This window comes from Plecotus auritus, assembly GCF_963455305.1.
Source record: "Plecotus auritus genome assembly, chromosome: 14".
Lineage (NCBI taxonomy): Eukaryota > Metazoa > Chordata > Mammalia > Chiroptera > Vespertilionidae > Plecotus > Plecotus auritus.
Window position 1 is genome coordinate 3714960 of NC_137780.1, and position 59384 is coordinate 3774343.

At 56.0% G+C, this 59384-nt stretch overlaps 3 protein-coding genes and 1 long non-coding RNA gene across 8 annotated transcripts; 1 reads left to right on the forward strand and 3 right to left on the reverse strand.

The window, feature by feature from the left end:
• The first annotated feature begins 4534 nt into the window (after positions 1–4534).
• Positions 4535–21964, forward strand: RAB4A (RAB4A, member RAS oncogene family). Of its 2 annotated transcripts, none has more exons than XM_080651319.1 (8): positions 4535–4865; positions 14650–14730; positions 15286–15400; positions 16057–16119; positions 17533–17687; positions 18742–18837; positions 19463–19596; positions 21385–21964. In XM_080651319.1, exons 1-7 carry the CDS (start codon positions 4835–4837, stop codon positions 19576–19578), a joined length of 657 nt encoding a protein of 218 aa, XP_080507445.1. In that variant the 5' UTR covers positions 4535–4834; the 3' UTR covers positions 19579–19596; positions 21385–21964. The 2 variants fall into 2 exon arrangements, with proteins under 2 accessions (XP_080507445.1, XP_080507446.1); XM_080651320.1 differs by having other exon boundaries at positions 4652–4865; positions 17571–17687.
• LOC308238893 lies at positions 17977–24530 on the reverse strand. 2 transcript variants are annotated; one of them, XR_013959638.1, is made up of 3 exons: positions 24334–24520; positions 20803–20874; positions 17977–18568 (listed from the first exon to the last, which is right to left on the reverse strand). It is a non-coding gene; the product is annotated as an uncharacterized lncRNA (long non-coding RNA). The 2 variants fall into 2 exon arrangements; XR_013959639.1 differs by having other exon boundaries at positions 17982–18568; positions 20803–20950; positions 24334–24530.
• A 5162-nt stretch (positions 24531–29692) lies between these two features.
• Positions 29693–44888, reverse strand: CCSAP (centriole, cilia and spindle associated protein). Of its 2 annotated transcripts, XM_080651317.1 has the most exons (4): positions 44792–44888; positions 43570–44063; positions 37148–37303; positions 29693–34071 (listed from the first exon to the last, which is right to left on the reverse strand). In XM_080651317.1, exons 2-4 carry the CDS (start codon positions 44012–44014, stop codon positions 33608–33610), a joined length of 1065 nt encoding a protein of 354 aa, XP_080507443.1. In that variant the 5' UTR covers positions 44015–44063; positions 44792–44888; the 3' UTR covers positions 29693–33607. The 2 variants fall into 2 exon arrangements, with proteins under 2 accessions (XP_080507443.1, XP_080507444.1); XM_080651318.1 differs by lacking the exon at positions 44792–44888 and having other exon boundaries at positions 37035–37303; positions 43570–44152.
• Positions 44889–54262: 9374 nt separating this feature from the next.
• On the reverse strand, positions 54263–58003 carry ACTA1 (actin alpha 1, skeletal muscle). Of its 2 annotated transcripts, XM_080651315.1 has the most exons (7): positions 57786–58003; positions 56852–56992; positions 56429–56753; positions 56057–56218; positions 55767–55958; positions 55469–55650; positions 54263–55379 (listed from the first exon to the last, which is right to left on the reverse strand). In XM_080651315.1, the coding sequence occupies exons 2-7, from the start codon at positions 56978–56980 to the stop codon at positions 55236–55238; spliced, it is 1134 nt and encodes a 377-aa protein (XP_080507441.1). In that variant the 5' UTR covers positions 56981–56992; positions 57786–58003; the 3' UTR covers positions 54263–55235. The 2 variants fall into 2 exon arrangements, with proteins under 2 accessions (XP_080507441.1, XP_080507442.1); XM_080651316.1 differs by lacking the exon at positions 57786–58003 and having other exon boundaries at positions 54974–55379; positions 56852–57090.
• Between the last annotated feature and the right edge of the window lie 1381 nt (positions 58004–59384).

Here is a 59384-nt window from a genome sequence, read left to right on the forward strand (position 1 = left end):
GGTCCAAAACAATGTCTCTCACAAACCAAGTCCCGAGTTCCCTTACGGTCGGTGGTCGGGAAAAGCCCCTTTTCACGCAATCACCATGGGAAACCCTTTAGGCTGAGTCAGAAGGGAGTGGAAAAAGCCGCAGAAGTGGCCTCAGTGTCAGCGTCTCTGAGTCTGACCCCGCTCCCCCGCCCCCCCCCCCCGCCCCAGTCACCTGTTCCTTGGGATCCTGACCCTTCCCCTGAACACAGATTGGGGACTCACCTGAGATGGTTTAGAGACGCAACATGGTCTCCATGGTTACCTTCCCTGTTTCCTTACAGGTGGTACCCATTCATCACCCACCCAGCCAACCATCCATCCATCCATCCATCCACCCATCCATTCATTCCACACAATTTGGGAGACACCTAAAATGTGCTTGGCTAGGGCATATGCTACGTGGGGGTGGGGATAGAGAGGGGGACAAAGGAGAACCATGAAGGGAAGGTCTCTACCCTCAGAGAATTTACCTTCCCGTGTCAGAGGGCTCCAAGCTCCTTGCTTACGCTAAACCAGTGGTCGGCAAACTGCGGCTCGCGAGCCACATGCGGCTCTTTGGCCCCTTGAGTTTTTAGCAGAGGCCAGATTAGGAGTAGCCTAATTAAGTTAATAACAATGTACCTACCTATATAGTTTAAGTTTAAAATATTTGGCTCTCAAAAGAAATGTCAATCATTGTACCGTTGATATTTGGCTCTGTTGACGAATGAGTTTGCCGGCCACTGCGCTAAACTATTGCTATAGTATGAGAGGTCCAGGAGAGTAAAAGAAAGAAAGAGATGTTGTGCTTCACGAAGAAAATCACCCGTCTCCACAGAGAGGACCGAGGGAAAGTCCTTGAGTGGCGATCCTCCCTAAAAAGGTGGGAGGGTGCAAGAGGGATGACGAGAATCGGGAAAGGATGGGGGGAGTGCAGAGCCCCCCTATGGCATCAGCTTCTGCAGGTGTCTCCTGCCTGCTGAGCGTTGGCTGTTTCCCCCTGAAAGAAAGCTCTGGCTGAGGAATAATGACAGATTCCTGAAGGGGATGCGAGTCTCCCACAAAAAATATGGACGGCTTAAAATTCCATAGTCTCTTTCTTTCTATTATTGACTAGAGGCCCGGTGCACAAAATTCGTGCATGGGTAGGGTCCCTAGGCCTGGCCGGCGATCAGGGCCAATCTGTGGGGTGACCAGTGGGGCGATCTGGGGGCCCCCGCCAGCACCCATCTTGGCTGGCCTGGGGCCTGCGGGCTGAGGGCGGCTCTTGCGTTGAGCGTCTGCCCCCCTGGTGGTCAGTGCGCATCATAGCGACCGGTCGTTCTGCCGTTTGGTCGATTTGCATATTAGGCTTTTATTATATAGGATTTCAGAGAGGGAGGGAGAGGGAGATCTCTGTGTCTTTGTCTACAAACTGGGATGCTCCCTACCTCCTGAGTCTGTTGTAAGGACTAGCAGGGGTCCTCACACTTTTTAAACAGGGGGCCAGTTCCCTGTCCCTCAGACCGTTGTAGGGCCGGACTATAGTTTAAAAAAAAAACTATGAACAAATTCCTATGCGCACTGCGGGCCCGGGACAAGTTGGCTGCTAAGCAGGACAGGCAGCGGCACCCGGCGGGGCCGGATAAATGTCCTCGGCGGGCCGTAGTTTGAGGACCCCTGGACTAGGGTTTATAACACAGGCCAAGCATTTAGTTCTGTTTCTAGTGTTTATTAAGGACCCGGTGACATCACACTAGTAGTAGGTGGCACTTCAAAATGGTTTTATTACCGTCTTTCTACAATGACATGGTGGCATATAAAAGATCCACTTTTCATTTCTCATAAATCAACAAGTTAAAAATGAAGCTCATTACATTTCATTAAATCCACCTTACATGGGGAGGTGCTGAGTTTTATTTCACTCATCCCCTCAGTCAACAACCATTTAATTACGGAGGGCTTGCTATTTTAGGCAAGGGGATCGCACAGAGAGTAAGACAGGGGCAGAGTGTACCATCTAGAAGGGGAGCAGACAACATAAAAAAATAACCAATATATGTGTTAGATGGTGTTTAATGCTGTGGGGTGGGGGGGACCCAAAGTAGTGTTAGGGAGGAGAGGGAGGAGGGAGGGAGGGAGGGAGGGAGGAAGGAGGGAAGGAGGGAGGGAGGGAGGGAGGAGGGAAGGAAGAAAACCTCTATGACTAGAGCCAGGAGCGTAAAGGGGGGAGTAGTGTGAGAGAGAGAAGTCAGAGGGAGGCAGACCATGGAGGATCTTATAAGTGAGATGAGGCATTTTGAGCAGAGAGTAGCATGATGGGACTTATATCACACACACACACACACACACACACACACACACACACACCTCCAACACGGGCTGCTTGCAAAGAGAAATGTTCTTTTTGTTGTTGTATATTTACATGGCGATGGGATCCCTCTAGCAGCTGCTGGGAAGTGTGGATGCTGGGTTTTTCTCGTGTGCGCATGAAGAAGCTGGGCATCCTGGTGGGGGAGATAAGCCACTGTTTATAGAATCCTGGGCAAGAGAGGAATTCCGCACTCACCAGCTTCCGACAGCATTTAGATGCACAGACTGTGCTGTGGGTTAGTGTCAGGAGGCAGCCCCTCGCTCTGAGCTGAGAGGTCACGCTCTGAGCTGAGAGGTCACGAGAGTCCTAGGGGCGCAGGAAGGAGAGGACCAAGCTGAGGGGAGGGAGGGAGAGAGAGAGAGAGAGAGAGAGAGAGAGAGGGCGCCAATATTTCCTTTTCTAGTTGACATATTTGGCTTTTATTTTTTTAAATATATTTTATTGATTTTTTACAGAGAGGAAGGGAGAGGCACAGAGAGTCAGAAACATCGATGAGAGAGAAACATCGATCAGCTGCCTCCTGCACACTCCCCACCGGGTATGTGCCGGCAACCAAGGCACATGCCCTTGACCGGAATCGAACCCGGGACCCATGAGTCCACAGGCCGATGCTCCATCCACTGAGCCAAACCGGTTAGGGCACATATTTGGCTTTTATATTTGCACTCTAAATTATTTCTTTGGGTGGCTTTCCCAAGACAAACAGTCCCTTCCCAAAGGCCTATAAAGTCTCTGTTCTCCACGGGAGAGGAAACCGCTCTCTGCTTTGAAATAGCAGCTTCATTTTTCTTTCCATCACCCTGTCCAGGTTTCAGAGATCTCCAGGTCCGGTTTCGGTCAGTAACCCCAGCGAGTGATCCCTGTAACCCAGGGAGGCCTTTCGTATCCACAGACGTTTCTGGTAGGAAGAAAAAAACTTAGGTCTAAAGAATGGGATCGCTGTCTCTTTCTTCTGAAATAGTTTTCACCGGAATCGGTCTGCCTGGCTCGGGAGTGTATGCCAAACCGAAGGTGCAGAAAGCCAAATAAGAAAGCGATAGAGTGTCTGAGCCGCTGAACGAGGGATATATGGGCAATAATTCCAGACAAGGAGAGATCCCGAAATATTCCAGCGTGGGGCCTCCTCTGCGATTTGGGAGCAAGGATATTTATTTGCTATTAGGATCGGAAATGAAAATAAAACGGAGAGGCAAGTAGACATAGGGGAAGAGGAGAAACAGCCTCAGATAAGATCTGATGGAACCAAATGGACTTGGGTGGGGTGGGGTGGGGGTGGGGGGGTGTACTTCCTGGCATTTCCCCCACGGTCCACGTCGCCCGGGAGCTGAGCCAAGGCATATTTTTAGTCTTCTGCTGTGTCTTTTGAACACGGTTGGGTCGTGTGAGATATGACGTCACCCTGCTCATGCTCCGATGACGCACGCTCCCCACCAAAATGTCCTTCGCCATGCGTGCTTCTTTCTCCGTTTCCAACGCAAGGGGATCCTGAATTCCTCCCGGACCCCCGATCTCAGAAACGCGTCCCAGCCGAGGGCCAGGGGTGCCTCCTGCCGCTGGGCCACGCTGTCCACAGTGGGCTGCGGGGACCATGGTGCACAGACAGGGACCCCCTTCAGCTCTGGTCGGTGTGGCCCAGACCCGGGGGGCGCCGGCAGGTGCAGCGCCGAGGGCTCGCCTGCGTGCAGCCCAGGGCTGGCCTCCTGGTTGCACGTTCACCACCGTCCCGGGTGGCTCGTGACAGCCGGAGGAAGGTCTTTGCAGGCTGAGAGCCGCACAGGACGACGATGCGGGCTGCCTGATGCTCATACAATACAAACCCAGCATCCAGATGTCCCACCAGCTGCTCCAGGAGCCCAGTAACCTGCAAACATACAACCACAGAGACGGCGGCGACCTCTTCACTGAGGCGGGTCCATGTGGCGAAAGGACTGTCTCCCTCCTCTGGCCAAAAGCTGGACCCCACTGACCCCCGCCCCCCTCCCCCCTCCCCCATCCCCCTCCCCGAACCCCAACCCCCACCTCCATCACCCGCCGGGGCCGTCCCGCCCACTCTGAATTCAGCGAGCCGCGCGGGCTGCGTGCGCATGCGCAACCGCGGGGCGGGGCGGGGCCTCGCGCTCTCCCGCGGCCCCTCCCCCTCCTCTTCCCGGGCCCGTCTCGCCAGCGCGGGGCGGAGTGCGCCTGCGCGACAGCGGGTGGGCGGGGCCTCGCGCTCCCTCTCGCCCCTCCCCCGCTGCGCCCGGGCCCATCCCGCTGGCGCGGAGCGGTGTGCGCCTGCGCGGAGCCGGCAGTCCCGCTGGGCCGCAGCCGCGGGGTGGCGGGCGGTTGCCTTGGGGACCGCGGGCCCCTCCCTCTTCGGTCCCCGCCCCACGCCGTTCGCCACCGCGACACGGCGGACGACCCCGGCCCTCCCCTCCCGCCGCCCGGCCGGCGCTGCAGCCGTGACCCGCGAGAGGCGGCGCCGCTCCCAAGATGTCGCAGACGGCCATGTCCGAGACCTACGGTAGGCGGGCGGGCGGGCGGGGGCGCGGGCCCGAGTGCGGGCGCGGTCTGCTTCCCAAGTTTCCTCCTCTTCTCCGCGTTTCCTCGGAGTCCGGGTTCCTGGCCCAGGGTTCGTGGGGTGGGGGAGGCGGCCGAGCCCCCGTCTCTGCGCGGCAGTGTCCCCAGGGAGGGATGGAAGGACTTGGGGCGACTCCTGCGTGTCCGGGAGCCTCGGGCGGCCCAGCCTGACCTCGCGTCCCCCGGTTGGCGATGCCTTCCTTCGCACCTGAGCACCTAGAGTTGTCGGTAGTGGGATCCAGTGCCTTCTCCGGAGACCGTCCCCCCTCCCCCCCCCCCCTCCTCTCTCTCTCTCTCTCTCTCTCTCTCTCTCTCTCTCGTTTTGTGGCCCTTCCTAGCTGCATTATCACTATTTATAAATGTGTCTTTTTAAGGCCGGGGGCACAGTCCTGAGTGTGTGTGTGTGTGTGTGTGAGCTTTGCCACCGCACAAATACAATTGCGAATAAATGAGAGCGTCCCCGGTCCATATGCTGGGTGCTCCCGGTTTGGTCCCGTCCCGCGTGGGAAGCACGGGCCGCTCGGTGGACCTCCAGGTCCTCCGCGGGTCGAGGCGGCGTCCCCAGCCCCGAACCCCTCCCAGGTGGGCGCATCCGGGCGGAGACTTGCCAGAGTTCTGATTCGGAGCTGTGCAGCCCCGGGGCCAGGCTCCGCGGCCCGCGTGGCTTCCGCAAGCCCGGTAGCTCGTGCCTCCTCCGTGGGTGCTGGTGCCGCTCCTCCCCCGGGAGTGTGCGTGCAAGGACACGTGTGCAAGGGGCACCTGGAGCCCGCATGCTGGAGGGCACACTCAGCACGCGCGGCCCTGGGCTGGTGGGGCCCCCTGTCTAGTGGGGGGGGGCGGGGAAGTGGGGGGACACGGTGTTAATCCAATTACGACTCTAATGAATGGTTCAAGCCCTGGCAGGACATCTGAAGGAATGCGGTCGGTGAAAGTGCGTTACAAAGAAACCGAACCCGGACAAAGAACCCTAACCCAGCCTGGGGGGGGCCCCCCCAGAAGACCCGAACCAGCCAATACAGCAGAACTGCACATGCCCAGGCCCTGAGAGAGGGAGGTCCCCTAAGGGGAGGGTGGTTTAGGCCCCACAGCCCTTGGGGGGAGCCCTGGGGAGAAGGGCAAGGGTGAGGCAGAGAGGACCCCAAAAGGTCAAGGTGCGTTTGCTCCTGTGGTGGGTGCGAGCTTGGTGACACTGGGGGGCAGGGTGTCTGTTTCTCAGAAGGCTTGGGCGATCCTCCCGGAAGTTGCTGGCTTCCTAAGGACCCCGTGTGGTCAAAGGTGCAGATGCTTTACAGCGGTCGGCAAACTCATTCGTCAGCAGAGCCAAATATCAACAGGACAATGATGGACATTTCTTTGGAGAGCCACATTTTTTAAACTTAAACTTCTTCTAACGCCACTTCTTCAAAATAGACTCGCCCAGGCCGTGGTATTTTGTGGAAGAGCCACACTCAAGGGGCCAAAGAGCCGCCTGTGGCTCGCGAGCCGCAGTTTGCCGACCACGGCTTTAGTACATTGCACCCACGTGGGCCGGGGCTCTCCATAGAGAATCCCAGGCCCGTCTCCTAAAGCAGATGGTTTCTCCAGCAGTTTGGGGTTATATTCTTGCTTTTCTTTATTTTCAAGTGCCCCTGACCCCACCATCCCTTTTTTCTTTAGCCTGGAGGAGGTTGACGAGGAGGGGTGGACCCCCAAGTGGGGGTGGTGAGGGCCGGAGGGGTGCAGGAAGTGGAGCTGTTATGTTTCATGTGTCTCCTGTGAAATGGTGACCTTGATAAAGTGTAGCATGGCCGGCGCATCCCTACTTGCCTTCGGAGGTCATTGAACTTCGGAGCAGCGCAGAACTGGTGGAGTTCTGACCTTAAGGCTTTGGTTATTAGGGTTCTTATTTCGTGGTACCTTCCAAATGGGCTTTTACTTTTTACCAACCGAAGTGAACCTTTTCCTGTAATAGAGGAAACCACTCGAAAGTTCCTTTTAGAAGAGCAGGTGTGGCAGTTGAAAGTGTCAACCTGAAGTTAAAAGATCACCCCAAGCCCGGTCCTAAGGCTGTCACCTTCCCTTATCGTTGACCTGTGTGCCCAGCATTCTTCCCCAAAAGGAAAACAGTCAGGGCCCTCCTCCCGGAATTCGTCTGCAGCCGCTGGTAAAAAAATATTTGCCTAACCTTTCAACTCCTTTCTGGTCTAGGCCCATTTTCTGTCTTCTGGAAAAGAGGGCTCTGTGACCTTCCCCGGGGTAAAACGGAAAATAAAGAGCCACCGCTTACAATGTGCTGTTCATCAGCCATATCTCCCTGCTGCTTCCCACGTTAAAGCAACATTTCACCTTTCATAGACTGAGTGGTGTTCAACAATTTGGTGCTTTGAAGCCACTAACCACATGAAAAACATATACTTTACACAATAGTGGGATACAAGTTTGCAATATTAAATGCGTAGGTTTCAGACAGAAACCTTCCATCTATCCTATACTGACTGGTTCCCAAATGTTCGATTCACCACATTCTTTTTTTTTTTTAATGTTTAATTTACTGTTTACACATTTTGTTCTTTTCTATTTGTTTTAGTTTTATTTTTTAAAATATATTTTATTGATTTTTTACAGAGAGGAAGGGAGAGGGATAGAGAGTTAGAAACATTGATGAGAGAGAAACATCGATCAGCTGCCTCCTGCACACCCCCTACTGGATGTGCCCGCAACCAAGGTACATGCCCTTGACCGGAATCGAACCTGGGACCTTTCAGTCCGCAGGCCGACGCTCTATCCAGTGAGCCAAACCGGTCAGGGCATCACCACATTCTTAAAACCCTGGCCGGTTAGTGTGGGTTAGGCCTGCCCGAGGAGCTCCCACCAGCTGAGACTGGGGGATCGCAGATTGACTTTAAAGTCGTTTCTGGCCGGTTTGGCTCAGCGTGTGGGCCTGCGGACTGAAGGGTCCCAGGTTCAATTCCCAGTCAGGGCACATGCCCGGGTTGCCGACTCCATCCCCACTGGGCGGCGTGCAGGAGGCAACCAATCAATGATTCTTTCTCACTATTGGTGTTTCTCTCTCTCTCCCTCGCCCTTCCTCTCTGAAATCAATCTATAATAATAAAAACATAATATGCTAATTAGACCGGATGTCCTTCTGGACAACCTTCCGGATGAAACTGGGGCTGCCAGGGAAGCCCGGGTCCCGGGTGCCAGAGGGAAGCCGGTGCCGGCAGCTGGGGTAGGAAGGCCTACTCTTGCATGAGTTTCGTGCATCGGGCCTCTAAGTAAAAATATATTTAAAAATAAAATAAAGTCGTTTCTGATACCAAGAGTTGCGAGATAGACTAACAAATCAAATAGGTAGTACCAAGCCTCGATGCTCAGAAGGGAGCTAAAAAGGATAAGCAGTGCAGCCCTGGCAGCTGTGGCTCAGTTGGCTGGGCATCCTCACCTGCACCAAAAGGTTGCTGGTTTGATTCCCTGTCAGGGCACACGCCTGGGTTGTGGGCTCCGTCCCCAGTAGGGGGTGTGCAGGAGGCAGCCAATCACTGATTCTCTCCCACATCAATGTTTCTCTCCCCCCTCCCTTCTCTCTCTAGAATATATTAAAAATATATTTTTAAAGTATAAGTAGGGCAGAAAATGCTACCAAAAATATTTTAAGGGCTGAGGCAGTTTGATAGGAAAAAATCTAAGACAAATCTCTATACATTGGAGTTTTTCTACAGTGAAAATACTTTATGAAACAACACAAATTGTTGGTTCTGTGCTACGTATTATTATAATATACTCTTAATGTTTTTATTTTGTGCTTTGTTTTGGAAGTATTAGAGTATTTACCACGTGATTTTGAGAATTATCCAGGAGTGTGTGTGTGTGTGTGTGTGTGTGTGTGTTTAGAGGCTTTTACGGGTTACACTATGTTCCCCAAAAGACATGTTCAGGCCTCACGCAGGTCCCTGTGACGGTGGCCGTGTTGGGAAGTGGGGCTGTGCAGGTTAAGGTGAGGTCCTGTTGGATTGGGGGCCCTAACTCAGTGCCTGGTGTCCTTCTGAAGCGAGCGGCATGTGTCCCAGGCAGGTGCATGGAGAATGTGGTGTGAATTCAGAGCCTGGGATTGGAGTGACGCATCCACAGGCCGGGGGTCGCCGCGGGTGGGGGCAGCCACTAGAAGCCAGTGGGTGGGCTCCGGAGAGCATGGCCGGCCAGCACCTTGACTTGGGACTCCATTCTCCAGAACTGCGAGACATACGTTTCTCCTTTAGCCGCCGTCTGTGTTCCCGTGTGCTCATTCACCTGAGAGCAAGTGACAGCCCTTTCTCTCTCTCTCTCCTGGCGGATGGGCCTGCCATCTGCCCAGCCATCCAGCCAGGCATTCGAGCATCATCGCACATGCCTCTCCTCACGGCCTCCTGCCCCTGCCCCTGCCCCTGCCCCTCCCCACCCCTCTGGGCCTCTGCAGCCCACCCTGCCCACCTGCAGCCCCCCCCCCCCCCCCGTCTCCCCACGCATCGCCCACAGCGCCGCCACTGCTGATCCTTCCGTATCCTGGTCTCCTAGTCCCGTTGCTTTCTCCGTCTCTTAAACTGACCTCTCCACGTAGTTCAAGTTACTGTTTACCCTGCAAGTGTCCAGGGAAGGTTACGTTGAGGCTGGTTTAGTGGATTTTAAAGCAGGAAAACCCAGCATCCCAAAGTTCATCGCAACAGCTTAGCTCAGGGCACGGCCCCTGCTCAGCGGCTGGCCCACAGCCTCCGACTCCTGTGCACCAGGAGGGGAGACAGCTCCTGGGTGAGGGTGAGGGTGGGCGTGAGCTGGAAGGGGACTTGGTGACGTTTATTTAGGGCCCTGGGGACTTAAGCCACAGCTTCACAGAAAAGTCAGGGTAAGTTAATGGTATTTCCAAGGGCCTTGGATTTGAGCTCCTTGAAGACAATTTCATGTAGGCATAATGTGAACTTTACTTCTAACTGTGACAATGGTAATATCTCTTCTGTAATTGATTGTATCACCAACAGTCTCAACTTTTGGGCCCCTTTTTAAATGTTTTTATTGATTTCAGAAAGGAAGGGAGAGGGAGAGAGAAACATTGATGAGAAAGAAACATCAATCGCTGCCTCTCGCACTCCCCCAGCTGGGATGGAGCCCACAGCCCGGGCATGTGCCCTGATCCGGAATCATAGGTCGGTGCTCAGCCCCTGAGCCACACCGGCCGGGCAGGCAGGCCCTTTCTGTCGAGTCAGCCAGCACACACGTCTCTGCTGGGCCCACGCCCCGTGGGCTCTCTGCCCACAGGTACCAGGCGGGGCCACGACCTCCGCTCTGGGCCTTTCTTGGGAATGAGAAGAAAGCTGGCGTCTCTTGAATTTCTTCTAAACCATCACAGAGAATGACCCGACTGCCGTTCTAGATTCCCCATTCCTAACACGTTAGGGCAGTGGTCGGCAAACTGCGGCTCGCGAGCCACATGTGGCTCTTTGGCCCCTTGAGTTTTTAGCAAAGGCCAGCCTAGGAGTACCCTAACTAAGTTAATAACAATGTACCTAACTATATAGTTTAAGTGTAAAAAATGTGGCTCTCAAAAGAAATTTCAGTCGTTGTACTGTTGGTATTTGGCTCTGTTGACTAATGAGTTTGCCGACCACTGGCTAGGGTACTGGCCTGTGGAAACGGTTTGAGGGAAAACTTCTGAACCCTCGCCTCCTGTCACCCCGTCCTTGGGCGTCACTGCTCTCCTGCCCGCCCGGCCGGCCGTGGGCTGTGCTCCTGCTGTTTGAAGAAGCCTGGACCTTGTTCCTCTGGGGCCGGGAGTGTGGATAAAGCAAGCGATGTGCACGGTTCTGTTGTTGAAAGGCTGGATGGAGTCACCCGGGTTTCAGGGATGGTGGCTCTCGCACAACAGGCCGGTCAGGTAGCGCTGTGCCACACGTGTTCTTCCTTGTAATTCCCCTCAGGGCTTCCAAGCAGAGTGGAGGGAGATTCGGCCATACGGATGGACCCCTGGTGGTGATGGGTGTGCCTCCTAGAGAAACAAGCCCTGTGTGGCAGGACTTAGCGAGCTTGTCTTTTGCTTCCTGCTCCCTCTCTTCTGTGCTGTGTTCTTGGCACTTAAGAAGTCTTAAAAAGCACTCTTCATAAAGTGCTAATGGATTATGGATGAGAATGTACTTTAGAGGGAAGTCTATCGTTTGCAAATGAATTTTTAATCACGCAGGAAAGACATTGGGACTTATAAACAAAGCATCTGTTTCCATTAAAAACATCGCGATCTGCAGCGTCCTCGGTGTAAGTCCTGCTCTCGGTCCGTCCTTCCCGCTGTCAGCACAGGGTCCTCCCGGCTGCATGCCATCTCCGCTCCGCTGGGGCGTGTGCAGGTCTGTTCTTCAGAGCAGGCAACTCCGATTGGACAAAGCCCATCTTCCTTGAAGACCAGATCATAAGCTCTCTGGGGTGGGGTGGGGGGGTTGCTGAGGCGGCTTTCTGTCCATCGCGCTGTGCATGGTTCCCAAACACAGCTCCAGGGAACCCAGAGAGCCCTATGTGATTCCGTGTGAGGGGGATGTACTTCCCTCTCCGTTACAGAATGTGGTGCATAGGAAACCCCACTTAAAGCCATAGTGGATCCTGTTCCTCATGGTGGAAGGCACAGCCTTTCCCATCCTAACAGCATGAATGCGACTGGAGAAAGACCTGGTTCGCAGACAGCATAGTCCGCCTAGAGGGCACACGGCGTCCTTCAAGGATTGATGTGCCTGAAGTCCGTCACGGCCCGGGCAGAGGGCTGCACAGGCTTCGCTCCCGGAGCTGGGGCCGCTGCGCCCGCTGGGGATGGCCTGGTACCTGGAGAGAGAACGTGATGATCAGATGGAGGTGACAGATGGAAAAGACAGGCTTTGGGCGCCCCTGTGGGGACTGTGCTGAGCCCAGACACAGCCTGGGGCCCTGGGGCTGGCATGTTACTGTGCTGACAGGTGTATCAGGTGATCTGAATCCGTGGTCAGCAAACATTCAAATGCCTGGCTATGGTGGTGAAGTAAATATTTGTTAAATGAACACCCCTGGTTCTACAGCCAGGCTCACCAGCCTTCTACTAATGGGCTCTATACGATCAAACAAATAGTACGCTCCACTGACTCTGCTGTCTTTGCCCTCCCTTCCCCTATTCTACCCGCCTCCCCAGGTCCCATGCTCTCCTGCTGCCACACCTTCCTTCCCTCCTCCGCCAACATGTCAGCGAGGTTGCTGCTGCCTCATTCCCCCCAGCCCGGGTACCAAACGTTTGTCATGTGAAGCTCAGGTCATCGTACGTCCTGTGCTCTAACTCCTCACTGCGTTACCTGGTGGTCACTCCTTATGCTGCAGGTCACCGGGCTCCTAGTCTTGCTGGCCACCCACCTGCTCCCTGACCTGCTCCATCAGCAGCTCTAACCTCCACTAACTCTCAAGCCCTTGACCTCCCTCCCAGTGGGTGTCGGGGAGGAGGAGGTGCCCGAACGAAGACACTCCCTCTCAGCGGGGGACCTGAGCTGCGCCCACTGTCCTTCCCCCTTCTCCTCTTCTCGGAGGAAAGGTCTCTCCCTGTCGGAGGCTGGCCCTGCCTTCCCCCGTGGCCTCCCCCCCCCCCCCCCCGCCCCGGGGTCAGCGCCCATCACCCTCCCTTCCTTTTGCGCTGGTAGCTCCTGTGTCTGCCGTGCGCCTTGCGCCCTCCGGGACCCTCTGCTCTCCTTCCCACCACAGCCCAGCTTCTCCTAAGAGTGGCCCGTCCTCCGTCTGCAGCGTCTTCCTTGTTCTGCGGCTGCCTGCTCCCCACCTCCCGGGAGGGTGGTTTCCCCGGGGTGCTGAGGGTCCCTTGGATGCGGCAGCCTTTCTTTTTTTTTATTCAGAGAGGAAGGGAGAGAGAGAAACATCCATGATGAGAGAGAATCATGGATCGGCTGCCTCCTGCACGTCCCACACTGGGGATCGAGCCTGCAACCTGGACATGTGCCCTGACCGGGAATTGAACCCTGACCTCCTGGTTCATAGGTTGACGCTCAACCACTGAGCCACGCCGGCCGGGCAGGACACTGCACCTTATCTTACCTAGCTTCCCTTTTCAGGGTCAGCCCTCATAAGAACGCCCCCCGAGTCTCCACCATGTTAGCTCCTGGGTATTTAAGCATGATCTCTAACTATGTCATTCTGCCGCATGGATTCCCCGTCAGGATCTTTAGTGTTTCTTATCTCGGTGGCTGGCGTCACAAACCGGCTTGCTCCCTGAGCCAGAAACCAGGACGCCGCCTCAGCTGAGGCCACGGTCCCTGCCATCAAGGCCATCCACCTTGGCTTCCGGTCTGACCTTTGAAACCTTGAAAGCAAAAGCCTGTGGGAGCAGCTGGGAAGGCAGAGGTCAAAGGTCATCTCATGTACCAGCTGGGCCTTCATTTCCTTGGAGCCCCAGGTCCTGCTGCACAAACCCGCCCCGCCCCGCCCCGCCCCGCCCGTTCCCTGCTGTCAGGGCGGAGGTCTCGTGCCTGCAGCGCCCGCTCCTGCTTTATGCTTCCCATCTGCTCTGCTCTGGGACGGAGAGGTCGCCTGCAACGACTTTCTCCAGAACGTTTTCGTCTTGGATCCTCCTACCATTACACACTGACGCCCCGCCTTCCCTCCCAGCCCGGCACCCCCTCCCGCCTCTGTCTCTGAGTGTGAGGACCTCTAGGTCCCCCTGGTAAGTGGGCCGGCTCATTTCCATTTAGCACCGTGTCCTCAGGGTTCATCCGGGTGCCCGTGTGTCAGAACCTGTCTCCGTTTTAAGGCTGAGTCATAGGACATTGTATGCACAGACCATATTTTGTTTCTCTGTCCCTCGATGGCTACTTGCGTTGCTTCCTTCCTGTGGCTGCTGTGAATAATGCTGCTATGAGCATGGGGTGGCCTGCTTTTAAAACGGGCAATGAGAAGCATACGGCTGTTGGTATTTTTAAATGCTAACAATTCTTTCTGATGGCACTATTCTGTAATTGTAATTGCCTGTAGTCACTGGAAAATCATTTGAGGTGGAATAGACTTAATCTTTGAGCGATGATGTAGTTCTTAAGAAACAAGTCAAAGCTAAGCATCACAGAGAAATAGCCTGTTTGGGGTCCACTGGGGGAGAGGAGGGGGCAGGCTAGAGAGGGCTCGGTTTGGTCTGGAAAGGGAGTGGGGTGGCCGGGGCGGGAGGGAGGCGGGCATGGGGAGCAGGGCCACAGTGAGCCGGCAGCGGGGGGCTGGGAGGGCCGGGGTCACAGTGGGGTGGGAGCAGGGTTGGCGCTGCACTCCAGGCTGAGCAGAACTCGGGTTTTTTGCTAACAGGAAAGGCAGAATGGGTCACCACGCAGTGCAGGCCGCCGATGCTGCGCCAGGCTAACTCACTCCCGTTCTGGAAGCCCTTACTTCCGTTTTATGGAAAACAATACCCCCAGTTAAATGCAGTGCTCTGTTTAAAGAAGCAGCGAAGAACTCTGTCTGGCCCGGCCGGTGTGGCTCAGTGGTTGAGCGCCGACCTATGAACCAGAAGGTCACGGTTCGATTCCCGCTTGGGGCACAGGCCCGGGTGGCGGGCTCGATCCCCAGTGTGGGGCGTGCAGGAGGCAGCCGATCCAGGATCCTCTCTCATCATGGATGTCTCTCCCCCTCTCCCTTCCTCTCTGAAGTCAATAAAAACAGATGTATATATTTAAATTATTTAAATAACCTGTTTTAAGGTTGTTTTTCACGGTCTCTTTGTTTTCCAGATTTCCTGTTTAAGTTCCTGGTTATTGGAAATGCAGGAACTGGCAAGTCGTGCCTGCTTCATCAGTTCATTGAGAAAAAATGTAAGTGACCTTGAACCTCAGTGTCCACGAATGTCTTCCAGGCACACGCTCCTGTTCCGCTCCTTTACAGCCTAACTTCTGAGTGTGTTTTTCAGGAAAGAAGTCATAGTTTAAAACACTTGAAAATAACATTAAGTTTGTTATCAAACTTTCTGTAAGATGACTGACTTTTTATCACGTTAGCATTCCAGTTTTATTCATTTACAGTTGAGTGTGCGAAACAGCTTATTAATGTATTATTTTCCATACAAACACCTGTCACCCTACCTCTGCCCCCCTTGTGTGAGACCCCTCGGTGAGGGGTAAAGTGGAGGGAGGGAGACAGCGTGGGTGAGAAGAGGGGGGTAAAGTGGAGGGAGGGAGACGGCGTGGGTGAGAAGAGGGACTGCGTGCTGTGTTTCAAACAGTGCGTGCTTATCAGCCGACGGCTGAAATGAATGGCTGCGTGAAGGGCATTCTCCATGGGTTAACCCTTGACCTCAGTGCGGCTTGCTTCCTGTAAGCCTGCTTCCGTAATGTTCTAAACTGGAATGTCTTGTTCTTTTTCTTTTCCAGTCAAAGATGACTCCAATCATACCATAGGAGTGGAATTTGGTTCCAAGATAATAAATGTTGGTGGTAAATACGTGAAGTTGCAGATATGGGATACAGCGGGCCAAGAGCGATTCAGGTAGCTCTCTCTAACGTGATGGAAATGTTTGAAGGCTGCATTAGAAATGATCAGTTACTATATTCTCCTCATCTGTGGGCCCCCAGCCCCCGTGCTCAAATGTCAGGGACTTCACCTCGGGAAGCTTTAAGAAACAAGTGGAAAGTCAGTTTCTCTCCCGCAACATCAGTTTCTTTTCTTTTTTTCTTTAATATATCTTACTGATGTCAGGGAGGAAGAGGGAGAGAAACATCCATGATGAGAGAGAACCATGAATCGGCTGCCTCCTGCACACCCCACACTGGGGATGGAGCCCGCAACCCGGGCCTGTGCCCCGACCGGGAATCGAACCGTGACCTCCTGGTTCCTAGGTGGACGCTCACCCACTGAGCCACACCGGCCGGGCGCAGCATCCATTTCCTAAAGGGTCCGTTGAAGTCTGTTTCGAGGCAGTGCACCTTTTAGAGAGTGACTTGTCCGCCTGCGTCCCCACCCCCGTCGTTCCTGTGACCCATTGCAGACAGAAGCACAGCTCCTCATGTGTTTAGATGTCTGAGCCGTGTCTCCTAAAGCGGCGCCTGGCTGAGTTTGCCAAGCCCAGGGGGTGCTTTTGAGCAGGAAGGCGGTGCTCGGTCCAGGTCTCGGCTGGTGCGAGTACACGCGTGTGCCTCTTTCAGGTCTGTGACCAGAAGCTACTACCGAGGCGCTGCCGGGGCCCTGCTCGTCTATGACATCACCAGGTAACGCAGCCCACCCGGGGGAGAGGGAGGGCGCCCGGTCCGGGCGCACCTGCGCAGGGGTGCTGTGTGCTATGCCGGGTCCCGCGGCCGTGGGGCGGGGAGTCAGAAGCCCTTGGCCCTTTCACCTGGGGCCGCGGAGGCTGGAGCAGCCCGGCCAGGACTGCCCCGTAACGGAGGGTGCTGGTCAGGGCCAGAGAGCATCACTGTGTTTCTTAACGCGGTGCTTTGACACTTCCCCGGAGGTTCTCGAGTGCAGCCTCACCTGGGTAAATGGTTAACAATACGTTTTTTCATGTTTATTGATGTCAGGGAGGAGGGGAGAGGGAGAAGCGTGGATCGGCTGCCTCCTGCAAGCCCCCTACTGGGGATCAAGCCCACAACCCCAGCTCTTGACCGGAATTGAACCTGGGACCCTTCAGTCGGCAGGCCGACGCTCTATCTACTGAGCCACACCGGCCAGGGCTATTAGCAACACTTGACATTGACCGAGGTTGAGGGTGCAGGCTGTGGCTCTGATCGCCTGGCAGCTGATCCCCGTTCTGGTCACGTGTGGCGTCCTCAGATGAGGTCTCCAGCTCCCTGTCTGTCAAGTGGGGTGATGATGATGGTGTGGTCCCCGTGGGGTTACTGGGCAGCTCAGTCAGTCAATACAAAGCTCTGGCACATGAGGATCCAGGCTGCACTGTCCTATGCACCTGTCATCCACACATCAGTGACATGACATGAAAAGTCAGCTCCTTGGTCTCACTCGCCCCATGTCCAGTGCTCGGGAGCCGCGGCGGTGCAGGTGCTAGGACTCACCTGTCCTGCAGAGCCCTCACGGCCGGGGTGGCCTCGGGGCTGCTGGCACGGCCTCAGACACCTGTCACCACGCTGCCCCCGGGTCTTCCTGGGGAGGAACTTGCCCACCGGAGGGCGCCCCTCTAGTGGCACAGGCCTGTCTGTGTGGGAACGAGGCGCGCCGCCCCGGCCTGACCCACCCCACTTACCCGTGGCGACAGGCGCAGCTTGCCAGAGCGTGAGGGCTGAGGCCATCACACGCGCCAGGAGGAGCCCCCGCACAGCGCCACAGCGACCGGCTCCCCACAAAGGCCGCTGTCACGGCAGCAGGAGGGGTCCGTGGCCCAGGAGCCCCATCAGCATTTGCAACGTGAAGGATGGACGAAGGAGCATCTCCTTGTGCACCTTCGCGGGGCAAACAGCACAGCGGTCATTTCCCGGAGGCAGCAATGCGAACCTGTGGGGTGGGGGTGGGGGCGGGGGCAGGGGTGGGGGCCCGGGCCGCCGGGTTGTCTGGTACCTGGAGGTGCCGGCGCTCCCCGGCACGGTGGCGCAGTGTGAGTGTGTGAACGCCCGGAAGAGTTGCTAGTTTATAAAATACATGTATTATTCTCACAATCTTATGTTACGCAGCCGAGAAACCTACAATGCGCTTACTAATTGGTTAACAGATGCCCGAATGCTCGCCAGCCAGAACATCGTGATCATCCTCTGCGGGAACAAGAAGGACCTGGACGCGGACCGGGAAGTGACTTTCTTAGAAGCCTCCAGATTCGCTCAAGAAAATGGCAAGTGACCTTTGACCTATGACTGCTTCTCTGATGGCAGATGTGGGGGTAATAGCATTGCTTTCAGCTTAAAGTAGCTCCTGGGGTTTTAAGATGGAACTTTATTTCGGAAAAGCAGACCTTCCAGTGTTTGTACAGATGGAGACGTTCTTAGCCTGTTTCCACAGTATTGCATCTGCCGGTGAAGTTACTACGATGATAAAGGCAAATGTGTTCCTGTTGCCAGGACCTTTCAATGTTACAGGTCTTGGTTTAAAGTAAAACTGATAACAAAATTCTTAAAGGCTCTGATTAGATGATGGCATGTTTTTAATGTAGTTTGACCCTAAGATGGTGAAGTATCGGATCACATCCATGTTTCCCTCCCTCCCTCCCTCCCTCCCACTCTGTCTGAAAAGCCATGGAAAAAACATACTCATGTGAGGATTTTAAAAAGATAGAAAGGAGGACATCGGCCATCACGAGCTCATAAAGAAGCTGGTTAGAAATACAGAAGCTTAGACGTGGAGGCTCGGGGGATTTAGATGTCATCTAAGGCACCTCTTCCCACGTGAGGAAATGTGGCTCCAGAGGCTGAGGTTCTGCCCGAGCTCGGGCCGCTGTCTGCTGGCCTGGGGCCGCTCTGTGCAGAAGTGGGAATTGGTCCAGGACCTCCTCATGGTCAGAATGACAAACTGCAGTGTAGCCCCCAAACGTAAACACTTGCACATTATATCTGGGGTGCCATAAAGCTCACTGGAGAAGGAAACTGTTCCCTATCTGTATGCACAGCGGGCCGGGTCAGCCAGCCTGGTCCTCGCCTCGCAATGGCTTGCTCTTCGCCCACAGATGTAGGTGCTGGTCCCCGATGCCAGTGCTTCTCAGAAAGGGGTAGGCTCCATCTAACATTGAGAAACATATTGGCACTTACTGGTTTCATACTTACAGAACTAAAGGCTTTAGGTAACAAATGGCAGTCCGCCTGCTACCCTGGGGACACTGAACAGACTTAGGATTGAGTAAGTCTGATCGTCTCCTAAACGTGGCTGTGCGTCTTGTCTCCTGTCCCTTTTAGAGCTGATGTTTTTGGAAACAAGTGCCCTGACGGGGGAGAACGTGGAAGAGGCCTTCGTTCAGTGCGCAAGGAAAATACTTAACAAAATCGAATCAGGTAACTCCATGGGCCAGGCTCCGTGGACACGTGGGTTGTTGCCACAAATAATGCTGCGCGAATGACCTCGTATCAGTCACTCCACGTGTGTGAATGCCTGTAGGGCAGGCTCCCAGGGGACTTGCTGGGTCGGGCACCCTAAGCTTCTGGGATGCAGGGAAAGGCCGCCACTCCTCCTGTCGGGGCTACAGCAGCTGCGCCCTCCCCACCACGGGCCGGGAATGAGAGGGCTCCTTTCACTAAGCCCTGCCGGGGGGTGGTCAGACTTGGTGTCATTCTGCCAGCCTGATAGGTGAAAAGGGACGTCTTTGCAGTTTAATTTCACATTACCTTACCTCTGTATGCATAATATAGTCGCATGAATTCCAAATTCAGCAAGTGCCCAGAAAGGGTACAGGGACAGTCCCCCTCCACTGCTGCCCGCCCCCCTTGCCTGCCGTCTGAAGTCAGCCATTATTACCGGTTCTCTGCCTTCAGACATTTATCCCTGGGCAAGTAAGCTTGTATGTATACGTCCTCCTCTAGGAGAAACAGTGGTGTGTGTGCATGCATGGATACTTGTTCCCGAGTATGTTTTGGGGATCACAGAAGCAAAACCCTTTTTTAAAGACTTGCTGTTCCGCAGGTGAGCTGGACCCGGAAAGGATGGGCTCAGGCATCCAGTACGGAGACGCGGCCTTGAGACAGCTGCGCTCGCCGCGCCGCTCACAGGGCCCGGGCGCTCAGGAGTGCGGCTGCTAGACGCAGCTGGAGGCAGAGGTAGGTGCCCACGCACGGTCCCTGCGGGCCCTCCCCCCGCACCCTGTTCCCGGCCTGGGCTTCCACACGTGCTGCACGCAGCGACTGTTACACGCCTTTTGCAGCCACATGTGGGAAGGAGGGGTGGTTGCATCATTGAGTGTTAGATATTCTCAGGCGTGGAATACTCCTCCTTCTCAAGCTCACATGGGACAGTCACCAAAATAGACCACATTCTGGGCTATAAAACACACATTAACATATTTAAAAGAAAATAAACCATACAGTGTCTATTCTCGGACCACTGAATAAACTACAAGTCAGTAATAGAAGGATAACTGGGAAATCCCAAATACATGGAAATTAAACAACATACTTCTGAAGAAATCGTGTTAAAAGAGAAATCTCGAGAATTTTTAAAATATTTTAAACAAAAAATATTTTTAAACCAAATGAAAATCAAAACATAACATAAAAATTGGGGGGATGCAGCAAAAGCAGTGCTTTGAGGGGAATATATAGCATTGAATGCATATATTAGAAAAGCTCTAAATACAGTCCCCTACGTGCACACAGAAACGTAGGAAAAAAGAGCAAATTAAACCCTAAGTAGGCAGAAGAAATAATTAGAACAGAAATTAATGAAATTAACACTAAAATCAGTAGAGAAAAATCAACAAAACCAAAGCTAAGGGATAATAAAATCAGTGAGCTTCTAGCCAAGCTAAGAAAAAAAGAGGGTAAATTGCAAATATCCAATGTGAAAAAGGAACATCGCTAAGCAGATCCTGTGGACATTAAATGGAAAACTCTGAACAACTGTACATCCAATTTGATGAGCTAGATGAAATAGACCAATTCCTTGAAAGACGCAATTTGTCAAAACTCATATGAGAAGAAATACTATCAGAATAGGCCTATATATCTATTAAAGAAATTGAGCCAATAATTAATAACCTTCCAAAACAGAAAGCATCCGGCCCAGATGGGATAACTGGTGAATTCATTGAAGGGAGAAGTGACACAGATTTCCTAGTCCCTTTCATAGGCATATGCAGATGAAATGCTCATTAACTCGCTCTATGAAGCCAGCATTGCCTCATTCCAAAACCAAAGACATTACAAGAAAATTACAGACCAATATCTCACATGAACACAGATGCACAAATCCTCAAAAAAAAAAATTTAGCAAATTAAATCCAACAGTGTACAAAAAGAATCACATACCACCTCTCAGTGGGGTTATCTGGTGCCAGGCTGTTCGCGTTCCACAATCTGGGACTTCCCGAGGTGCTCGCGCTGGAGGGAAGGAAGGGGCGGGAGTTGCCGGGGGTGTCAGACAGTCTTCTGCCTTCGGGTCGGGTGAGGCGGCTTTCTGGGGTGAATTGAAGTCTAAATGAATGTACCTGTTGCTAAAATAGGAGGCTCATTTGTCAAATTCGCAAGTGGAGACTTTAACTTTGTAAAATATGTTTTATGGATTTCAGAGAGGGAGGGGGGGGAGAGAGAGAGAGAAACATCAGTAATGAGAGAATCCTTGATGGCTGCCTCCTGCACACACCCCCACTGGGGATAGAGCCCACAACCCCGGCATGTGCCCTGACTGGCATTGAACTTGACCTCCTGGTTCATAAGTCGACACTCAAGCACTGAGCCTCACTAGCCAGCAAGATTTTAACTTTAAAGCTTCCTCTTTTTCCCATTTACCTCAGTGGACTTTTTACAGATAGTCAACATTAGGAGTAGTGAACTGCTTGTTTGTACATTGATAGTTATGCATATTTCTAAATTGTTCTTCATATTTTTTAGGTGTTCGGACAGTGGTATTTGGGAAACAATTGTTGGAGCTTGAAGAAGGAGTGTTTTGTTTTTTTTTTACCACCATCCTTTTCTACTTTATGCAGAAGTAGATCTTTGTGCGGAAAAGAAATGATTGGGTGTTACCTTAGCCTGTAATGTGCACAGCAAACCGCGTGGTAAATGGACAGTGCCATTGATGTGTACATGTATGTAACTGTCCTGTTCCATGGCTTCCCTTTCCCCTGGGGTGAACCCTGGCTATGTACTGTATATACCCGAGCCCCCGTGTCCCTACAGCATGGTATCTCATGTATGATATAATAGAATGTTACACTAAATGCGGTCCAATATTTTATTTTTTGTAATCATATGACCTAAAGCCTGCTGGTGTGAGTTGCTTTACCATCACGCTGGCTGTGTCCCTTGGTGGGTGATGTTCATGACCTGCTCGACTCGGCGGCGGTGGCCAAGGCAGAGCCGGTTCATTCCATTTGCCGCGGTCCCCGGGGCGTCACGGGGCCTCGCTGGGAACGCTGCTCAGTGGTTACTCACGTACCGAAATAAAGTCCAAGTGGAGTTTTCCTACGAACCCAACTGTCCGCACTCTGTTGATTTTAAAGCATCTCATCCGGATCCATTCAGAAGGGAGGCCGAGTCCCTGCGGTTCTGGGCACTGTGGCCCACACCCCGAACCCGGGCCCGTCACCAAACACGTCTGCTCAGCGGAGGGTGATGGGCAGGCTGGCCCCCGGGCCCGTCCCCTGCTCTCCCTGCCGGAAACCACCCTTGGCTGCTGTGGATTCGGCGTTCGGGCCTCACTGCCCTTCCCAAGCCCGTTACTGTCCCGGGTTCCTCTTAAGGAACCACTCCATCAGGATATTAAAGGGATTCCACTGAGAAATTCCTCGCCGTGTGCTGAATGCTTCAACGCCTCAGTACAGTCATTAAGTCCACACGCAGGTAATCCATGCCAGGGTTACAGAAGTACAACGTATAAGGCACTGCAAAGACTTGTTCTAATACGTTAAACTGTCCGTTAAAAAGCCTATAAATAGAACTTTTCTCTCAAGTGACACACAGCAGGACCTGAAGCTCCCCCGATGTGTTCTTCCACTTGACCGGTCCCAGCTGACTTTCATGGCCCTGGGCTGCCGGCGGCTTTGCCGTTTGGGTTTATTGACAGAGTGCGGGGCAGGACCCGGGAAGTGACCTGCGTAAAACATCAGCACGCGTCTGTCTGATGTCTCCCTTTTGCTTTTAAAAAGCCTGAGTATTCTGCTCTATAAGCGAGTCCAGGGGGACTGCACACGCATTCCACATCCTCTGACCAATAAAAGTTGCTGGATCCCTGACCGGGGGTTCTCGGTGAAAGCTTTTAGGGGGGAGGGGAGCTGAGGGGATTGGCCAGCACAGGGCTCCGGACACCAGGGGCATGTCCTGCAAATACTCAGTTCCCACACTGTCCACCTGGGGGCAGTATCGGACCCCACAGGTTGAGGGATAAGTCTGCGCACACCCGCCCCCCAACCCCAACACATTTAAGGGGCCAACCACAAGCGTCCAGTTGTTCCCTGTGCTGACCCCCGGTCCATAAATCCCCGTTCCCACACCCCCTCCTTGGGTGCAGTGCATCAGCTAGAGCAGCTCACAGGAACTGACCCGTCTCGGGAAGACAGGGAGCTGGGGAAGCTGTCAGCCATCACTCTAAGGCAGGGGCCCTCAAACTCTTTAAACAGGGGCCAGCTCACTGTCCCTCAGACCGTGGGAGGGCCGGACTAGAGTTTAAAAAAAAAACTATGAACAAATTCCTATGCGCACTGCGGGCCCGGGACGCGTCGGCTGCTAAGCAGGACAGGCAGCGGCACCCGGCGGGCCGGATCCATGTCCTCGGCGGGCCGCATGTGGCCCGCGGGCCGTAGTTTGAGGACCCCTGCTCTAAGGTGAGCAGATGTTGCCGGGCCCGCGGGGCTCAGGGGTTGAGCATCGACCTAGGAACCAGGAGGTCACAGTTCCATTCCGGGTCGGGGCACATGCCCGGGCTGTGGGCTCCATCCCAGTGGGGGGCGTGCAGGAGGCAGCCGACCCATGATTCTCTCTCATCACGGATGTTTCTCTCTCCCTTCCTCTCTCTGGAACCAATAAATATACACCTCTTTTTAAAAAGGAAGCCGTTTTTTCTATAAGCGGCAGCCCACAGGCTGTGAGCACCGTGGTTAGGAAGCAGCCGCAGGGAACCCCTGGGACATCAGGAAAGTGGGGCGTGGGGCGTCCTCCGCGGAGGGCGTGGGGAGCAGAAGCGCTGGCGGCCTGAGCTGAACAGACCTGATGAGCTTCAGCTGCTTTCACTGTCGGTTTAACAGGCTTGTTAGCATGTTATTCCTGAGAAAACCCGAGTCCTTTTTTACATGTAAATTCGGCTATTTTATTTATTTAATCCTCATCCAAGGATTTTCTTACTGATTTTAGAGAGAGGGCAGGAAAGAGAGAGAGAAGGGGGGAGCAATGTGAGAGAAACATCGCTCGGTTGCCTCCCGTACATGCCCCCACCTGGGATTGAACCCGAAACCCTTTGGCATAAGGTACAACGCGCCCACCCACAGAGCCACCGGGCCAGGGGCAGAAGGTCAGTCTTTACAGTGAAGTTTCAGGGTTTTTATACCTTCCTACCCCCAAATCTCAGCACTTGAAAAATGGTAATAGTCACAGCGCGCTCCCAGCCAGGTTCAAGACCTGGCCAGGTGCAGCCTGCTCCCGCTCCCACCCCCACCCCTGGGCCCCACCCCCACCCCCGGGCCCCAGTCTGGCCTAAGGATCACCAGTTTGGAACCTTCCGGGGGGCGAGGGGGGGCCCAGGAAGAGTGGGGATGTAGTTTATGTTTGTCCCGTGTCTTCTCTAGGATTTTAAAAGACAACCAATACATCCCTGCCTCCGGGAAACGAGGAAAACGGGTCCCTTACCGGACGGATGGCTCATGGGAAGAGGCAGGAGCTCAGAATCGTCCCACGGAGGAGATGCGCAGGGCGAGGTGTGGGCGAGGCGCAGAGCCTCCGCGCCCCCCTCCAGGGGCACCCCTCTCCCCAACCTCCGCTCCACCACCCCGCTCCGTTCCCAACACCACCCTTTTTGGGTGCGATGGATTAAGTCGTTGCTCATTGGCTGTGGAGCTCAACCTCCAGCCCCTGTTCCCGCCCCGGAAGTGGGAGGGCAGGAAGGAAAGCTCCATCCTCCAATCACAGGCCGGCTCCCAGGCATCCCGCCCCCATCCTCAGGTGCCAGCCAGCATCACCGCATTAGCATACACAGGTGTGTTCCAAAGGGATGGGTGGGCCCTGGCCGGTTTGGCTCAGTGGATAGAGCGTCGGCTTGTGGACTCAAGAGTCCCAGGTTCGATTCTAGTCAAGGGCATGTACCTTGGTTGCGGCCACATCCCCAGTGGGGGGTGTGCAGGAGGCAGCTGATGTGCAGGAGGCAGCTGATCGAATTTCCTCTCTCATTGATGTTTCTGTTTGTGACTATCCCTCTCCCTTCCTCTCTGTAAAAAATCAATAAAATATGTTTAAGGAAAAAAAAAAAGGGCTTGTTGGACACTCCTTTCAACTTTGTGGCTCTCAGGAATGGAGAGCAAGCGACCAAATACTGTATCTGTGGCTCTCTCTGCATTCCCAGGGTTCCAGATGTCCTCCTGGCATTCCCTCTCTCTCTCTCTTTTTTTTTTTTTTTTTTTTTTTTTTTTTTAAATTAGTGGATGATTTTTAACTATCTTTTTTTTTTTTTTTTTAATATATTTTATTGATTTTTTACAGAGAGGAAGGGAGAGGGATAGAGAGTTAGAAACATCGATGAGAGAGAAACATCGATCAGCTGCCTCCTGCACACCTCCTACCGGGGATGTGCCCGCAACCAAGGTACGTGCCCTTGACCGGAATCGAACCTGGGACCTTTCAGTCCGCAGGCTGACGCTCTATCCACTGAGCCAAACCGGTTTCGGCATGGCATTCCCTCTCTTTTGTCTAAATTGCATCCTTTGCCCGGCCGGCTTTGCTCAGTGACTGAATGTTGACCAATGAACCAGGAGGTCACAGTTCCATTCCCGGTCAGGGCACATGTGGGGGTTGCCAGCTTGACCCCCAGCCGATCAATGATTCTCTCTCATCATTGATGTTTCCATCTCTTCCTCTCCCTTCCTCTCTGAAACCAATAAAATAAAAAAATTTACAATAGCTAAGATCTGGAAACAGCCTAAGTGCCCATCAGCAGAGGAGTGGATTAAAAAACTGTGGTACAGCCGAAACCGATTTGGCTCAGTGGATAGAGCGTCGGCCTGCGGACTGCGGACTGAAGGGTCCCGGGCTCGATTCCGGTCAAGGGCATGTACCTTGGTTGCGGGCACATCCCCAGTGGGAGGTGTGCAGGAGGCAGCTGATCGATGTTTCTCTCTCATCGATGTTTCTAGCTCTCTATCCCTCTTCCTTCCTCTCTGTAAAATAGCAATAAAATATATTTTAAAAATAAAAATAAAAAAAAATAAAAAACTGTGGTACATCTACACAATGGAATACTACGCCGCTATAAAAAAAGAAGGAACTTTTACCATTTGCAACCGCATGGATGGAACTGGAGAGCATTATGCTAAGGGAATAAGCCAGTCGGAGAAAGAGAAACATCACATGATCTCACTCATATGTGGGATATAATGATCAACATAATTTGATGAATAAGAATAGATTAATCTAGAGACAAATGGCAGGGGAGGGGGGTTAGAGAGCAACCAAAGACCTTGTATGCATGCATATTAGCATAACCAATGGACACAGACTCTGTGGCGGTGGCGGCTTGCTCAGGGTGGGAGTGGCTGGGGGGGGGGGGGCTCAATTGGGGGAAAAGGAGACATATGTAAAACTTTAGACCAGGGGTGCTCAAACTTTTTAAACAGGGGGCCAGTTCACTGTCCCTCAGACCGTGGGAGGGCCGGACTGTAGTTTAAAAAAAAAAACTATGAACAAATTCCTATGTGCACTGCGGGCCTGGGACGCGTCGGCTGCTAAGCAGGACAGGCAGCGGCACCCGACGGGCCGGATAAATGTCCTTGGCGGGCCGCATGTGGCCCGCGGGCCATAGTTTGAGGACGCCTGCTTTAGACAATAAAAAAATAAAGTTTAGCCGAAACCGGCTTGGCTCAGTGGATAGAGCGTCAGCCTGCGGACTGAAAGGTCCCAGGTTCGATTCCGGTCAAGGGCACGTACCTTGGTTGCGGGCACATCCCCAGTGGGGGGTGTGCAGGAGGCAGCTGATCGATGTTTCTCTCTCATCGATGTTTCTAACTCTCTATCCCTCTCCCTTCCTCTCTATAAAATATCAATAAAATATATTTAAAAGAAAGAAAAAAAAGAACATCTTCACCTGTTCCTTTAAAGCAGCTCATCTGGCTGTCAATGCTCCACGTTTCCCTTTACCTGTGTTCCTGGGGGACGTTTCACTGGGTATAGAATTCTGAGTTGACCGTTCCCTGCTTTCAGCACTTACTTTGCACGTGCCGTGTCCTCCTGGCCTCCTTGGATGAATAAACTCCCCGTCCTTGGAAACGCCGTCTCCCTGTAGGTAACCTTTCCTTTTTCTCTCGTTGTGTTCACATTGCCCTGTCGTTTCCAACCGTTTGTGATGGTTCTGGGACCGGCTGTGATGCCTCCCGGCTCACTCCGCTGGCTCAGGAGGTTCCCGCCATGGTGTCTGCAGATGGTTTCCAGGCAGGGACTCTCTCTCTCCTCCTGAAACTCTCTGCTGTCTTCTTTCCCTCCATGCAGATGGGATGATGGGCATGGCGCTGCATCTTCCTTGCATCATCTCCATTCTTTCACTGAATCTGCCCAGGGAGGCTTTCATCTGTCATGGAATTTCCCGTTGGTTCTACTGTCTTACTGGTAAGTTCTATTTTAACACTTATTCCAAGGGTTTGTGATTGCTCCTTGGAACTTAATCGCATGGCCTCCTCCACGTCTATGAGGGCGTCTATGACCTTTCCCATGAGAGCTACGTTCACGGTTCTTTGTGGGCTGAGTCATCGGGGATTGTATCCTTGGCATTTCTTTTTATTGTTATTATTGATTTTTTTACACAGAGGAAGGGAGAGGGATAGAGAGTTAGAAACATCGATGAGAGAGAAACATCGATCAGCTGCCTCCTGCACACCCCCTACTGGGGATGTGCCCACAACCAAGGTACATGCCCTTGACCGGAATCGAACCTGGGACCCTTGAGCCCGCAGGCCGACGCTCTATCCACGGAGCCACACCGGTGAGGGCTATCCTCGGCATTTTGAGTGTGACATGAAGAGATGCATGCAAGTCCTAGGGAGAAAGTGGGCCACCAGTTCTGTGGGTGTTGGTTCCAATGTCAGTTCAGCTTTCAAGGCCCAGGGCTACTGAGATCAGCCCCAGGTGTACCCCAGGGGTCAGCCCAGGCCTCCGGGGTTTGGTATGCTCATTAGGATCAGCTCCACAGGTGAGAGGTATGAGCAGGTGAGCGGGGCAGGGGCGAACCTGGGCTCACAAATAAACTTGGCGTTACTTTCCTGAGCCCTTCCCTCTCTGCTCTCTCTCCACGGCTTGCTGGTTCCTTGAGACTCCCCACCATTCGGCCTTCACCAAAAGTGCCCCTTTTTGTCACTGAGCCATGTCCTTCAGAGAGAACCCTCTTGGGTGAGGAAGGAAGTTCCTGCCTCGGACCCGGGCTCCTGCAGGCTCCCCTTGGCAGCCACGGGGTGAGCTGGGGGCTCCCCCACGAAACACGGAGGAAAAGGAGAGAGAAAGGGGTGCTCCCCCTGGTCTCGCTGAGTGTTCACAGTTCCTTTCTATCCCTCAACCAGACTTCGCCACGACCCGGCACCTCTGAGCCCACTTCTGCATTGTACTCAGGCTGGGAGATACCAAGCCATTTCTTAAAAAATTTCTTTTTAATTAATTAATAATTTTTAAAATATATTTTTATTGATTTCAGAGAGGAAGGGAGAGAGAGAGAAACATCCATGATGAGAGAGAATCATGGATCAGCTGCCTCCTGCACGCCCCCTACTGGGGATCGAGCCCGCAACCCAGGCATGTGCCCTGATCCTGGTTCATAGATCGATGCTCAACCACTGAGCCACACTGGCCTGGTCTCTATACTTCTTTTTTTTATTATTATTATTTTGACCATAAACTACTACTTTTTTTTTTTAAAATCCTCACCCGAGGATATGTTTATTGATTCTTAGAGAGGAAGGGAGAGAGAAACATTGATCGATTGCCTCCTGTACGTGCCCCGACGAGGGATCCCACCGGACACCTAGATATGCGCCCTGACCTGGAATCGAACCTGCAACCTTCGGTGCACGAGTTACCAACTGCGCCACCGGGCAGGGCCATACGCTACTACCTTGGCAATTTATTTTTTTTAATATATATATATTTTATTGATTTTTTACAGAGAGGAAGAAGGATAGTCAGAAACATCGATGAGAGATAAACATCGATCAGCTGCCTCTTGCACACCTCCTACTGGGGATGTGCCCGCAACCAAGGTACATGCCCTTGACCGGAATCGAACGTGGGACCCTTCAGTCCGCAGGCAGACACTCTATCCACTGAGCCAAACCGGTTTCGGCTACCTTTGCAATTTTCAAAGCCATAGGGTGCCCGCCCGGCTGGCGGGGCTCAGGGGTTGAGCATCGACTTATGAACCAGGAGGTCATGGTTCAATTCCTGGTCAGGGCACATATGGGCTCCATCCCCAGTAGGGGGCGTGCAGGAGGCAGCCGATCACTGATTCTCTCTCTCATCATGGATGTTTTTATCCCTCTCCCTCTCCCTTCCTCTCCGAAATCAATAAAAATACATTTAAAAAAATAGGAAGGTTGCCGAAACCGGTGTGGCTCAGTGGATAGAGCATCGGCCTGCGGACTTAAAGGTCCCAGGTTCGATTCCGGTCAAGGGCACGTACCTTGGTTGCGGGCACATCCCCAGTAGGAGGTGTGCAGGAGGCAGCTGATCGATGTCTCTCTCTCATCGATGATTCTAACTCTCTATCCCTCTCCCTTCCTCTCTGTAAAATATCAATAAAATATATTTAAAAATAAAAATAAAAATAAAAAAATAGGAAGGTGGCAGGTAATCAATGGAAAAACTGATAGCTGGGCTCAACACGCATAGGAAGTATCGAACGTATCTTGTTAGACTTTTCTGTAATCAAACACCCATCTAGGGGTCCATGTGGTCACGCATGTTCTTCAACCACGGATGTGCTAACCGGAATTCATCCCCACAAAGCAGAAGTTCCAGCGAGTCACAGTCACTCACTTTATTTACATTTTCTTCCAAGTCACTGCGATATCAGACAGAAGCAAAAAGCAACACGGAGATCTCAGCAAAGGCAGCCCCACCCCCGGGGCTGAGCGGGGAGACAGTACGGCCCGGCGCTGTTCCTACAGAACGGTAGTGAACTCAGGGCTCATGTCGAACTCATCACACGGGGAGTTTTGCTAATTAATTGTTTTCATCCAACAAGAAGCTTCTAATGTCTTCATTCAGGTGTCCTGCCTTTCCAAATGGAAATCGGAATTCAAGGAGCAACAGTTCACACCAGCGGGCTGGCGGGGACAGAGGTGGGCCGGAGATCGAAACGCAGCTCCTGGCACGGGGTTTGCTACGAAGCACACACACCCTCACCCAGAGGAACCCCCACTTCCTCCTATTGCACAAACACCCACTTCACACACCAACACCCTGAAATGCCCGGGTCACGTTTTCCGGGACCGCTTTTAAAATATTGAACCAGCCAACGCAGAATCAGGCTTTAGCACCATTTTAAATGGAATCCAGTGACGTGTTAAATGACCCACTAAACAATGTTTTCACCGACTCCGTCAACAAGAAAAGTCTTTATTTCTAACACAGCTTCACCTCACTCCCTCTTCGCCAGGAATACTTCGGAACGTTTTCAATATCAGGCACTGTAACCCTCCACGTGCAAAGTCTCTGCCCAGGACAGCATCACCAATTTAGAGGAGGAAAGGAATACACTAGAGGATTTTTTGTAAACCTACACATTGTGCAGTATTCTGGCTTTGTGGTTTTTTTTTATTTATTTTTATTTCTTTTATTGATTTTAGAGAGGAAGGAAGAGGGATAGAAATATCCACGATGAGAGAGAATCATGGATTGGCTGACTCCTGCTCGCCCCCTACTGGGGATCGAGCCTGCAACCCGGGAATGGAACAGTGACCTCCTGGTTCACAGGTCAATGCTCAACCACTGAGCCACGCTGGCCGGGCCAGTATTCTGTTCTGGATGCTATGGTTTCCGATAACCCAAACAGCCACCACTCTTCCATAGGACCTAGTTAACCTGAGTTTCCTAGCATAAAAGTAAAAAGCCATTACCTATAAAGTGGCATAAATAAGTGCCCACGGTAAGATGAGCCGTTAAGAGAATTCCTTTATAAACTTTAAAAATGTTTCTATGTGCTTAGGAATTTCACGGGGAGGGGCGGCCGACACATACCCAGAGGTACCAAGGGAGAGTAGTCTTTTAGGTTTTTTTTAAAAAAATAAAAGGAATGAATTCCATTTTGCTTCTCACTCACCTAGGTCCAGCGAGTGCGTGCGAATGTTAAGCCTTTGACTTCTCTTAATAGCAGTAACACAGAAATTGGGCAAATTGTTTCCAATACGAGCTTAAAGCCAACATTCTGAAAGTCTAGGTAGCAATGATTTTCCTCCACAGTTTAAGTATCACTGGATTCTCGAGCGGTTTCAAACTTTCCAACATGAAAGGGGGGGATTTTAAACTGTTTGTCTTGCAAGTGAGCCCAAGACTTAAGAACATGATTACATATTAGTTTCCAGACCATCAAATAGTTACAACTTAAAACCTTTCATAGGCTCGAGAGTGAACTTGAAACCTTAATGACTTGAACACAGGAAGGGGGTCTCACAATTCATTCGTGTGGATCTACTCATTGTTCAAGCACATTAAAATCACTTCAAAAATCTTGGTCATTTGTCCTTTACTTAAAAAGGGGCGGGGCGGGGGGATCCCTAACAGCCCGGGCCCTGGTCAGGGCATGTGCAGGAAGCAACCAATGTGTTTCTCTCACATCGATGTTTCTCTCTGTCTTTCCCTCCCTCTCCCTCCCGCTCTCTCTAAAAACCAATGGAAAACTATCCTCGGGGGAGGATACAAAGCGGGGAAATGGCCAGGTTTTCCCAGATCTCCATCTGGAGCTTTCAGCAGTAAGCTCATGAAATACGAGTATTTCCTGAAGGAAGGGGCGTGGCTGATGGAAAGCCTGCAGGAAGCTGGGTTTCTTTTTTGTAAAAAAAAAAAAATACATTTTTATTGATGTCAGAGAGGAAGGGAGAGGGAGAGAGAGAGAAACATCCATGATGAGAGAGAACCACGGATCGGCTGCCTCCTGCACGCCCCACACTGGGGATGGAGCCCGCCACCGGGAATCAAACCGTGACCTTCTGGTTCACAGGTCGATGCTCAACCACTGAGCCACGCCGGCCGGGAGGGAAGCTGGCTTTCTAAGGCAGTCTGTGGGGGGCGGGGGGTGGAGGTGGGAGGGCCCCTCTTCCTGAAGATTGTCCGTTGCCACATAAGCACTTGGGCGGAATGGCTAAACCCAAATCCGGACAGCAGGGCGTGGCTTGACCATCAGCTACACCAACTGACCACGCTGCCTTCACCTCTCAGTCCTCGCAGGGTCTAAGGCAGGGGTGGGCAAACTTTTTGACTCGAGGGCCACCATGGGTTCTTCAACTGGACCGGAGGGCCGGAACAAAAGCATGGATGGAGTGTTTGTGTGAACTAATATAAATTCAAAGTCAAGGAGCGGAGGGGAGAGCAAGAGAACCGGATAGAGCAGCCGGATCCGGCCCGCGGGCCGTCGTTTGCCCACGGCTGGTCTAAGGGCTTTGATGACCACAGCAAGCGACCAGCACCCCCCGCAAGGCCACGCCGGCCACACCGAGTCTCCTCCTGTTCGATTCACATCTCCCTGAGCAGGGGCGCCCTCCGCCCAACGACTCCCCTCAAAACGCCGCAAACCAGTCCCAAGGTCTTTTTTAAAAATAAATCAACGCTCCTGGCCCTTCCGTGGGAGTTTTCAAGGCTCAACACCGTTGTCAGCTGACATCATCGCGTGAAGGTTTTATGGGGAATAAAACACACTGGCGTTCTAAAAAGCGACCCTCGTTCTAGGAAGACCCAGAGGAGCCGTACACCAAGGAATCGCTCAACCTCGCACCCAACACCAGCCTGGCATCCACACCCTCCCGGCGCCCGGCTGGCCAGGCACCCGTCTCCTCCCGCCCGCGGGACTCAGCACCCATCCTTCCCGTAGACTCCCCGCCGGGTGGGAAGCAGGGCTTCTTAAAACCACTCTTTCTGTCCCAAAAGCAAGTGGACTTCCTTCCTACACAGCCTCCCACGTGGACCCACACACAGGTTCCGCAGGAGACCCACTGGCTGGGAATGCGTTCCAACTGGAGCCTGAACGTGCCCACGATCACGCTCCGTCATGGGTGAGTTCCGTGGAGGGAAAAGTCGAGAAGTTCGGGGGCAGGGATGGGGAGAGGACATCTGAAGGGCACTTAGCTAACGGCCCCTCAGCCGCCGTGAGCAAGCAAGACCGGCTCGGTTTGACTCGCGGGGATGCCAGGCCGTTCTGAATGCCACGGTCACGGAAGGGAGGGGTCCACCAGGGCGTGTGCCCGCAGCACGGGACCGATTCCTCGTCAGACGCTCTAGGAAAATCTCACAAGGAAAGAAGCAAAACGACACGACAGTCTGACTCCCAGGACACGGGAGCGTGCCCTCCACGCCACGCGGGCGCTGCCCCCTGGGACGCATCTGCACTGCGACATGCCAGGTGCCCACGCGGTGGCTTGCGGGGGACAGAGGGCCCGCCCCAGCCCAGAGAACTCTTCGCGATCACGGCCGCCTGAAGTGCTGAGCGGACGACGGCGCGGTCCCAGCTTCGTGAGCCGTGGAGACTCCCGTGCACTTGACATTCGCTCGCGCAGCGGCACGCCAGGGCGGCGGGTCTGGTGCTGAAGCTGGAAGGAGCCACCGTGGAATCTGGAACGTCGTTCAGGCCAGGACGAGAGAGGCCCCGCCTGCCCCAAACATCCAGGAAAAAAAACACCGGCTGTGAAGCATCTCGAGCCATTTAAAGGCATTGGGTGTCGACGTCTTAAAAGATGAAGATGCTTTGAGACAAAACCCTCACGGGGAGAGCCAAGGCGTAGGGAGTTATCTTCGTCAAGAAGCAAACGTCGATGGCTTCGCGGTCACCTGCTGCCCAGGCTGGGGACCGGGACGCACCCCAAGGGGAGCATCTCCCGGGGACCCCCTCAGGAAACCCGGCACCGGGGGCCGGTGTCTTAAACCCACGTCCCGTTCCTTTTGAAGTTGGCGGTGTTTGCTCGTTTGCTCTTTTATTGATGCTTCTCGGGGAGGCGGTGCCAGCGGCCTCCCCCGTCATGCGCGGGCCGAGTAGCATCTCATGTACTCCGTGACCCACGGGCTCTCCGAGGCGGCTGGCTTGGCCCGCCGGCTCTTCTCCACGTCCACCGAGTGCGCTCGCTGCCTCTGAGCCACCAGCCTCCTCTTTTCCACCTGCCTTCTGTTCTTGGCCCGTAACGCCGACTCGTGAATCTAAGGGAGCGTTCGTAAAGGAAAAGTAGAAATACGTTAAGCGGCTTTTTGAACCGACTCCCAAGAATGTTTATATTTTACATATTTAATATTTGCAAGGGTAACTTAACACATGGCGGACCAGTCCTTTTATTGCTGGCTTTACTCAGTGGCCCGATAAGTCTCTATTGATCGAGTACAAAAAAAAAAACACACGTTTTACATAAGTGTTAAAGGCACGCTTTACAATGAAATACCCATTGCATTTTGAAGTGATGTATTACATGTTCTTACAAGCTAATATCTTTTATTTTTAAAAAATATATATATTTTATTGATTTTTTACAGAGAGGAAGGAAGAGGGATAGAGAGTTAGAAACATCGATGAGAGAGAAACATCGATCAGCTGCCTCCTGCACACCCCCCACTGGGGATGTGCCCACAACCAAGATACATGCCCTTGACCGGAATCGAACCTGGGGCCCTTCAGTCCGCAGGCCGACGCTCTATCCACTGAGCCAAACCAGTCAGGGCTACAAGCTAATATCTTTTAAATATGATCCTTGGTAAAACACTGAGTAATCATAGAAAACACGAGAATTCTCGGGCTCTGTCCGCAATGTGTTACGTGGCTTTGGAACTGATTTGTGCCCGGCCGGTGTGCTCAGTGGTTAAGCATCACTGGACCCACGAACCAAGAGGTCCCCAGTTCGGTTCCCAGTCAGGGCACGTGCCCGGGTTGTAGGCTCGATCCCCACGAGCGGGGGGAAGGGTGGAGTGTGGGGGAAAAGAGGCAGCCAATCAATGATGTTCCTCTCTCATCGATGTTTCTATCTATCCCTCTCCCTTCCTCTCTAAAAATCAATAAAAACATATATTTTTTAAAATAATATTTAAATGAACAACATAAACTGATGAACAAAAACAGATCCAGAGACAGAGAAACATCGATCAGACCATTAAACCTCAGAGGGAAGGCAGGGGAGGGTGGGGATAAGGGGGAGAGATCAACCAAAGGACTTGTATGCATGCATATACGCCTAACCAATGGACACAGAAACCAGGGGGGTGAGGGCATGAGGGGGGGATGGGGAGGGTAATGGGGGAATAAGGACACATATGTAACACCATAATCAATAAAGAAATTTTTTTAAAAAGTGAAAGCATATGTCCTCAAAAATAATAATAATAATAATATTTACAGTGAGGTCACCAGAAGCGGGCAGAGGCACGCCCAGCCCCACCACTCTCAGAACAGAGGTCAGTCCCCCGCACCTCTGTGACGTGCTCACGGCCCGTGACAGAGACCACGCACCTGAAAATGTCCACTGGACAGACCTCCCGATGCAAATGGTAAGCAGCTCATTGGCAGGTGTCTCCAGAAATTGGCTCTGGAAAATCACTGCAGCTGCTTAGCCTTAAGCAATGGGCACATACTCCATGAAAGGACTTGAAATGTTTCACAGCAAAGCAGTTAAAAAAAAGAGAAAAAAATCCTCCAGGGACTTGGCCACCTCAGACATTTGATGCCATAGATAGACCTGGTTAAACCTAACCCCAGGGACCCGGCCAGTCTTTGTTAAACCCCGGCTCTGTTGTCTCAAATATCCCTCTAACCAACACCATCTGCCAGGGTGTAGAAGGCTGTTTGGTAAAAATGTGATTATGGCATTTAATCAGAATTCAAACAGTCTGCGCTTTCTCCTTCTGCTTCTTTTTTTTATATCTATATTTATAAAAACCTAGGCGACGGTTAAGACCAGACGTCCAGCTGGTTGCTATGATGTGCACTGACCACCAGGGGGCAGATGTTCAACACAGGAGCTGCCCCATGGTGGTCAGTGCACTCCCACGGCCAACCTCCCACAGCTGGCCAACCTCCTGTGGTCCCTCCCCACGCCCCCATGCACAAGTTCGTGCACCAGGCCTCTAGTGTGTATATATTTATTTCAAAAGGAGAGGGAGAGAGAGAGAGAAACATCAATGATGAGAGAGAATCATGGATCATCTGCCTCCTGCATGCCCCCTACTGGGGATCGAGCCTGCAACTCGGGCATGTGCCCTTGACCGGAATCGAACCCGGGACCCTGCAGTCCGCAGGCTGACGCGCTATCCACTGAGCAACACCGGCCAGGGCTCCTTCTGCTTCTTCCCATTCATTCCTTGCTTCAGGCTGCAGTAATAATGCGAACCTGGGTCACTGTTTTGTGGCTCTACACCCGAGGGCCCTCCCCTCTGCCATGCTCTCAGGACTCCGAACAGGGACAGCAAGGCCTCAGGTGGGTTACCCAATGACAGGAAGGCAGTTGTGGTTCAGCTCCAGGCCCAGAGAAGCCAGGACACCAGCCACGGCTGACGTCAGGGCCAGCTGTACTGCCAGTCCATCCGGGGAGACCACAGCCCTGAATGGACACCCCTGGGAAGCTGCTGACTGTTCCACTGAGACCTCCCCTAAAGTCTCCGCCCTTAGAACTATTAGGACGGCCCGGCCGGCGTGGCTCAGTGGTTGGGCGTCGACGTAGGAACCAGGAGGTCACGGTTCGATTCCCAGTCAGGGGCACATGCCTGGGTTGTGGGCTCCATCCCCAGCAGGGGGCGTGCAGGAAGCAGCCGATCCGTGATTCTCTCTCATCATGGAGGTTTCCATCTCTCTCGCCCTCTCCCTTCCTCTCTGAAACCAATAAAAAATATTTAAAAAATAAAAATAAATAATAAAACACTTAGGATAGAGGACCCAGCGCACTGTCCCTCCAAGGAGCACACCTGTGCCCTCCCTTCTCCCTCCCCCTCCCTCCAAGGGGAAGCCGAGAGAGACACGCGCACCACACACACACACACACACACACACACACACGCATGCACACACACTCACACGCACACACACATGCACACACGCGCGCGCGCACACACACACACGCACATACACACTCACACACACGCACATGCACATGCACACACATGCACACACGCACGCACACACACACCTCGTGCACCGGCGCGGAAGCACAGACGTTGTGTGTCCTTTGGCTTCCTGTGTCCGTCTGTCTCTCCCCCCACCCATACAGAGCAAAGGGGTGCTTGTTTTCTCTCGTTTTACTTGACGATCTCGGAGGACTTCTGGCCGCTCTCCTGTTCCCTCTGGCAAACAGGGCGCTGGGATGCTGGCGAGGCCGGGTGCCGCCAGGCAAGCGGTGCGTCTCTGCCGTCCCGATCTCTCCTTCGGGTTTTCCCTTTACGCCGTCCACTGGCGACGCTTTTTTGAAAGAGAAGACAACACAAGAGGAAGACGCTTTAAAACCCGGGTCGGAGCACAGTTCCTTTAACTATCGGGGCTGAAGGACACTTATGCTCCATGGAGTCAGTAACCTTTTCGCCCGATCGTTCCATTCGCACGTTTCGCTTAAAGCAGAGATGCCGAGACAAGCGAGTGTGACTCGTTTCAAGCCGGCGGCCCCATTTTTATTTCATTTACTTATTTTTTTTTTTCTGTTAAAGAATAGGTTATTGATTTTTAGAGAGAGAGGGAGACGAGAGAAACATCGATGAGAGTGAACCATCCACTGGCTGCCTCCTGCACGCCCCCCACTGGGGATCGAGCCAGCAACCCTGGCAGGTGCCCTGACCGGGAACCTTTCCGTAACCAGCCACCTGTCCGTGCAAGGGACGACGCCCAACCAACTGAGCCACACCACCCAGGGCCGACCCCATTTTTATTTATTTATTTTTTAAATATATTTTATTTTTTACAGAGAGGAAGGGAGAGGGATAGAGAGTTAGAAACATCGATGAGAGAGAAACATCGATCAGCCGCCTCCTGCACACCTCCCACTGGGGATGTGCCTGCAACCAAGGTACATGCCCTTGACCGGAATCGAACCTGGGACCCTTGAGTCCGCAGGCCGACGCTCTATCCACTGAGCCACACCACCCAGGGCCATCCCCATTTTCAAATCAACCACAAATATAACAAGGCTGAGCGAAGCCTATTCAAAGGCAGCTGCCCCTCATACTCTGAGACCAAATGTGAAAAGACATTTCTCCCCGGGTGGCGTGGCTCAGTGGGGGAGCGTTGACCTGTGAACCAGGAGGTCACCGTTGGATTCCCAGTTAGGGTATGTGCCCCTCCCCCTTGTGGGCTCCATCCCCAGCAGGGGGCGTGCAGGAGGCAGCCCATCCATGATTCTCTCCATTGATGTTTCTCTCTCACATACACACTCTCTCTCCCTTCCTCTCTGAAATCAATTTAAAAAAAATTTTTTTTTTTAAAGTAAGAGACCTCTTCGGCCTAATGGCTTTCTCCAAACCCCAAGGCAAATCCCTGGTCTCGGCGGAGGATCTGGATTTGTGGGGATCCCCCAGCAGCCACACAGGTTCGTTTTTAAGTCACTCAACTGGAGCTCCAGGCTCCCCTCACTCCCGGTGTTCCTCCCTCTGGACAAGGCTCACGTGGCCCGGACACGCTCCTGGGAGGAGGTAGCTGGTGACCTGAACCTGAAAGGCCCATCACAATGGGCTGTGGTTTCCATGGTTACCCACCTGGTGCACAGCCCCACATCCCCAGGGTGAAGAGCTAGACTCGCAGGGGTCCTCAAACTTTTTAAACAGGGGGCCAGTTCACTGTCCCTCAGACCGTTGGAGGGCCGGACTATAGTTAAAAAAAAACTATGAACAAATTCCTATGCGCACTGCGGGCCCGGGACGCATCAGCTGCTAAGCAGGACAGGCAGCGGCACCCGGCGGGCCGGATCCATGTCCTCGGCGGGCCGCATGTGGCCCGCGGGCCGTAGTTTGAGGACCCCTGACTAGAGACTTGGGAGCCCTGTGTAAGGGGCTGGCCCTCCATTTGCAGCAGAAATGCCCCTGTGACCACAGGCCGTGCGTCCCCCCCTCTGTGGGCAGAGCCGGGAGACGGTGGGACGGCCCGCCCGCCTCGGTAAACACGCCGAAGCACAACTACTTCCCCTCATGGCCTTCCGTGGTTCTGCCGTCCACACTCTTTATGAACCCCCCGTTTTGGGTACAGGCTGTGCTGTCCGGTTTTGTGGAACCCCTTTGTGAGCCTTCGTCTCCTGGCAGCCTACACCTCCCTCCAAATAAAAGCTCCTCTGCATCCAGGCTCCACCCCGTCGTCCGTCTTCAGGGTCCCCCCTGCTCCGGATGCTCCAGACTTTGGCGCTAGTGAGGATTTGAGAGATTGTTCTTCCCAGATCTCTTCGCTGTTTAAAGACATACTCTTGCCCTAACCAGTTTAGCTCAATGGATAGAGCATCGGCCTGCGGACTGAGGGGTCCCAGGTTCGATTCCGGTCAAGGGCATGTACCTTGGTTACGGGCACATCCCCAGTGGGAGGTGTGCAGGAGGCAGCTGGTCGATGTTTCTCTCCCATCGATGTTTCTAACTCTCTATCCCTCTCCCTTCCTCTCTGTAAAAAATTAATAAAATATATATTTTTTTAAAAAAATACATACTCTTGTTCCTTCCCACTTTCCGTTGTGATTCTTTTTTCCCTTATGTACACATTCCCTTTTATAATATATATATTATTTTTTATTGATTTCAGAGAGGTAAGGGAGAGGGAGAGAGAGAGAAACATCCATGATGAGAGAGAATCATGGATCGGCTGCCTCCTGCACACGCCCCCTACTGGGGATGGAGCCCACAACCTGGGCCTGTGCCCTGACCGGGAATCGAACCGTGACCTCCTGGTTCAGAGGTCGATGCTCAACCACTGAGCCACACCGGCCGGGTTCCATGTTCCCTTTACAGTACAGTGAGCCCTGCATGAGCAGCCCAGCTCAGGGGCCTTAAGGATCACCTGTCATGTCTGTCGACAGCAATGACCTTGACTCTACCAAAGTGAACATCCAACTAAGGTAGGTCAGAAAGAGGGAGGAGAGAGAGACAGAGAGAGAGAGAGAGAGAGCGAGCAACTCAAGAAACCTCCCCAGAATTATAAAACACTAGCTCAACTCGAAGGGAGAAGATGCCAAAAGTTTCCCAAGGCGGGGGCGGGGGCGGGGACAGGGGTGGGGTGGGGAGGTGCGATCGACAACAGAACAAGAATCCGAATGAGCCGAAACTGTGCCGGCAACATCAGAAGTTACACCCCGCCCAGCGATGCCTCCAGATGTTGAGACAATTCCTTCCCGCCCAGAACTCCCTGCCCAGCCACCACCTCGCTGGACTGGGGGTGCGGGGGGAGGCCGAAGAGCGCTATCCTTTGACATGCAAGGTCTCAGAAAATTCACCTCACACACCGCCTTTCTCAGGAAGCTGCTGGAAGCTGAGCTGCACCAGGAGGGGCTCAACCAAGGAAGAAGATGCCGGGAAAGCCACACAGCGAGGCTCTTACCCAACAAGAAGCCAAGGAGTCCCCGGGCGGGCGGTGGCCACGGGCCCTCCCAAGGCCCAACCCAGCAGCCGCCGCCAAGCGCAGCCACCGGGCCAGATGCAAGTAGGTCAGAGGCCCTGGGAGGGATGGCTCCCGATGTCCTGAGCGATAGGGACCTGACGTGCTGGCTGTATTGTGAAAGAAAGAACAGGGGTCATGGCCAACAATGTGGGGCAGCTGTTTTGTGTGTTAATCCTCACCCGGGGAAAATTTTCCGTTGATTTTAGAGAGAGCGGAAGAGAGAGGGAAAGACGGAGAGAAACACTGATGTGAGAGAGACACGTCGATGGGTTGCCTCCTGCACGCGCCCCGACCAGGGCCCAGGCCGGGGAGGAGCCTGCAACCGGGGTACGTGCCGTTGACCAGAATCGAACCCGGGACTCTTTGGTCCGCAGGCCAACGCTCTATCCACTGAGCCACACCAGCGAGGGCCATGTAGGCAGCTCTGAGCCTCACTTGCACAGGCACAAAAGTGTAGATACTCGCCGAAACCGGTTTGGCTCAGTGGATAGAGCATCGGCCTGCGGACTGAAGGGTCCCGGGTTCGATTCCGGTCAAGGGCATGTACCTTGGTTGCAGGCACATCCCCGGTAGGGGGTGTGCAGGAGGCAGCTGATCGATGTTTCTCTCTTATCGATGTTTCTCTCTCATCGATGTTTCTAACTCTCTATCCCTCTCCCTTCCTCTCTGTAAAAAATAAATAAAATATATTTTTTTAAAAAAAGTGTAGATACTCATCATGAAGCTAACAAACTCCATGATGCCTGTATGTAGAGGGTGTAGCAATGGGCCGTGTGTCTGGGTTAGGACAGAGGTAAAAAGAGAGCCAATAAATGTTAAAAACTTAAAAAACTCAGGACAGCCCTAACTGGTTTGGCTCGGTGGATAGAGCGTCGACCTATGAATTGAAGGGTCCCGGGTTTGATTCTGGTCAAGGGCATGTACCTTGGTTGCGAGCATATCCCCAGTAGGAGGTGTGCAGGAGGCAGCTGATGGATGTTTCTCTCCCATCAATGTTTCTGACTCTCTATCCCTCTCTCTTCCTCTCTGTAAAAAATCAATAAAAAATAAAAAAGAGTCCCTCATCTTGACATATGTAATACTTTCAACAATAAAGAGTAATTAAAAAAAAAAAAAAACAACTCAGGACATGTCAATGAAAGCAATGCTACTAGGAGTCACAGAAATAAACACCAAAGGAAAATCCAGAGGCGTCGGAAGTGTTCCCCAAGGAACAGGCAATTGTTATGTGTGTGGCGGGGAGATGCTGACGTGGTAATAATCCATCTATCTATATAAAAGCCCAGCAACCCAACGGCAGAATGACCGGTCGCTATGATGCGCACTGATGCAGCCAACCAGCTGATCCGGCCCCATCGGCCCCCTTACTCGGATCAGGGGCAGGGCCGGAGGCCAACAGCTCGTAGCCCCTCACCCCGCCAGCCATCCACGATTGCCCCCCCTCACCCCGATAGGGATGGGGGCCAGCCAGCCAACCTCCGACGTCCCCTCCCCGCCACTGGCCCCATCCCCAATCGGCCTCCATTGGAGCTGGCTGGCTGGACCCCACCGGTGCATGAATTCGTGCACCAGGCCTCTAGTAGAACTACCGTATGTGATTCTGTGGGTATATATGGCTTCCGTAAAAACAAGAATTAAATGTTTATGTTTTATAGAAACCCAAGAGTGCTCATCATTCTAGTATATAAAACTGCCCCTGCCCCGCTGACCGCTGACCTAGCTCAGTGGTTGAGCATCCACCTAGGAACCAGGAGGTCACGGTTGGATTCCCGGTCAGGGCACATGCCCAGGTTGCAGGCTGCTCCATCCCCAGTAGGGGGCGTGCAGGAGGCAGCCGATCCATGATTCTCTCTCATCACTGACGTTTCTCTCTCTCTCCCCCCCTCCCTTCCTCTCTGAAATCAATATAAACCTATTTTTTAAATGATGGTCCTACCTCTGATTGTTTTGCACCTTGAAGGAGAGAAAAATACATATTCTGAGATCAGTGGCCGGAAAGGTATTGTGCTCTATTAACATTTTTCTCACCAGAGCCTCTTTAAAAGTTTTTAATATTCATTGGCTCTCTTTTTTTCTCACCAGAGCCTCTTTAAAATCCAGGCACCACCTTAGAGGGGCGGCAGGAAGGCACCGCTGGCTACTGTATCCCCAATGGCTACTGTATCCCCGCTGGCTACTGTATCCCCGCTGGCTACTGTATCCCCGTAGTTCAACCTGGCCCTTACCACCAGCGAGCAACCTCCTCCCCCTCGCCTCCCAGGCTGAGTCCCCAACGCTGCCGCCCTCTGGGCAGGAAAGAAGGGGAAGGACCCGGGCTGAGACAGCAGAGGCGCAGCCCCCAGGGAAGCGGAGGGGACCCGGAGCGGGCCAGGCCCTCGCCCTCGCCCCCACCCGCCGGAGTGACGTCACCCGCTGCCGTAAACAAATGCAAACCGCTCCCGGGCCCGCCCGCCAGGTCCCGGGGTTCACACCCAGAACACAACAGCTCCATTCACAAGACAGAAAGCTCAGCGCGGTGGATTTTAGCCTCCTGGAGTCGCCTTTGAGCCTCTGACGAAAGCTGGGCTCTTCTCATTACAAAAAAAAAAATAAAAAAAAAAAATGGGTGCTTAGGAATACACAGATGGGGGTACACGGGCTCCCCGAGGTCACCTCGCCCTCGCGTCAATACTCGGCCCTCGCTGCTGGCTCGAGCCCCCTGATTAGGGAAATAATGGGGGAGGGGGGCGGATTCCCCGTTCATTAAGGGGATAAAGCAGCCCTGGCCGGTGTTGCTCAATGGATAGAGCGTCAGCCTGCCGGACCAAAGGGTCCCGGGTTCGGTTCTGGTCCAGGGCACGTACCTCGGTTGCAGGCTCCTCCCCGGCCCGGGCCCTGGTCGGGGCGCGTGCAGGAGGCAACCCATCGAGGTTTCCCTCCGTCTCTCCCTCTCCTTTCCACTCTTCCTAAAAATCCATGGAAACGTCTCCTCGGGTGAGGATTAAAAAGAAAGAAAAAAAGGAAGAAAGAAAGAGCCTCGCGCTGCGGGGAACGGACAGCGGAGGCGGTGCCGATGCCAAGGGCACCTCCAGTCCTCCGAGCCCCCCCCCCACCCCGCCGCCGGGTACCTGGCACAGGCGTGTCCTCCGCGTCCCCGGCCTCAGCATCCCCGGCCTCCGCGTCCCCGGGCTTCGCGGGCTTCGCATCCTCGGGCTTCGCGGGCTTCGCATCCCCGGGCTTCGCGGGCTTCGCATCCCCGGGCTTCGCGGCCGGCTCCTCCCGGGACCCGCGCGCCCGCCTGGCCGGCCCCTCCGCGGGCGGCGGCGGCGGCGGCGAGGCCGAGGCGCACCGGGGCGCGGGGCTCCCAGCGCCCGACGACGCCGACGACCCCGAGTCGTCCGAGGAGCCCGCGGGGCCCCAGGCGTCCCAGAGCCAGGGCGCGTGCGCCTGCTCCAGCAGCCGGCGGCCCAGGCGGTAGTGCAGCAGCTCGCGGTAGCAGGGCGCGTACTCGGCCCAGCGCGGGTCCCGGTAGCGCTTCATGTACTCGCTCTTCACCCCGCTGCCCGGGGACATGGTGCCGCCCGCCGGCCTCGGTGCCCGCAGGTCCCGCCGCCGCCGCCGCCTGCGAAAGCCGGGACACGGCACAGAGGCCAGTCCTGCCCCTCCGGCAGCCGGGCCCGCCGCGACGTTTAAATCCGGAGCCCCGCCCGGACCGGGCAGAGGGGGCGGGGCTGGGGAGGCGGGGCTGGGCGCGCAGGGCGGGGCGGGAGAAGCGGAGAGGCGGGGCGGGGGGGGTAAAGGAGAGGCGGGGCGCGGAGGGCGGGGCGCGGAGGGCGGGGCGCGGAGGGCGGGGCGCGGAGGGCGGGGCGCGGAGGGCGGGGCGGGAGAAGAGGAGAGGCGGGGCGCAGGGCGCGGGGCGGAGCGGGGCCGGGGCGCGGAGGGGCGCGGGGTAAAGGAGAGGCGGGGCGGGGCGGGGGGGAGAGGAGAGGCCGGGCGCAGCACGGGAGTGGGCGGCCCGGCTTCGGGGAAGGGCGGGGCCCTGGGGGCACCTGCTCGCGCGGCGTCTCAGCCCGCAACCAGGTCCTGGGAGCCTCCGTGGGTCCGAGTCGGCGGCTCTGGGGGAGAGGGCGGAGCGGCCCGGGCTGCGGGAGTGCGGGTCACCCGGGAAGGCGACTCGGGAGCGTGGAAGCCAGAACTGCGGGCCGGGCGGGGCCCGAGGGCCGCGGGAGCGGGGATGGGTGGGAGAGGAGGAGGCCGAGGAGCCGAGGACGCGAGCGCGGGGACGGGACTGGGGATCCCGGGAGCGGAGGGGCCTCCGCGTCCCCCGAGCGCCCTCCGGGGAGGGCTTACCTCCTTCCAGCCGCGCCGGCCCGTCCTCCGCTCGTGGCGCAGCACCCGGAGCGCTTTCCTCCGAGCAGGACGTCGCCGATGGCGGCCCGGTTGCCGCGGCAGCCCCGCTGGCGGAGACGCCGCCTCCGTCCCCGGAGCAGACGCCTCCCCCGCGCTCCCCGCCCGGCTCCGTGGGGGCGGCTGCTGCAGCCGCGGCGCGCGAGGATGCAGGCGGGTGGGCCCGCCCTGGGCACCAGGCCCGGGTCGCTGTACCCCCGTCCGGTTAGGCGCTGCCCCCGCACCCACCGCCGCAGGAGGCGTCCCTGAGGGTCCCGCGTTGCCACCCTGTCGGGGACCAGCGGGCCACCCCGCGTCCCCTGCCTGACACCAGCGCCGGTGCGTTTCCCAGAAACACCTCCAGGTCCGCACGGCGGCTCTCCTTTCCTCTCTGTTACTCCGGCTTTAACCCGTTTTCACGTTTTAGTATAACTCCTTGTCTACACCCCAAACGTTTTTAAATCTATTTTTATTGATTTCAGAGGGGACGGGAGAGGGAGAGAGAGAAACATCAACGATGAGGATCATGGATCGGCTGCCTCCTGCACGCCCCCTGCTGGGGATCAAGCCCGCAACCCGGGCCTGTGCCCTGACCAGGAATCCAACCCTGACCTCCTGGTTCCTAGGTTGACGTTCAGCCACTGAGCCACACCGGCCAGACCGGCCCAGCTCTTTTTTTTTTTTTTTTTTTTTTTGTGCCCTTGGCCGGAATCGAATCCAGGACCCTTCAGTCCACAGGCCAACGCTCGATCCACTGAGCCAAACCAGCTAGGTCCCCAGCTCTTTTTATAAATTTTGCTCAGACACAATTCATTCTTTGCATCTCATGCAGCTGAAGAAGCTTGGGGGGAAAGCTGGAGGCTAAGGTTCATAAAGTCCTTTGCCTCGTAAAATAATAATAATAATAATAATAATAATAATAAATTTATTTTTTTAAAAAAAATATTTTATTGACTTTTTACAGAGAGGAAGGGAGAGGAGGGATAGAGAGTTAGAAACATCGATGAGAGAGAAACATCGATCAGCTGCCTCCTGCACGCCCCCCACTGGGGATGTGCCCACAACCAAGGTACATGCCCTTGACCGGAATCGAACCTGGGACCCTTGAGTCTGTAGGCCGACGCCCTACCCACTGAGCCAAACCGGTTTTGGCAATAATAATAATAATAATGAAAATAAATAAGAATAATAAAATCACATCAGACCTACTCAGCAGGCCTGGCCTGGGCCCCTGAGTCCTCCAAGAGGCAGGGGGCAGGCTCGCTCCCTGGCTGCCCGCAGAGAGAAGGGGGCTCACCTCCTCTGGAGCTGCGGGGAGCTGCCTGCCTGTCACTCCATCACCTCGCTGTCAACCGTTGGTTGGGCAGGGCCTGCCCCTCCCACCAGCTCAGCTGCGCAGAGCCCACCTGGCCCCAGGCAGGCCTCCAGGGGGTGTGGTTCCAATTTCCAAAATTAGCTCTCCTGGTGGAGTAACTGCCCCAGTCAACACGCCCATATGTTTCCAGGGAGAGAGAGCGATGAAGGCCCTGTCAGCCAGGAGCTAGGTTAATTTGTTTATTTGTTTAAAAATATAGCTGTATTGATTTCAGAGAGGACGGGAGAGATGGAAACATCAGTGATGAGAATCATGGGTCGGCTGCCTCCTGCACGTCCCCGACTGGGGATGGAGCCCACAGCCCGGGCACATGCCCTGACCGGGAATCGAACCCTGACCTCCTGGTTCATAAGGTCGACCCTCAACCACTGAGCCACACTGGCCAGGCTGAGGGGGCAGCATGAAAGGGCCCTGGAAGCACCAGAGGCGCCTTCGTCCTTGTGCCTGGAGGACCCCCACACACACACACACCAAGTTCAGGTTCAGGGACAAGTTCCCTGCACAGACTGGACCTGGACGGACCCCCCCCCCTCCCCACTCCGAGGCTCGCCCATGGCTGCCTGGGACCTAATAATACGCACAAATCAGAAGGCGGGCTGCGGGCCCTGGCCATGCAAGGAGAGGCCGAAAGCTGACACCGGCCGCCTATCCCCGTGGCCTTGCCCTAAAGTGGCAGGGCGTCCGCCCCAGGCCAGGGCCCCCCCAGGCCAGGCCCTCCCCCCGGGCCAGAGCCCCCCGCCGGGTGTGCCAGGCGCCCTATAACGAGAGGATGAGCGTGCTGGGGGGAATGGCAGGCATGTGGCCCAGCTGTCGCGGCGAGCCCAGCCCAGAAAGGCTGCCCTGTCCCTGTCCCTGTCCCCACATCTTCCCTGGCCCCGGCTCCAGGGCCAGCGCAGGGCAGCCCTCCCCGGCTCTCGGTTACATGAGAATGAGCCCAGGAAATGGTCAGCCAGCCCCGAGAATGCAGAGGCCGCTGAAGAGGGAGAAGTCAGAAACCTGGTTAAGGAAGGTGGGGGGCTCTGTCGTCCAGGCTGACTCTGACTGGGGGTGGGGGGGCGGGCTGTAGGAGGAAAATGCCTCCCACCATCTTGTGCCCAGCACCCCCACATTCCTTCTGGGCATCCACGACTCCGTAGAGAATAACAGGCCAGAGACTGGGGTTCTTTTTTTTTTTTTTTAATGTTTTTTTTAAAATATATCGTTATTGAGCCCTAACCGGTTTGGCTCCGTGGATAGAGCGTCGGCCTGCAGACTGAAGGGTCCCGGGTTCGATTCCAGTCAAGGGCATGTACCCTGGTTGCGGGCACATCCCCAGTAGGGGGGTGTGCAAGAGGCAGCTGATTGATGTTTCTCTCTCATCGATGTTTCTCTCTATCCTTCTCCCTTCCTCTCTGTAAAAAATCAATAAAATATATTTTTTAAAAAATATATATATATATCGTTATTGATTTTAGAGAGGAAGAGAGAGGGGGGGAGAGAGAGATAGAAATATCCATGATGAGAGAGAATCATGGATCGGCTGCCTCCTGCATGCCCCGCACTGGGGATCAAGCCTGCAACCCGGGCAGGTGCCCTGACTGGAATCAAACTGTGACCTCCTGGTTCATAGGTCGACGCTCCACCACTGAGCCACGCCGGCCGGGCACCAGGGGCTTCATGATGCAACTTTAGGTTGAGATTCTATCATCCACTCTCAGCCTCACTTTCCAAATCTGTAAAATGGGAGCCCTTCTGGCTCTCCTCGGGAGCCGACTGCTCCTAGCCCACCGCGGGGCCAGCCGCTCAGCTCAGTCGTGACACCGGCCGCTCAGCCAGCAGCCTGTCACCGAGCCCCCCATGGAAGGAAGGAGGTGGCTCAGGGGGCCACATGATTGGGGGGGGGGGCTTGGCCACTGCTCTCAGGGAGCACCTGAGATTAATGAGACCCACAGCAGGCATTTGGGGCCTGAGAAAGGATCCCAGCAGTTCAAGGTCAGGCTGCCCTTGCCCCTGGGGCCGGCACATTGCCCCTGGGGCCAAGGATGGATGGGCACACACAGGCTCTGCTCAGGAGAGAAACAGCTCAGGACACCTAATGGGATAAATGGAGGCGCAGTGAGGGGTGAGCCCCCATGTGTGGGAGAGGCCATGTCTCAGGGAGTGGGGCCTTGGGCTCCCTCACTGTGTTCAGAGGGGGCGGGTGCGGCACGCACCGAGTCTGCGGGCCCTGTCCTGCCCCGCCCCACCCCGCAGGGCCCACCCGAGCCGCTCCTGGCTTTAATTTGGAGTCTAGAGCCTGCTCACTTGTCCAAGCAGAACGGGGGGACATCAGGCCACTCGTCAGCGTCCCTCTGCTTCCTTCTAGGGTCAGGCCGAGCGCGTGAGGGAGTGGACAGCTGTCTGTCCCGGGAGTCCCCAGGAAAGATGGACCCGCGCCAGGGCCGGCGCCTGCTCCTGTGGGTGCAGCTCGGGCACTCGGGCTGTGCCAGGCTCAGCAGCTCAGCCGCCGGGCCTCCGCCTTGGGGCACAGGCAGCCCTCCCCCGCCCTCCCCCCTCCCTCCCCGGGCCTGGGTCCCCCGGATCTTGCTCTGAAATGGGGATCCTTCCCAGGAAAGACCAGAGCTGCTCAGTATCCTCTCCAGCCAGCTGGGAGCGGGGAGAGAGCAGCACGGGAGGTAGTGGGGGGGGCGGGGGGACAGGGGGAGGGGCACCATCTAAGGACCCAGGGGACACATTGGCTCTGGCTGTGCACCCCTCAGAAAGCACCCCAGATCCCCAGTGAGAGCACGCACCAGCTCCTCGCCCAGTCCCTCTAAGGCAGTGGTCGGCAAACTGCGGCTCTGTTGACTAATGAGTTTGCCGACCACTGACCTAGACTCTCGATTCCAATAATTACAGGCTGTTGTTGTTCCTTGTGGTTAAGCCCCTACCCCAGTGGTCGGCAAACTCATTAGTCTACAGAGCGGCAAACCGTGGCTCGCGAGCTGCATGTGGCTCGCGAGCCGCAGTTTGCCGACCACTGCGTAAGGCACCTTGATTGACACGCTCCGCATCCGCCTTTAATGTGATGCAAACAAGTTCTCTCCGGAGCCAGAGCCCAGACAGCAGGCTCCTACCTGGATGCTCCCCACGCCAGGTGGGCCCTGGCTGGGTTTGCTCAGTGGATAGAACGTGGGCCTGCGGACTGAAGGGTCCCGGGTTCGATTCCCGGGCAAGGGCACATGCCCAGGTTGTGGGCTCAGTCCCTGGTGTAGGGTGTGCAGGAGGCAGCTGACCTCTCTCTCTCTCCCTTTCCCTTCCTCTCTGAAAAAAACAAAAACAAAAAACGTAAAAAACACACACAAAAGGGGACCATCGCCATGGAGATTATCCAAGACATCAGCTCCCTCCAGATGGTGCTGAGCCCCAGGGGGCGCAAAGGCACCTGGCAGCACCCCTCCTGAGCCCTGCCCGTGACCTTGTGACCTCGGAAAGGCTGTACACGGTGTTCCCATCACAGACCAAGGAGAGAGCAACTCTAACTCTTCAGGCCGGAGGCGGAGGGGGTGAGGGTGGTATGGGGGGTGAGGGTGGTATGGGGGGTGAGGGTGGCATGGGGGGGTGAGGGTGGTATTGGGGGGTGAGGGTGGCATGGGGGGTGAGGGTGGTATGGGGGGTGAGGGTGGTATGGGGGTGAGGGTGGCATGGGGGGGTGAGGGTGGCATGGGGGGTGAAGGTGCTATTGGGGGGTGAGGGTGGCATGGGGGTGAGGGTGGTATGGGGGGTGAGGGTGGCATGGGGGGTGAGGGTGGCATGGGGGTGAGGGTGGTATGGGGGGTGAGGGTGGCATGGGGGTGAGGGTGGTATGGGGGGTGAGGGTGGCATGGGGGGTGAGGGTGGCATGGGGGGTGAGGGTGGTACAGGGGTGAGGGTGGTATGGGGGGTGAGGGTGGCATGGGGGGTGAGGGTGGCATGGGGGGTGAGGGTGGCATGGGGGGTGAGGGTGGCATGGGCGGGGGGGGCAACGCTCTCCTCACAACAGCAGGTGGGCCGCCTTCCCCCCACAGCAGAACGGAGACAGTTTGTCCCAATCCCCCAACACTGCAGGGCTGGGCCCCCCACCCTCACAGAGGGGAAACTGAGGCTCAGAGACACAAACGACGGGCCGGAGGGAACACCGCGCGTAGGATGGTGGCGCGGCCCTCCCATTTCTTTCTTTTTTTAAAAAAATGTGTTTTTATTGGTTTCAGAGAGGAAGGGAGAGGGAGAGAGAAACCTCCATATGAGAGAGAACCATGGATCGACTGCCTCCTGCACCCCCACACTGGGGATGGAGCCCGCAACCCGGGCCTGTGCCCTGACCGGGAATCGAACTCTGACCTCCTGGCTCCTAGGTCGCTGCTCAACCCCTGAGCCACGCCGGCCAGGCTTCCACTTATTTCTGATCATCCTCTGTCCGCTCCACTCTGACCACCAGTGGGGCCTCCCGCTCTCTGGTGGGGTCACAGGTAAGTGCCCATTAGCACAGCTTCCCTGAGCCCCTCCTGCTGCTGCCACCCGCTCCCCCCCCCCCGCCCTCCACGGGGTGCCAAGCCCAGGCTGCTGTTCCGGTGCCTCCCGCTGGCTCCCCAGTCCTCCCTGGGGGGCCTGGCAGCTCCGCACACCCCCGCAGCAGCGTAGCCGCCTGGTTATTAAAAAGATAATTCCTAGTTAGGCCTCTACAGGACTCCCTGGGCCCGTCCTCTGCCATCGGTTCTCTGCCACTGGGCGCTTACCCAACCGGGCGGATCTGAGCAGGCGCTGGGATAAAAATAGAAGCGGGCGGGGGAGCTGGCACCGGCTCACCGGGTGGCAGGCGGTGGCAGGCAGCAGGGCTGGCAGACAGCTGCGGCCTCCCCTCCCCCTCCCTCCCCCCTCCCTCCCCCTCCTGCTCCTCTACCCGCTCTCCTCTCTTCTCTTCCCTTCTCCCCTTCCTCTCCCCTCCCTTCTCCCACTGCCCTTCCCTCCTTGACACCCCTCCTGTGTCCCCCTCTCCCCCCTCCCCCCATCCCAGCGCACAGAGCACAGATCCTGGGAGCCGACTGACTGGGTAGAAAGGATGGAGCCTGGGAGCGGGGGAGGGGGGAGGGTCTCCTCCAGGCTCACTGACCGTCTAAGAGCCCCCGCGGCGGTGCCTGGGTGGGAGGGAGTGCAAACAGCACCAGCCGCCCTGCTCCTGCGGGTGGGCTTCCTCCAGCGAACATTCCAGTTCCCAGGAGCCTCCTGCCCGCTCCAGCCTGGAACCCACTGAGAGGAGGTACCAGGCTGCACCCCACCTCAGGCCCAGGCTGCACCCCACCTCAGGCCCAGGCTGCACCCCATCTAAGGCCCGGGCTGCACCCCATCTCAGGGCCAGGCTGCACCCCATGTCAGGGCCAGGCTGCACCCCACCTCAGGGCCAGGCTGCACCCCATCTCAGGGCCGGGCTGCACCCCACCTCAGGCCCAGGCTGCACCCCACCTCAGGCTCAGGCTGCACCCCATCTAGGGCCCCAGCTGCACCCCACCTCAGGGCCAAGCCTGCTCCGTCCCCCCAGCAGCTGTCCCTGGCTCCCACACCGGCCTGCTCACAAGCTCCAACTGCCCCTCAGCTCAGTGAGGATCTGATGTGAGTCAGAGAACCGAGAGCTGCCACAGAGTCACAGAGTTCTCCCTCCTGCCCACACGATGCCAGTCTCTCTCTCTCTCTCTCTCTCTCTCTCTCTCTCTCTCTCTCTCTCTCTCTCCTGTCTCTCTCTCCATTGCTCTTGGAATAAAGAGAAAGGAAACAGACTTTAAGACCTCAGAGGGAAAGAGATCAACCAAAGAACATACATGCACAGGTGCCCGGCCCATGGACACAGACAATAATGTGGTGAAGGCCTGGGGAGGGGGTATCAGGGGGGCGGGGGAAGGAGGGGAAATAGGAGACATCTGTAATAGAGTCAACAACAGAAGAAGAAGAAGAAGAAGAGGAAGAAGAAGAAGAAGAAGAAGGAGGAGGAGGAGGAGGAGGAGGAGGAGGAGGAGGAGGAGGAGAAGAAGGAGAAGAAGAAGAAGAAGAAGAAGAAGAAGAAGAAGAAGAAGAAGGAGAAGGAGAAGGAGAAGGAGAAGGAGAAGGAGAAGGAGAAGGAGAAGGAGAAGGAGAAGGAGAAGGAGAAGGAGAAGGAGAAGGAGAAGGAGAAGGAGAAGGAGAAGAAGAAGAAGAAGAAGAAGAAGAAGAAGAAGAAGAAGAAGAAGAAGAAGGGGAAGAAGAAGAGAAAGAAAGAAAACAAACAAAAGAGAAAGAAAATATCGATGCTCAGCAATGAAGGGTCTGCTCAGGTGCCTCTCTGCATCCTCCACCCGCCCCCCCACTTCCTCCCGCAGCACCCCCTCCTCTCAGGGCTTGGGCCCCACCTGGCTGCTCCTCCTCCACCCGTTAAACCTGCTGACCCTTGCCCTGACCGGTTTGGCTCAGTGGCTAGAGTGTCGGCCTGTGGACTGAAGGGTCCCAGGTTCGATTCCGGTCAAGGGCATGTACCTTGGTTGCGGGCACATCCCCAGTGCGAGGTGTGCAGGAGGCAGCTGATCGATGTTTCTCTCTCATCCATGTTTCTAATTCTCTATGCCTCTCCCTTCCTCTCTGTAAAAAATCAATAAAATATATTTAAAAAAAACCTGCTGACCCTTCAAGGTTCCTCCACCTGCCCTTGCTCCCCGGCCCCCAGGCGCCCCTGGCTTGTTCTCTGCTGTCAGGGCCACGCCCCTGCTTCGCAGCACCTGAGAATTTACAGACTTACACTTCGAGGTGTTAACTGTCTGCCCCACGACATGGTCAGCCGAGGGCTGGCCACCCCCCCCCCCGCCCCCGGTTCCTGGCTCACCGTTCATCTGCCATCACAGGCCGGGCCCAGAGCATGCTCAGTAAGCGTTTGCCGAAGAAGTCAGCCAATTAGTTGATGACTGAAAGCTGTGCCAATTAGCAGGGCCATAGTGGAGTGAACATGAGTTAAAGAATAACCAATGGTCAAGCATCAACCTATGAACCAGGAGGTCACAGTTCCATTCCCGGTCAGGGCACATGCCTGGGGTTGCAGGCTCGATCCCCAGTAGGGGGCGTACAGGAGGCAGCCAATTGATGATGTTCCTCTCTCCTTGGTGTTTCTATCTCTCTCTCCCCCTTCCTCTTGGAAATCAATAAAAATTTATTTAAAAGAATAAAGAAAGTTTAGCTCCTTTCAGCCAGTGCCACCTTGGGATCACGTGTGATCACATGTGACACAGACAGCTGACCTCTGACCCACTGCCCAGACCCCAAGGCTCCTTCACCTGTCTCAGGAGCCCGGCCCCAGGTCACCACAGGGTCACCAATGCATGGTCTGCCCAAACCAGTCGCTGAAATACCACTCCCGGCTGCTGGGATCGTGCAAATAGACTTTGATTTCTGTTTATTTATTTTTTATTGTTCAGTTTAATATTTTTAATATTAACATACAACATATTTCTTGAGGGGGGGGGAAGGTTGCAAGAAATATTAAAATATAAAAAGGCAAAAAACCCCTGGCTTGTTTGGCTCAGTGGATAGAGTGGCGGCCTGTAGACTGAAGGGTCCTGGGTTCAGTTCCCCTCAAGGGCACATGCCCGGGTTGCAAGCTCGATCCCCAGGGTGGGGCGTGCAGGAGGCAGCCGATCCATGATTCTCTCTCATCATGGATGTTTCTCTCTCTCTCCCTCTCCATTTCTCTCTGAAATAAATAAAAAATATATTTTTTAAAAAAGACAAAAATCACCGAGGCTGTCCTGGGGACTTATCACTCTAACCTCCATAGTTTGTCCTTTCGCCCTTCATTCTTTCATTTTCCCTGGCTCAGCTGACCCTGGTGCCAGGTGGCACATTGGCATCGGCTGCAAGGCCCCAGGCCCCTCTGCCTCCCAGCTGGTGCCCTGTCAGCCCGGGAACTCTGCCAGGGAAAAGACTGCAGCTATTTTATTTTATTTTAAATATATTTTTATTGATTTCAGAGAGGAAGGGAGAGGGAGAGAGAGAGAAACATCAATGATGAGAGAGAATCATGGATCGGCTGCCTCCTGCACATCCCCTACTGGGGATCGATCCCGCAACCCCGGCATGTGCCCTGACCTGGAATCGAACCCTGACCTCCTGGTTCCTAGGTCGACACTCAACCACTGAGCCACACGGGCCGAGCTACTCTTCTCCCAGACACTGCCTTGCTGGGGGCTCCCGGCACACGCGCCATCCTTTCTGAAGCGCTCCAGTGGCCTTCCCTCCTCCCTCCCCCCGCCCCCAAATCTGGGCGCCCCTCTTTCCCAGCCCCGCAATGAAGAGCGCTTCTCTGCGCCACCATCACGTGGCACGAAGCAAAAGGCTTTCCAATGGAGAAGGGAAGTGATCGTCTTCACTCACAGGTGAACACGGGTGGGTTCGTTAAACGCCAAACACAACCCTTTGGGTCTGGGGAACCCGGGGAGACGCGCGGGAGTGGAGCCGCAAGCCCTGCGGGCGGCTCTCGGGCTCAGCACCACGGCCAGCGCCCGGGCCTGGGCCAGCGGAGCGCGCTGCGGAGGGGAGGGCGCTGGGCGCTCAGCGCTCGCCCCCGCCCGTGGGGCCTGACGCGCCTGCCAGTTTGGAGAATGGATGGGATCCAGAGGGGAAACCGTGACCCCGGGGAGACTTAACTAGGGTCTTGTAGGAAGTGCACTTTGTATTGTGGAACGTGACGCAAGAAAAGGGGGTCCCTCTTGGCCCCCCTGTCCCCCGTCGCCCCCCACCCCGGCCCAATCAACACGACAAAGAACTTGACGCCGCAGCATAACAGGGTGGCTGTGTTTAATGCTTCGAGTGTTCCTTTTCCTTCCACAGGGCTTTGTTTGAAAAATAACAAAATGAGGTAAATAAGTTAAGGTATGTACACGTTATAAACACTGTGTCGGTTTGCGGCGGCAGCGGCGGAAGCGGCTGGAGACAAAGTTGCCGCGGTGGCTCGGGTCGGCCGCCGGCCGCTGGGCAGCTGTGTCGTCCTGAGGAGAAGGGGCGCGCCGTGGGCACGCGCGGGGTCTAGAAGCATTTGCGGTGCACGATGGACGGGCCCGCCTCGTCGTACTCCTGCTTGGTGATCCACATCTGCTGGAAGGTGGACAGCGAGGCCAGGATGGAGCCGCCGATCCACACGGAGTACTTGCGCTCGGGCGGGGCGATGATCTGCAAAGACAGAGCGTCAGGTGGGGGCGGCGGCGGCTGGGGGCCGGGGACCCGCGGGCGGGCGGGCAGGGGCGCGGACGGCCGCCCACCTTGATCTTCATGGTGCTGGGGGCCAGCGCCGTGATCTCCTTCTGCATGCGGTCGGCGATACCCGGGTACATGGTGGTGCCCCCCGACATGACGTTGTTCGCGTACAGGTCCTTCCTGATGTCGATGTCGCACTTCATGATGCTGTTGTAGGTGGTCTCATGGATGCCCGCCGACTCCATGCCTGGGGGGCGCGCGGGGGAGCGTGAGCGGGTGCGGGGAGGTGGTGGGACCCGCGCGCCCCCGGGGACGAGCGGGGATGGGCGGGGCCGGGCCGGGCCGGGCGGGACCGGGGCTCACCGATGAAGGAGGGCTGGAAGAGCGTCTCCGGGCAGCGGAAGCGCTCGTTGCCGATGGTGATGACCTGCCCGTCGGGCAGCTCGTAGCTCTTCTCCAGGGAGGAGGAGGAGGCGGCCGTGGCCATCTCGTTCTCGAAGTCCAGGGCCACGTAGCACAGCTTCTCCTTGATGTCGCGCACGATCTCACGCTCGGCTGCGGGGGACCAGGGCCAGAGGGGAGCCTTCAGCGCGGGAGCCCGGGACCCGCGCGCCGCCCGCCCCGCCCGCCCAGGATGCCCGGCCGCCGCGCACCTGTGGTCACGAAGGAGTAGCCACGCTCGGTGAGAATCTTCATCAGGTAGTCGGTGAGGTCGCGGCCCGCCAGGTCCAGGCGCATGATGGCGTGCGGCAGCGCGTAGCCCTCATAGATGGGCACGTTGTGGGTGACGCCGTCGCCCGAGTCCAGCACGATGCCTGGGGGGGAGGGGGGGCGGGGCAGGGGTGAGCGGCCTCTCCAACCTGCGCGCGGGCGCAGCGTGGCGGCCCGTGGGCGGGCGTGAGGCCGGCGGCCCTGGCGCTCGGGCTGCGGGGCGGGCGCGCACTGGGGGGAACGGGCGCGCACTGGGGGGGGGGACGGGAGCGCACTGGGGGGGGCGTGGGGGGGAGCGGGGAGCGGGCACTCACCGGTGGTACGGCCGGAGGCGTAGAGGGACAGCACGGCCTGGATGGCCACGTACATGGCGGGCACGTTGAAGGTCTCAAACATGATCTGGGTCATCTTCTCCCGGTTGGCCTTGGGGTTGAGGGGCGCCTCGGTGAGCAGCGTGGGGTGCTCCTCGGGGGCCACGCGCAGCTCGTTGTAGAAGGTGTGGTGCCAGATCTTCTCCATGTCGTCCCAGTTGGTGATGATGCCGTGCTCGATGGGGTATTTGAGGGTCAGGATGCCCCTCTTGCTCTGGGCCTCGTCGCCCACGTAGGAGTCTTTCTGCCCCATGCCCACCATGACGCCCTGCGGAGCGGGGACACCGAGCGCTCAGCACCCGTCGCCTGGACTCGGGGCGGCCCAGCCCCCTCCGCCCAGCCCCCACCGCCGAGGCGCAGCCGGACCTGGTGGCGCGGGCGGCCCACGATGGAGGGGAACACGGCCCTGGGCGCGTCGTCGCCGGCGAAGCCGGCTTTCACCAGGCCGGAGCCGTTGTCGCACACGAGGGCGGTGGTCTCGTCTTCGTCGCACATGGTGTTTGGTTTCTGCCAGGACAGAAGGGCCGCGGAGATGCCGGGCGCGTCGGTTCAGGAGGCCTCGCCGCCCGAGCGCTCTCCGGCCCCGCGGGCCCCTGCGGGCACGCCCAGCCCCGCCGCGGGCGCATCAAACCCGGGGGACGGGGAAGGGACGGCCCCCAGCTTCGCTCCCCCGGCCCGGGGCTGCGCTGAGCCTAGGAGAGGGACACGGGGCGGAGACCACACTGGGAATCTCTCCGGCCCGGGACCCTAGGCGCACGGCGTCCCCGGACACCCTGTGCCTTCGCTGCGGGCAAGAGCCAGGCACGAGCGCCCCCCCCCACTCCTGGCCTGGGGTCTCACCCCCGGAGGATGAGGCCCTGATACCCGCTCGCTGGGCGCGTGTGAGGGCGGAGGGAGCTGGTGGGAAGGGCCGCGATGCCCCGTCCGGGGAGAAACGGCCCCACACGTTCCAGACTCCCACCGCGCGCCCTTCGCCGGCTGGGGGCCGGGCGGGGAAGTACAGGCCTTGGCTGCCCCCCGGCTCTGGCGCTCGGTCGGGAGGGTTTGCTTTGGGGACGTTGGAAGGAAGCCGTGGATGCGCCTGGGCGCAAGCTACCTGCCCGGCGGAGCGGCCCGCAGCGGGGTGGATGGGGAGACGCTGGAGACATTTTGCAAAGGCGGATTGACTGTCTCGCGTCTCCTCTGTAAGACGAGGAGCGTGTGGCTCTGGGGGCCCAGGCGCAGGGCGCGGCCTGGGGCTGATCAGGGAGTGGCGGGGGGGGGGGGCTGTCCCTCGGTCCCCTTCTTGCTCCTGCCCTACCTGGGCGGGTGGCTACACCTGTCGCTCTCCGGCTGCGGCTTCTCTGGACTGTCCGCTGCGGTGGCCGAGGGCGCCCCCGCGCAGGGTTTATATAGCCCGCGGGCGCTCCCCCGCGCCGCCCGCAGGAATGTCTATCCCCTTCTCGGGCCATATTTGGGTGTTGGGCACTGGAGACCCTCCCACGGCCGGTTCGCGGCCTGGGCCCCCGCCCGGGTCCCCTGCGCTGACCATAGAAGGAGCGGCCTGGCCCGCGCCCAGGTACCGCGGGCCGGGCCGTATATGGAGTGTCTCCGGGGCCGGGCGGCCCCTCCCGACCAGGCCCGGTGGCCCGCGGGAGGGGCCAGGGTGGAGCGAGGGTCACGGCCGCGCCTGTGGCTGCACCTGTCCTGCCCACGGCCGCCCCGCCCCGCCCCGTCCACTCTGCGCGCACTGGGCTGCGCACTGGGCGGGCGCTCAGGCCGGCGATCCCCACGTGTCTCCGCTTCTCCCGGTTCCTTACTCAGACCCCAAACCGCCCTGGCGCCTACAGGGAGGAGGGAGCCGTGTCCAAGGGGGGTCGGGCCGGGGGTGCTGAGAAGATGGGAGAAGGAGTCACACCCGGTGTGTCCCGGTCCCAGGCAGGGAAGGGAGGCGACCCCTCCCAGGGGAACTTCCTTCTGCATCGCTACCCCTGAGCGCCCCAATCTAGGGGGGCAGAGCCAAGCCGGCCCCCACCCCCACCGCGGAGAGGGCCGCCGGCAGCTGCCTGGGGCAGACAGCTGGCATAGGGCACCGAGGTCGAGGGGGCGGGGCGGGGCGGAGGCTCGGGCTCCCCGGGATGGGTCCAGGCAGCAGCTCGGGGCACCAAGCTGGGCACCCAGAGCCGCAGGCCGGGCCACCCGCAGGCGCTCAGGGGTGCCTGAAAAAGTGTATCCTATGGGAGAGACCCATCTCTTCCTCGGGGGCTGAGGGGCCCCGGGTGGCAGTGGGTCCAGCTGAGCGCCCTACCCCCGAACCCCCCATCCTTGGGGGCTCACGGATCTGCTCCTGGGTCACCACCCAGGACCCGGGGGGCGGTGGGCGCTCTGACTGGAGAAAGCCCTGCCGCCCTTTCGACAGAGGACGAGGACAAGGACAAGGACAAGGACTTTGCACCGAGTGTGGCACAGGCAGCAGCTCCTTCGCACAGGCTGCGCACCCCCCCCCCCCCGTCTTTATATTTAGAGGACGAGGCTCGCTCAGGCCGGTCCACCTTGGGGCCACCATCGGCGGCAGAGCCCTGGAGCTTCTATTTATACCGCTACAGCCTGGAGCCTTCAGACTTTCTGGGATTTGCATCTGCCCTGGGAAGGTGGAGAGGGGGTCACGGGAGGTCAGGCGGGTACTGCTTGCCTCACATTCCCCCCCCCCCCACCCCCAGAACCAGGACCGTCCTAACCTTGCTGTGGCCGCACAAGGAGAAGCAATCTTCGGTGATGAACTCAGCGGCGTGCTTCTGGGGGATACATCAGCGATGGGGTGCGGGCCAGAACCGAATCGTTCATTTTTCTCAAGTGCCTGCAGTGTTTCCAAAATAGTCGCAATTCCCATCGGGGAATGGAGCCAGCCGCTGGGACAGGT

Coding starts and splice junctions, on each gene's coding strand:
- RAB4A (XM_080651319.1), top strand. CDS start 4,835: ATGTCGCAGACGGCCATGTCCGAGACCTACG. Junction 14,731..15,285: donor TCAGTTCATTGAGAAAAAAT/GTAAGTGACCTT, acceptor TTTCTTTTCCAG/TCAAAGATGACTCCAATCAT. Junction 17,688..18,741: donor CAGATTCGCTCAAGAAAATG/GCAAGTGACCTT, acceptor TGTCCCTTTTAG/AGCTGATGTTTTTGGAAACA.
- ACTA1 (XM_080651315.1), bottom strand. CDS start 56,980: ATGTGCGACGAAGACGAGACCACCGCCCTCGTGTGCGACAACGGCTCC. Junction 56,754..56,851: donor TGGGCCGCCCGCGCCACCAG/GTCCGGCTGCGC, acceptor CCCGCTCCGCAG/GGCGTCATGGTGGGCATGGG. Junction 56,219..56,428: donor CGCCTCCGGCCGTACCACCG/GTGAGTGCCCGC, acceptor CCTCCCCCCCAG/GCATCGTGCTGGACTCGGGC.
- CCSAP (XM_080651317.1), bottom strand. CDS start 44,014: ATGTCCCCGGGCAGCGGGGTGAAGAGCGAGTACATGAAGCGCTACCGG. Junction 37,304..43,569: donor GGAGGACACGCCTGTGCCAG/GTACCCGGCGGC, acceptor CTTTCAAAAAAG/CGTCGCCAGTGGACGGCGTA. Junction 34,072..37,147: donor AAGTCCTCCGAGATCGTCAA/GTAAAACGAGAG, acceptor ACGCTCCCTTAG/ATTCACGAGTCGGCGTTACG.